At 42.0% G+C, this 70,565-nt stretch overlaps 2 protein-coding genes across 3 annotated transcripts in view; both read left to right on the top strand.

Moving 5' to 3' along the window:
- The window catches only part of cfap53 (cilia and flagella associated protein 53), an 11,810-nt gene extending 7,584 nt beyond the window's left edge, over positions 1–4,226 (top strand). The window contains exons 4-8 of the mRNA XM_063465294.1: positions 1–45; positions 320–538; positions 3,431–3,647; positions 3,757–3,859; positions 3,937–4,226. The exon at positions 1–45 is cut by the window's left edge and continues 259 nt beyond it. Coding sequence (XP_063321364.1) covers positions 1–45; positions 320–538; positions 3,431–3,647; positions 3,757–3,859; positions 3,937–4,186 — 834 coding nt within the window. The 3' untranslated portion in view covers positions 4,187–4,226. The remainder of the gene's footprint in view (positions 46–319; positions 539–3,430; positions 3,648–3,756; positions 3,860–3,936) is intronic.
- Positions 4,227–9,882: 5,656 nt separating this feature from the next.
- Positions 9,883–55,871, top strand: myo5b (myosin VB). 2 transcript variants are annotated; one of them, XM_063463946.1, is made up of 40 exons: positions 9,883–10,260; positions 24,792–24,902; positions 25,815–25,986; positions 26,711–26,855; positions 28,182–28,338; positions 28,870–29,013; positions 29,096–29,177; positions 29,483–29,590; positions 30,844–30,953; positions 31,030–31,295; positions 31,385–31,466; positions 31,552–31,692; positions 33,799–33,921; positions 34,646–34,729; positions 35,017–35,151; positions 35,226–35,323; positions 36,410–36,496; positions 36,794–36,905; positions 37,530–37,741; positions 38,005–38,161; positions 38,880–39,119; positions 40,135–40,371; positions 40,739–40,832; positions 41,970–42,100; positions 42,881–43,000; positions 43,340–43,474; positions 43,583–43,648; positions 43,765–44,022; positions 45,073–45,167; positions 46,587–46,664; positions 47,320–47,518; positions 47,608–47,701; positions 47,791–47,934; positions 48,346–48,497; positions 48,583–48,672; positions 48,755–48,905; positions 51,334–51,628; positions 52,446–52,620; positions 52,713–52,793; positions 54,032–55,871. In XM_063463946.1, exons 1-40 carry the CDS (start codon positions 10,234–10,236, stop codon positions 54,182–54,184), a joined length of 5,541 nt encoding a protein of 1,846 aa, XP_063320016.1. In that variant the 5' UTR covers positions 9,883–10,233; the 3' UTR covers positions 54,185–55,871. The 2 variants fall into 2 exon arrangements, with proteins under 2 accessions (XP_063320016.1, XP_063320017.1); XM_063463947.1 differs by lacking the exon at positions 46,587–46,664.
- The last annotated feature ends 14,694 nt before the right edge of the window (positions 55,872–70,565 follow it).

Genomic DNA, 70,565 nt, shown 5'->3' with positions numbered 1-70,565 from the left:
AGGCAGCGGGAGAGGGAGCTGAAAGAAGAGGAGGCCCGGCTTCTGGTCTGTTCCTCAGTCATTACAGTCACACTCATCTCAAATCACCACAAGGGGGAGACACAGCTCACAAACACACACAACCACTGCAGATCATTCTGATAACTGAAAGATGATTTAAAGGGTCATTCTGAGCATGCACAGGAGCCTCCTGTTCATATTCCACACTCCTTCTGAACATAACACTGTCTACAGTTCCAACCTAGACCAGTGACACATTCACCTTTTGCACATTCGGCAGACGTGATAACTGAGTGTATGATAACTGTGTGCCGCGCAGGCGCAGCAGCGGCAGACGAGCCTCCTGCAGGAGCAGCGGGAGCAGCAGCAAAAGCTCCAGGCGCAGCATGGCCAGCGGCGGCTGCTGGACCATGGTTTAAGGCTGAAGATGAAGCGCCTGGCCCGGGAACAGCGCGAGGAGCTGGAGCTGGACATGAGCATCCTGCAGGCACTGCTCAAGCAGGAAATAGACGAGAAACAAGGAGCTGCTCAGAGGAAGGTAAGAGAACCTGAACGTCAAGGCCGGATTGAGCCAGGAAATGTAAAATCAATTCTTTAAATGATTGTTCTCTTGTTTGTAACACTGGGGTTTAACACAAGATGAGGTCTGTGTCCTCTCGAGGATGCTCACAGACTTAGATTGGTGGCTGTTGGACTTCAGTCAGGGCGCTTTTTATCACTGAGTTTGTGAACCACTTCTTTTTTTTGTGCAGATTATGTAGTTCTGCTGATCTGATTAAGGGATGGCCTCAAACTAGCACTATGGCAGGAAATAGCATTAACATGTCTGAGGTCATGTGTTCAGCTGTAAAAGGTCAGAGAGCACTGTGCTATAAGTGTCTCTGCTCCTGTTCTTCAGTGAGAGAAGGACGGCGCAGCAAACTATAGGTGGATGCTATGATGGACTGCTTTGGTAATAAGAGCGAACTGAGTGTAAAAGTAAAGCTGACCACGAGCTCTGGGTAGAGACCAGAAGAATGAAGCTGAGAGCTGTTCATCTGCATCAAAAGGATCAGGCTGAGGTGGAATGAGGAGGCTCAGACACGACCGGGTTTAAGTGTTCGATCTCCTGCTGGGAGGAGGCCTCAGTGCAGACACAGGACACACTGCAGAGGTCTCTCTCAACCTTTCCCTCTCTCTGTCTGTAGTCCCAGCCTGCTTCAAAATGGCCACCATCGTCCCTGTACCCAAATCCTCCACCATCTCCTCATTGAACGACTGGCGACCTGTAGCCCTGACCCCCATCGTGAGCAAATGCTTCGAGAAGCTGGTCAGGGACTTCATCTGCTCTGCACTACCTGACTCACTGGACCCTCTACAGTTCGCATACCGCCACAACAGGTCCACTGATGATGCCATAGCCCTGACACTCCATGCTGCCCTGTCACACCTGGAGAAGAGAGACACGTATGTGAGAATGCTGTTTGTAGATTACAGCTCAGCATTCAACACCATCGTTCCCTCGAAGCTGGACAGGAAACTGCAGGATCTAGGACTGAGCAGCTCCCTCTGCAGCTGGATCCTTAACTTCCTGTCTGACAGACGCCAAGTGGTCAGACTGGGCAGCACCACCTCATCCCCCATCACACTGAACACTGGTGCTCCACAGGGGTGTGTACTGAGCCCTCTCCTGTACTCACTCTACACCTACGACTGCATGGCCACTAGCAACTCCAACATCATTGTGAAGTTTGCGGACGACACTACAGTGGTGGGTCTTATCACCAACGGGGATGAGACGGCCTACAGGGAGGAGGTCAGCGCCCTGACCCACTGGTGTCAAGACAACCATCTCACCCTCAACGTCGCAAAGACAAAGGAGTTGATAGTGGACTTCCGGAGGTGCAGAGAAGTACACACCCCCATCACCATCAACGGCGCTGCTGTGGAGAGAGTGAGCAGCTTCCGTTTCCTTGGTGTACATCTGGCTGAGGATCTTACGTGGTCAGGACACATAAACAAAACAGTGAAGAAGGCGCAGCAGCGCCTCTTCTTTCTCAGGAGACTGAAAAGATTCGGCATGAGCCCCCGCATCCTCAGGACCTTCTATCGCTGCGCCATTGAGAGCATCCTCACTGGATGCATCACCACCTGGTACGGCAACAGCACCGCTCACAACCGCAAAGCTCTCCAGAGAGTAGTGCGGTGTGCTGAACGGATAATTGGAGGTGAGCTTCCCTCCCTCCAAGACATCTACAGGAAGCGGTGCCTGAGGAAAGCGGGGAGGATCATCAAGGACTCCAGTCACCCCAGCCATAAACTGTTCAGACTACTTCCATCAGGAAGGAGGTTCTGCAGCATCCGGTCCCGTACCAGCAGACTGAGAGACAGCTTTTTCCATCAGGCCATCAGACTGCTGAACACGTCATAGACACCTCACCTTCACTACTGGAACTTCAACATTATGCACTCCATACTGTATATAAATGCCACTGTTTTGCACATGTCAACTACCAACCTCTGTATATTTCATATATCTTATTTTATTGTTTACTCTATTTCATTTGTAAAATATGTATATACACACTCACATACACACACACACACACACACACACACACACACACACACGTAGAGAAACATATTTAGTATACACATCCAGTAATGCATATACTCTTATATATTGTACATATATTTATTACTTTCAGATTTAGCCATTCTTATATTTTGCTTTTTTTACGTTATTGTATTTTTGCACAACTCTGTTGCTTGTGAAGTTCGCACACAAGAATTTCACTCTCATGTACTGTACCAGTGTACCTGCACATGTGACGTGACAATAAAAGTGATTTGATTTGATTTGGTTTTGGGGGGTCTGACTACTGCTCCTGAGACCTGAACTTCAGGAACAGCACTCAGAAGATGAATGAACATTATTTGATTGGTGGATGAGTTTTCTGTGCTGTTCCTTCTATGGTTCAGTGACAGATTGATTCTTAGCACTGATCCTCTCAGACAAATTCAAACGACTTCAGTGGAAGAATGAAAATATTCAGGCAGTGTTAGCCACAGTGAGTGCACTTCCTCATTCAGGCCAGCAGGGGGCCTCAGAGCACTGCAGTCAGCTGTAGCTAACACAAGAGTGAACATTGATGAAGCAGGTCAGACATTTACTAAGGACCTGAAGCTGTCTATAGGCTGAAGTTAATCAGTATGGTCTAACACAGAGTAAAGATTAAATTAATGTTTCAAAATTGGAAAAAATGTAAATAAAACATATTTCTTGTGAGGTGATGAGAATCGAGAAATTCAGATAAAAGATGAAGAACACCATTTGCAGTTTTCAGCAGCGAAGAGAAAGGTTTTCACTTGTGAATGAACACGAGAACGCACTCATCTGATTTACCGCGTGCATGCTTGTGTGTCTGTGTGTGTGTGTGTGTGCATTCAGGCGGAGCTGCGTGAGGAGCAGCGCAGGTACCGAGAGTATCTGTTCGAGGAGCTGCAGAGACAGAGGAAAGAGGAGGAGGAGATGGAGCACCTGATAGAGGAGCAGCTGAAGGAGGTCTGGGCTAAACGAGAGGAGAAGAGCCGGCTGGAGAGGGAGGCCAGGAAGAGGCTGATAGAGGAGGTGATGGAGGCGCAGCACCTGCAGATCCAGAACAAATGTGAGGCAGTTTTTATACTTCGGTTTGAATTCTTTAATTGTTTCACTGTTTAAATGCTCACTTAATGTGTGTGTGTGCGTGTCTGCGTCTGTGTGTCTGTGCACTCCAGTGTATGCTAATCTGCAGAAACAAGCCCAGGTGAAAAAGGAGTGTGAGGAGCTGGAGCGAGTTATTGAAGAGGAGAATCAGAAGGAGGAGGAGGAGAAGAGACGGTAGGTCAGCAAACGGCCGAGTGCTGTCCGTGTGTCTGATATCCGTGTGTCTGACTTACTGTCTGTCCGTCCCGCAGGCAGAAGCAGGCAGCCGGGGCATACCAAGCCGACCTCCGTGCTCAGATGCAGCAGCAGCAGCAGCTCCACTCAGAGCTGAAGGCTCAGGAGCAGCAGGAGCACCAGCAGGGCCTGTTGCTGGAGCAGCTCCTCAGCGCCAAGAAAGAGCACATACTGTCCAGGTTTATGTCCCACAGTGCTGGCACCCACCCTTTTAGGAGAGTGGAGGTCTCCAGGTCTGCACCCCAGACCCGGCTTACAGACTACTGAACCTCCACAGTTTAATTGGGGGACGGGGTGTGTATCAGGTTTTTTCCACATGTATTTTGTTTGGATGTTTCTCTTTTATTTAACACACAAAATTCATTAAAAAGAGTGATTTCAAGAGACGTTTTAGTCTGGTTATGTTTCTGTGAAACTGTTCAGACTATTTAAATTTAAAGAAATTGAATCACAGCTGAAAAAAGTTTGGAATACAGAAAAATAACACTTAAGTACCTAAGTTCCTGTTGGTATTAATAACAGCGGTTCTCTGAAGCAGTTTTATTTATATCGTGATAATAAACACCTGAAGCAGGTGACAGAGTTATGCTGTTTTGGTTTGCCCTTTAAATGCTTCACTGTGAAGTGACTGATGGGGTGAGTGATGTCAGAGGAGCCTGTTTGTGATTCACACTCTCTGTTGGGTAATATTTACTGAAGGAGAGGGAAGAGAGCCACATTACAAAACATCTCAGTCTTTTATTGTGAAAGAGTCGTCATGTGGTAAAAAGAAAATAGGCAACAGCAGCAGTTTGATGTAACTGGGTGACTCACTGTAAACAATCTCTAATAATTATAAATGACTCTTCTTTATGAACATCACTGCAATCTGCTGACAGAAGACTCTCCGGATGAAGCTCCCAGCTCAGCAAGCATCACGTCTTTAATCTATTTAATGAACAAGTAACACTTAACATGAAGGTGCACATACTCACCCTTCTTTTCCTGTTTATTAGTAGCATATTGGTTCTTCGTTATAAAGCGCTTATTTTATTCAAACCTCATCCCACATGACTATATTCATGTAGGATGGGAGGTTTAAGCAGAATAAATGGATAAAACTATTTGACTGTTTTTTGAAGATCGCCCCAAATGGCTTTTGCATTACCTTTGGTAGACATGTGACCTGCTCTTCTGGTGGAGTTTGTACCCCGCCTCTTTTTCGTATATTTGTCATTAATAATCTGCTGTGTTGTTTGGATTACACACTATGAAAATGTCTCGATCCTAAGATCCTAAGCCTCACTCCATTAAAGTCTTAGTCAGTCCAAGAATCGTTCACACTAGTTTTCCTTTAACGTTCCCTTTATGCGGGGCCCAAAACCATCTCTTTGCCCGGGGCCATGCTTAGAGTTTAATCCGGCCCTACTGTAATGCTGTCACTTTGCATATGCTTACATCATTGTTACAAATCACTAATTGGAGAAGTTAATGAGTATTTAATGTACACTAGAGTCTGTTACTAACAACATACTGTTGCAGCTTGTGTTAATAAAGTTATTCAATCATCATGTTAAGGAAACGTCACACTAACACACTCTGACACATTCTGAGGTTTTCATGGGTAAACTTGTGCAAGCACAAAAAAACTGCATCATTTCATCATTACATCATAGCTGGAGGTGGGATGGACAGAATAACATGAACACCTCAGCATGACCACAGTGTTTTGTTTTGTTTTGGGGGGGGGGGGGGGGGTTAAGAATGCTGAGAAATAGCAAAACAATCACCTGAAGTTCAAAATGACTTAAAAAAAAAAAAAAAGGTCTCTGCATGCCTGAACTCACTTGAATAACATAGTTAACACTTTAATATTTTCATTTATTTCAGTTCATCTTTGTTTCACCTGATTGTGTTTGTAAACCAAACATAAACTGTATATCAAAGATGAACACAGCATATAGGTCAGTAAAGTGAAGCATTGCATTCCTCCTACTGTGCAGGAAAAAGAAGTCAAAAGGGAGTCTGACTGAATAGAAGTCTTTGACAAAATGAGTCTACTGCTCACCTGATCTCTGACCTCAGTGAATTTTTCTTCAAACTCCACCCTTTCCTCTAAATATGGTCGCTTCTGGTCCCACAGAAAGTAACATGGCAGCTGCCAAATTGCTAAGAAGTAAGCTTGAAACCCTTGTTGCTGTCCATCAGCACACCTTTGAAAACTGGTGAAGGAAATCAGCTCATCCAAAGCTCTGAATCATGCACAGCTATGCTTGTAGAGTCAAAGAGTAAAAAAATGCTTACATGTTTATGCTGTCCATTTTCTTGTGTAACTAACTGTGTCTCTATTGCACAGACTGACCACAGGACTGAACGGTAATTTGTGCAGCACCAGTAAAGATTATTTTGAACTGTTAATAGTGCACAGCTCCTCTGTTCCAAGAATGAAACAAAGAGCTGGAAAACGGTGACATGAATGCTAGTGCCACATTATATTTCACTGATGTCAGAGGAGCACAGGTTCAGGAACATTAATGAAAGTCACAGGTCTGTCAGCCTGTGGTGAGATTTCTTCTTCCGTGTGCAGCCTATTGAAGTTCTCTGTTGTTCTTTTTCACGCCTGTGTTTCACAGCCTTCACGGCTGTGGCAGCGTGATAAAGCCTGTTGTGGGTGGACCGGCGTCTTGTCAGATTCATGTGCAGGTAAACACCTCATACCAGCAGAAGGAGTGGTTTGGGAGTGGACTTATTAGCTGAGTAAGAATAATAGCTGTGCTCAGACAGGTCTGAGATGAGCTGCTGCTTCCCACAATCACTGTCACAGGATCTAATGCAGCTTCTTTCAGCACATGAGGATCTATTTATCAGCCGGAGAGGATGAGCAGAGATTATTACCCCTACTCCAAGGTAAAGGACCTGTTATTGCCTCTGTACTCGCTGTAAGAGCTCATATCTGTGGTTAATGTTCACACAAAATATTCTCTATAACGTTCACTATCAGCCTGTCGGCATTACACAACATCTCTGATAACAGACACACTTTACCGATGTGTTATCAGAAGGAAAGGTCTGACTTACATAAGAACATTTTATGTAAAACCAGCTTTATACTTTCAAATTTTATGTATGTGAGGAGATATTACAGGAAATATAAATGTGATGGGTGGTGGAGCATGAAGGTCAAATATCTTTTTCTGGCCTGATAGACTTTTTAGTTTGACTGTGTTTGTGAGAGATTTATCAACATGTCTGAAGAGAAAAGGATAAATTAGTTAGTTGAAGGATTCTTAGAGGCCTGAATGAGACACAAAGAAAGCAGCCAAAAATCCTACATTTCCCATACTGCAGCTGGATAGAATCTTACTGCACTGAAGCAAAACATTCACATTGACAAAGACCCAAAATGTTGAAGCAGTTTAGAGCGTAGTGCTCTTTCAGTGATGAAGTATTAATATCATCTAAGCAAAAGTACTGTATTTTTAATAATGTGACTGGAGCTCATTTACTTTCTATGCTGCTGTGTAGCTTCATCTGTAATAACAGGACATAATTTCTCTCCAGATTCAGATTTTTGTCTACAAAGTCTCATGCACAGACTGGTTTTAGGCACACTTTGGTTTTGAATCCTGCTGTGTTAGTTTTTTGTTTCTGGAATGACCACATTTAGACGAGGTGGTGGAGTGCAAACAGACCAGCTAAAGCTAGTTAGCATGTTAGCGCCAAGTTACATTCCTACATACAAATAAAACTGGAGCTCAGACTTTTTGGCCGATCTGTGACAATAATTAACCTCACAGCAGCCATGATATTGGTCAGATAATTGCCTCCAACAGCACGAACAAAGAGGTCCTGTTATCTAGTAGACAGCTAGCAGCTACAGCCACCTCTCACCACCATAATAAAGCAAACTGTAATAATTAGCTCAAACCCAACAGTCTTCACAAAGTCAACAAGGATGAAATTGGTTAAAATAAAAAAACAGTTTCCTGTATCAGCCTGTAAACATGTTATTTCTGCAGTAAAGCCAACCTTTTTAACATGGGAGACTATGGGGACTGACTCAACGCTGGAGTCTCAAGTGGCCATTAGAGGAACTGCAGCTGTGCAGGCAGATGCTTTTTCTTGCCACAGTCTAGGAAATTCCTCCTGGCAGTTATTTAAAAGACTGAGTTAACAGTAATAACAGAAATTCCACATCAGTGGTCACCAAGACATAAAAACTAGACAGTCTTCAGTCTACACGCTTCAGAGGTTTGAAGGCTTTATCCCAAAATAAGGTTTAATGGTGTATGTTTTTGTTTGTTTTTTAATGGCTGTCCTTGCAGGCTAACTGACATGCACAGGTTACACAGGACTACAGCTGGTGTGACATGTTCGCTGGTTGCAGCCTACAGTGTAACTCCTACTGTAAAATAAATGGATTTATAAAGTACATGATTTGCATTTAAAAATAGAAAGAAACATAAACATTCTCAAGTACGCACCAGGTGTTAACACAGGATTTATTTACATCCCACCTCATTATTGCACTTTTGATTGGTCTGGCCTCTTTCTGGTTCCACTGCATTCAGTTTTTGTGGTCAATTTAAACACAAAGAGTTGAAGTGGAACAAAGCTTAAGGTGTGGAAAGAATGAGACGACACGTTTGGATGAATGCTGTGAGGTGAGGAGGCGTGGACGAATGTTAAATGATTAATTCTCACAGTGTGCAGCCTGTTTGCTTTCATGTCTGTTCGTCTTCTCTTTGTGGCTGATTGTTTGACATTCTAGTTGTCATTCTGAAGCCTTCATGAAAAGATAATCAAAAAAACCAAACGAAAGATTAAAACTACAAAATCGAAGTTCCTCTGAGGGTAGTTCTCTTATCGACCAAATGATGGTGCTATTGTGACAGCACCACAATTCCAATATTTTGCAATGCTTACTTAGACAGCCAATTTCGGGGTTTTTTTACTTATATTTTTTACGTTTTTTAATTATATTCAACTAATCGCTGTTTATATAGTTTTATTTACTATTGAATTAGAACCCCTTAGTGGTAAAACTTGTACAATGTCAGCAGTTTGCATTTGGAATATTGACCTTTATAAACAGATTTGGTTGCAACTAGATGAAACATTAAAGAATTACAGAAGTTTGACCATTAAAGTGGCCACACCCACAAAGGTGTGTCAGCTAATCACAGAAAAGAAGCTTTAGGTTTTTAGAGGTCGTTCGATTATAATATATACAAAGTTTGGTGAAAAGTGGAAGAATATTGGAGAGCAGGCAGACAAAAGTATGTTTTTGTTTTATGTATTTATGTTACCAATGAACTTCTCATATCTTGGAAGTTTCCCACTGTGGGGTCTTCCTGCTCCATGGATGGCTCTGAATTACTGTGAGAAAGACTGAAAGTCATATATGTTGTTTTATTACAGTTCATACACATGACTGATGCTAGATTTGCAATACGTGAAATAAAAGTGGGACTTTAGTTTAGAGAAGCAGGTGGGAGTGATTATTTTAGCGGTTTAACTCCATTCACTTAGACCCATACAAATAATTCTATATACTGGAATAAACAGGCAGTGGAATTGCTGCCGATTTCCACTGGATCCACAAACAGAATCAGTCTTGTATTAATTAGTTCAGAATACTTTGCAAGGCTTCCTAATTTCTGAACACTGATGAGCTATCTGTACCAGATCTGACTGTGTGAGGCAGTGAATTTTGGAGATGCTGTCATAGTGTTTATAGTTTTACAGGGATGGTATTCACAGAAATTGCAATAAAATGTTAACTTGGGAAATTAAAAAAAAAAAAAAAAAAAGACCCCCCAGGTTTCTCTCAGGACCCTCTGTGGGGCTCCGCGCCTCATGTTGAAGCACCCTGCGTCGTGTGTGTATGTATGTGTGTGTGTGTGTGTGGTTGAAACCTGGCTGGGAGCCAGGGATCAGCCAATCAGCGGGCAGTGTGGGGAAAACACGGCTGTCAGGAAGAACTGGCCTCCTCCCTCCCTCCACCTGCGGGTCGCTTCAGGCTTTTCGTTTCCGTTTTTCTGGATTTCGGGATCCTTCTTCCGGTTCGAACCCTTTTCATCGGCTCTGAGTTTACCCTGAATTACCCGAGGGTTCGTTTTTACCGTATGAAACAGCAGCGGGAGCGCGCTCTTTCGGACAGACGCTACACCGAACAAAGTGACCGAAACTCGTCCAGACACCTGCTGCGGGGCATGCGCACTGGAAGGTCTCTGCTGGTTTAGGACCGAACCGGAGCGCAGAGGGACTCTAATGGATCATTAATGGGCACAAGAGGAGCTTATTAGTGTAGTTTGATCCACCGGGGAAGCACGATGTCCGTGAACGAGCTGTACACGAAGGTGAGTTTACTTTTCACCTGGAAAACAGACGCGCACCTGCTGGAGCAGCTCCAGCCCGAACCCCGTCACTTACGTCGCCTTTAGACGCTCAGGACTCACCTGCACTAAACTCTGAGGATGATTTATGTTACACCCGACGCACAAACCAGACATCACGGTGTTTATTCAGATTTTAAAGAGATGACTCACCTGTTGGGACTTAGTGTTGGAACATTAGTACATGGCGCTGCGGGTGGAGAGTGAAGTAACGTTGGAGCTATATGTGGTTATTTGGGCTGAATGTAAGAGAGGAACAGGTAAAGCCTGGATAACGCCAACTAAAGAGACTTTACCGCAGAAATTCTACAGAGTGCACACTTTAGTGTAAAATGGCTAATTTTTGAATGGAGTCTTGCGTGCGGCTGAGCGGACAGGTGCAGGAGGCGCAGATTTGAGTTAAAAGGGACCCGTGTTGGATTTCAGAGTGGTTCACAGGACTCAGGCTGTCTGTGAGGCCGTGCTGGACGGTTTCTGTTATCAGGGCATTATCACTGGTTGAATAAACCTTCAGAGCGAGACCGGAAGCTGGTTTTCTGCTGGTTGTTTGAACCTGTTATCAGCCTGGAAAAGCAGCATTATTACACTCACTGATGATTCATCACTCAGATCACTGACAGCCCATCATCTGCTCACCTGCACGTCAGTGATTAATGATTAAAGCTCGTTTTCTATAATAAGCAACAAAAGAAAATCAGAGATGAAGTCATTATCTTATCTAATGTCTTCATCCTTCAGCCACACACACACTCGCACATACACGCACATGCACACAGATCATTAAAGTGGTTGTGTGTCTTCCAATTTAATTTTCTTAAGCATCATAAACCGACAGGCAGAAATGGGAGAGAGAATAAAAACATCTGAGATCTTCCTGTGAGAGATGAGAGTTAAAGCTTTTAAAATATGAGGTTGTTTTGTTTTGTGATCTTGGTCTCCGCTTTATTCTCTGTGCTGGAGTTCAGTGAGTCTTCTTCCTCATGCTGTTACGAGAAGAAAGTAACTCAGAAGCCAACTTTAATCTGTTGATACTTCATTTTATTACATGCTGCTGATAATGATGGCCTTGACTCTGACACCAGATGTACTTTTAACTGTCGTCATTTTGTCGTAGAGCTCTTCTGCACCAAACTCACTTTGATTTTTGGACCTTTCGGTTTGAACTGAAGCAAAATTTCATGTGGACTGTGAGGACGTGACAGCAGGATCTGTGAGAAGTTAGCAGGTTAGGTTAGGTAAGACTCTGTAGACTAAAGTTAGCCTACATCTTCAAATTGTGTTGATGGGACGTTTCCACAGTTCATTTTTATATACCCGTAGCTTCTAACAAAAAAGCACATTTGGAAATTTCCATGTTGTTTTATGTTGTTTTGAGTCACTGAAACGCATTTCTTTCATCATTTTTAATTTACGTGACGTCACAAACTCTGACTGCGACAGTTGTTGTAACAGATGTTGGTGTCAGGATGAAAACCTCGTGTGAAAGGCGTCATAATTGGTGGGAAAAAGGGGGCAATGAGCTGCAGCAGCACCTGTAGACTGGACGCTGGATCAGCTAGATTTTAAAAAGCTAACTGTAAAAACTGACGGCAGGCTGTAGGTATGTTCAGAGGACAGGAGAGAGGTGCACACCTGTCATCACACCTGTCCACATGTTTAATCTGTGAGCACAGAGTCTGTGTTCCTGCAGTAGTAACAGTGAAACCTGTGAAGCTTGACCATGTGTACATGCTGCTGAGTACAGCTGCTGCTCCTCTACACTGAAGGGAGGCAGTTGAAGTGGCTAAATCATCTGACCAGCACGCCTCCTGTTCACCTCCACCGTGTTATGTTTTATTTATTGGGGAGGACAGACCAGGACACGCTGCAGAGATTATGTCTCCCTGCTGGCTTAGAAAGGGTGGAGGAGGGGGGTGGGCTTCTCTGCTTAGATCGCTGCCCCTGAGATTAGGAGCACCGGCTTTCTTTCAGTCTTACAAATACCAATCTCATCGTAAAAATTAACAGAAACTAACAAAATATAAACCAAAACAATCAAGCCATCTCTGGAATGGAACCAAAACTGAAAAGTAAAAACTAAATAACAACACACGTGCAGGCGTAACCCTGAAGTTCATTCAGCTTTCAGTCAGTCATGTTTAATATTGTTTTACAAACAGTGACGTTCATTCATGTGAACATTTCCACCAGCTGACAGCAGCACTTTTCTACATCCTCCACATTGTGCTGTAACCTCTCTTTTTAACCCATGTCTGAGAAACTGCCACTGTGTTTAGATGTGATCACCCAAAGCCAGCGAGGACAGGCACCATGCAACCCCACCCCCCTGCCACCCTGCAGAGGAGGAGCAGTTGGATTGAATGATGGAGACTCACTCAGAAGAAGTCGTCGTCTTCTGCTGCGCGTGCCGGGATTAGCTGAGATTAATTACAGCTCGTTAGTCGCAGCTCTGCTCCGAGGACAACGTGAGCGTATGTTTCAGATTAGAATCAGTCAGACGCAGATTTCTGACTGAACCTCCGCACATATATGTGTGTGCGTGTCCGGGTATGTGTGTATCTATCTGTGAGTCAGCTCTGATCTGTAATCCTCCTCCTGGGCTCGGTGGTCCGCTTCATTAAGTGGGGCCACTTTGAACCTCATCAGACTGAGTAATCTGGTATTTGGGGGGAGGGATTCCACCTGCAGCTCCACCTGTGCTCAGCTGAGTCATGATTGCTGGGCTCTCCAAGAGGATGGGTATAATCAGTGTGATCTCAGAGTGATGCTGGTCTAGTGGGAATCTGCTGGACTCAGATCCAGGACTCTGCTGAGGCTGCTGAGTCAGAGCAGATCAGGCCTGCAGTGGGACGAGTTTCTTTACTCATTAATCTGATTGACAATCTGATTAATCTTAACAATTGTTGATCACCAAGTGGTCAGAGTGTCTTCCAGAGAGCTTCGGTTTAAACTCGGACGGTTCTCTCCTTTTTCTAGCACTTTGATGATCAGGGCAGCAGTGAGTTCGCTCCGGGTCGGACTTTTATTATTCTGTTTTTGTATGCTTGTTGTTCTCTCTAGCAGCTCAGTGATTTCCCACTAAGCTGTATTGATCAGCTGATTACTTGATTATGGCTCCATAATTACCTAAAACAAGAAGTCTGAAAGTCTTTATGAATTTACATTGCTGGTATTTTGGATCCTTCCATCTCTGAAGAAGCTGCATCTTCACACTACATACATCCAGATTGCTAAATCAAAAACACTGAATTCCTGCATCAGGTACCGAAGGGTCAGGGGTCACAAGGATAAAGATTCTGGAAAGATGACAGACTCAGTTTCACGCATTTATTTTGCCATGTCAATAATTTATTTATTATCATTGGCAAACTAAATTAGGCCACACTTCTCATATTAACTTTGACTTTTGGGACTCAGAATCGATATTTTTGATATTTTGATAATTTTTCTTTTGTTCATTGGTGAATATTAATAGTTTTCATTAAATCTTTCTGGTGCTGGTTGTGGCTGGAGTTTTTTCCGCTGAGGTAATGAAGCAGCTTTGTTATGTTTGCTATCTTCATTACAAAATGTTGAGTCTGTCTGCACCTGAATATTTATTGATTCAGAGTTTTGTTCATTAGGCATTGTGGGTTTATTTTTATTTTTTTCCCTGGAGTCGAGTATTTATTTATTTATTTTTTTAATGTGACATAAACCCTCCCAGAGCCAGCATCTGTCTCACTCAGTTCTGCTGTTTGCTGCTGTTTGGGTTTTCCAGCTGTTAAATGTATTTATTGGTCTGCTGTTTTGAAGCAGTTAATAACAGACTGTTACACATGCAGGTAATTATTTGTATCCGGAAAGAAGTCTGTGTGATTTCTGATAAATGTGGGTGGAGCTCTCCTGCTGGTGTATTTACATGTTGCTGTGGGTCTGTGAGGAAGCAGGAAACAAACAGACTGCATCTCTCTCCTCCTGAGCTGCAGCTCTCTGGTTCCCACCGCTGTCAGCGCTCGGCTAGCGCTGCAGCTGCTGGATGAATGGAGCGTGTTGTCCAGCTCACAGAAACCCTCAAGACTCATGAATGTGTCTGTGATTAGCACTAAACCTCTACACTCACCTGTCTCACATATTATAAACAAAATACAGGTGAACTCTTAGATGAATCAAGTGCACTTAAATATTTAAAAACTAAAATATTTATTGATTTATGTTTTGGACACTGCCTCAGCCTACCAACAGACCCTCTCTGCAGGTGGATGGAGCGTCTGTAGATCCCTACATTCTGCCAGCAGAGGACCATGTTCGCCCACATAATCCATCCAGAAAGATGACAGGTGGAAACTCTTCTTGTCAGAACCCCACCCACTTCAATGGGGGCCTGATAAGAAGAGTTTCCACCTGTCTTTGCATGATTTGGATGAAGATCAGAGCATGATTAATAAACGGTCTCATTCCACCCTGGCGGCTCACTGATGATGTCACGTCCGGTCACAAACCAATCAAGCTAACACTATCATTCACCTTAACCTGCTAAGTGTTTGCGTTTGCCCAGTTTAGCCCATCATAGGCATCTCCACCTGCGTGTCAATCATTTTTACCACGTGCGTTCCTGCAGGTAAACTAACAAATCTGGCAGAGCAAACTTCTACACAAAGATCTGACTTCTGTCGGATTTATCAAAGAGATTTATTATCTCTTTGTTCTGATGTTTGCTTCTCAAACATAAATGTTTCCTTTAAGTTTGTAGTGACTGAATCCAGGAAGTGATCCTCAACTCGGTGAATGTTTGTTTGATATAATAATTAAAGGCTTTCTGTTTAATGCTGTTATTAGCATTAGGCAGAACTGCTGAATGCTGACAGATGAGGTAACCATGTTTGAACTGTTATTGCTGATTAACTGTGGACTCAGTGCAGAGGTGTGCTGATGGTTATGGTTTCTGTAACTTTTGTCTGTGTGTTAAAGTGTTTTTTTCCGAGCGTGGAGTTTGAGGTGGAGGAAGCTGCTTGTTTGGTCACATTGGTGACAGGATTAGTGGACCCGGTTTTCAATCTAACTTAACTTCTGTTCCTCACTGATGAGGCTGGAAGCAGAAGTTCAATTCAATTTTATTTATACAGCCTCAAATCACACCGACAGACGCCTCAAGGTTTATGTATTGTATATGCTTTATATTGTAAGGGAGATTCTATGATAATGCATACAGACCCCCTATCACAGAGGTTCCCAGAGTGTGGGGCCCGCCCCCTAGGGGGGGGCGCAGAGCCATTGCAGGGGGAGTGCGGTATGAAAAGGAAAAAAAAAAAAAGAACGCTTGGACACTGCTAGCATAATGGACAGGTTTTTGACGGGGCTCCCACACAAACGCAAAGCAGGAGATGAAGCATCGCCAAATATGTTTCCAAACCAACCTTTCAAGCCAAAGACTAGAAAATATGGTGAAGCATATCTTCCCTTTGGCTTCACCTGCACAAGTGACAAGGTAGGTCTCCTCTGCATAATTGGTTTTCCCTTCGTCGGGAGCACACGCTGGGCTCTCCAAATCACAGACAAACAGTATCCCACATTCTTGATCTTTAGTTCACCAACACTTCTTGTAATGACTAACTACTCCTGACATTTTGGAGATGTTAGCTCTTTATACAGTAAAGTTATAGTGGGATACAAATAATATCAGGCTGATCCTGCCACGATTTGTTCCCCCTGTTCAAATCACGGACAAACAACATCCCACAGTTGTTTATGTTTTTGAACCCATTTTGCACAGAGGCATTTTTTTTAAAAATGTATTGATAGCAATGTTGAACATTATTACACAGGAAAAAACAACTACACGTAAAATAATCACACCGTGACGCCTCTGCATTTCTAAATGGAGGGACAGTAACTGTGTGTGTATATGTAAGCGTGTAAAACATGAAGATAGTCAGATTAACAGTATTTTGTCTCTATCTGCCATTCTGCAATTCATCTCATGTAAACAATAACGTGGCGCACAGTGTGACGTGAAAAAAGGCACATACCTTTGACGTTGCGTGACAAACTCTGTATTCCTCGTCCACACATAAACACAAAAACTGAGTTTTAAAAAATCTCCATTTTCGGTGATTCGAAACCCCGTTTACTTGTGGACGAAAGGCCCAAACGCATAAAAACAGCTGCATTTTCAAAAAAATACCCATGTAGGTGTGGACGTAGCGTAAAAGAGTTAGCAGTTTATTATATTGCTACCTGTAATTTATTGCAGTTTACTTTTGTTTGTTTGAGGTGTGAAATAAACCGCAATGGAGTTTGAAAACAAAATATGGGTGTGTGTGGTTGGAGGATGTGTTTGTCCGGGGGGGATTTTTCTTGTAAAACAAAGGGGGGCCCAGCAAAAAAAGTTTGGGAACCACTGCCCTATCATATGACCCCCTATGAGCAAACACTTTGGTGACAGTGACACGTCCTTTTGATTTTGGTGTGAACTTTATCACGAGTCCTTCACACAGGCTGTTAGAAAGAATCGGGGAGTCAGGGAGGTGTGATAGACACTGAAACGTTGTCATCATAGACTATGTCCACACTAGCCCGGATAGATTTGAAAACAGGGTTTTCATCTGAAAACGCTCCGCGTCCACACTAGCATTTTCAGTCGTTTTCACAGAGTTGTGCGTCCACATTGAAACGGCTGAAAACGCTTTAAATGGACTAACAATGAGGTGGAGTTGTTGCAGCGAGTAACACAAAAGTACAAAGTTGCAAAAGGGAGTGAGAATTAAAGAATTTGAAGAAAAGCTATCTGAAGCATGCACAGACTGATATTCATCTTTAATAGGGCTGTCAAAACTGAGAGCAAACAAAACAACTGCTGTATAATGCCCTCCACTATCTTACTTTAATTGGTCACTTGACTGCATCACATGACTAAAATGCGTCATTGTTTTAGAAGGTCTCCATTTTCACTGTCCATACTGCGACGCAAACGCATAGTCTTCAAATGTATTCTTTTTCGAGAGCATTTTCAAAACGCTGCGTTTTCCTTAAGCAAAAACACCGTTTCAATGTGGACGGGAGGCCAAAACAGAGAGAAAATGATGCGTTTTCAAACAAAAACGCATTAGTATGAACGTAGCCTATGTGATGCGTTTTCAAACAAAAACGCATTAGTATGGACGTAGCCTATGTGATGCGTTTTTGTTAGAAAACGCATCGTTTTCTCTCCGTTTTGGCCTCCCGTCCACATTGAAACGGTGTTTTTGCTTAAGGAAAACGCAGCGTTTTGAAAACGCTCTCGAAAAAGAATACATTTGAAGACTATGCGTTTGCGTCGCAGTGTGGACAGTGAACCCGGAGCCTTTTTGAAAATGATGACGCATTTTTGTCATGTGATGCAGTCATGTGACCAATTAAACTAAGGCATTATCAGAGGGCATTATACAGCAGTTGTTTTGTTTGCTCTCAGTTTTGACAGCCCTATTAAAGATGAATATCAGTTTGTGCATGCTTCAGATAGCTTTTCTTTAATTCTCACTCCCTTTTGCAACTTTGTACTTTTGTCTTGATGCATTCTCAATCATCCAGGAAAGTAAATCTCCAAAAAAGTTGATTCTGTTCATCTGGACGTAGCGTTTTGTGGGAGAAAAGGGAGAAAAAGTGAAGTAGGTGGAATGAACTGTGTCTTCATTCCACCTACTTCACATACAAGGGTCAGTTCTACAGGCAGAAACATGGGTGTGCCATGGGCTCCCCAGTTTCACCCATCATGGCCAATTTGTACATGGAAGAAGTGGAAAAGAGGGCTTTGCTATCCTACCCTGGAACACCACCAAGCCATTGGTCAGATATGTGGATGAGACCTGGGTGAAAATCAAATCTCAGGACGTATCACAATTCACGGATCACATTAACTCGGTGGACCGACACATCAAATTCACCAGGGAGGATATGAAAAGTGGCAGGTTAGCCTTCTTAGACTGTGAGATTTGCATCAGTAATGGGGGACATCTAAAAGCTGATGTGTACCGTAAACCTACGCATACGGATCAGTATTTAAGGTTTGACTCTCATCATCCACTGGAGCACAAACTGGGTGTCATTAGGATGGTACAACACAGAGCGAACACCATCCCCACTGACACAGCGGTCAGGGAGGCAGAAGAACGGCACATCAAGAAGGCCCTGAGTAAATGTGGTTATCCCAGCTGGACTTTTGTCAAAGCTGGAAAGGCACCTAAAGAAAGCTCCAGCCGATCCAGGAGAGGACAACCGCTGCCTAAGCGAAAACCTGTAGTGATCCCATATGTGTCAGGAGTATCGGAGCAGTTGAGACGCATTTTTTCTAAACACCGCGTCTCTGTGGCTTTTAAACCCCAAAACACGCTGCGCCAAAAATTGGTCCACCCCAAGGATCGGGTCCCCCGATACAAACAGAGTAACATAGTGTACGCTGTTAAGTGCCAGGAGGATTGCCAGGATTTATACATTGGGGAAACCAAACAACCTCTGGCGAAGCGGATGGCACAACACAGAAGAGCTACCTCGTCAGGCCAGGACTCTGCAGTCTATTTACACCTACAGGCCAGTGGACACTCTTTCAAGGATGAGGATGTACACATCCTGGACAGGGAGGAACGCTGGTTTGAGCGCGGAGTCAAGGAGACCATTTACGTGAAAAGGGAAAGACCATCTCTGAATCGAGGAGGGGGCCTAAGGGTACATCTTTCGCCATCTTACAATGCTGTGATTGCAGCCATTCCCCAACTCTCTGTGAATGGTACTCATGACCATTGATCAGTGGGTTTTGGTCAGAGGTTCTTGATCAATGGTCATGAGAATTTGCATAATTAAGATTAAGGAACTGACCTCCCAGCCCATTGTTCCTTCACTGGGTTGGTTTCAGTCATTATGCAAATGTACTGTTTATAAGATTGGGGAAACCTGCAGTCAGCTGAGACTGAAGAAGTCACTTGGATGAGTGACGAAACGTTTCTCCCACAAAACGCTACGTCCAGATGAACAGAATCAACTTTTTTGGAGATTTATACTTTTGTGTTACTCGCTGCAACAACTCCACTTCATTGTTACTCCATTTAAAAACGGTGCTTTTCCTCAACATTTTGCTGCGACGTTTCAAAGAGCCAGAAAGTAAATAAATGGCAGACAGAAATGAGGCAGGCCGAATCTTCTTGCGTTTCACGCATACTGGACTTTTGTCAAACAAAAACGCACTGGAACGTAAGCATTTTTGTCCGTTTCAATGTGGACGCACAACTCTGTGAAAACGACTATAAACGAAAGTGTTAATGTGGAGCGTTTTCATACGAAAATGCAGTTTTCAAATTTATCCGGGCTAGTGTGGACGTAGCCCTAGTTGAGGATGTCCATCCGCCCATTTTCTAAACAAGTCTTGGGGCAGCAGTCTGAACAGAAATACGCAGGACTCCCACTCCCACCATGCCCACCAATCTCCTCCAGCTCTTCTGAACAGTGAAGCATTCCCAGGCATTCCCCCTGGCTCTGCCGCTGGGCTTTTTCCGAGTTGGAAATGCCCAAAACATTTCACCCAGGAGGGCTCCAGGAGGTGAGCTGGTCAGGTGAACCTCTGCTGCCTCACTTCCACTGAAAGGTGCTCGCGGTGAGACGGTTTTGCATTTTGTTGATGGAAACTCTGAAGTCATATTGGGTTTTTCCCACCTGCATGATGCAGGGTGATGTCATTGAAACAGTCCAATCACAACCAAAGGGAACTGAAAAGTTAATGGACCAAAGTACTGAACCTGAAGTCTCTCACTCCTGCTGAGCTTGAACTGTGGATCACGTCAGCAGCTGTTGTCTCTGTGTTTGTATATGTGTGGTGCTTTATTGCCTAACCTCAGAGGACGTTTTCCCTGTAGCAATAATAAGGGAGACTCCCTTTAGCTTTAGCACCACACTAGTGTGTGATTAGAGAACATTAGAAAGCCACGCAGTGTAGTAATGTGCTTGAGACCTGAGAAACTGTGTGTGTGTTTGTGTGTGTGTGTGTGGCCCAGAGATTAAAAGCCTTTGTCAGGGTGAATGTTTGATATGTACGACCTTCGGCCTCTCTTCTCTCTGAGCTTTTCAGTGCAGGTCAAAGTTCCTCGACAGGTCGTATTGTTTCTTCCTGCGGGACACACCCAGCAATCACCCTGGGGCTGATGTCACCGTGCTGACACGTCACTGGGCGGAGACTTCGCTCACCTGTGCAGCTCTGAATGGAAACCTGATCTGTGCATATAGAAACAGACAAACTCATTCTTCAGGTCAGACTGAGGCTCAGAGTGAAATCCCAGCCTGTGAAATCTGCACCGTGACTCAGAGCCACTTCAGCTCTTTGTGTGTGCTAGTCCAACACCTTCACTTCCCCTGCAGGCTTGTCTTTTATTCCAAACCTGTACTTGTCCTCCACTGCTGGGCCTCTTCTTTCCCTAAACCCTCCCCCAAAACAAAGCACAGCTGCGGAATGTCAAGTCTGTCCACGTTTCTGACTCACAGAAGGAAAACAAAGTCTGAGATACAGAGTTAAACCCAGCTTCGTTCAGAAATCAGACCTGCTGTATTTGTTTTTACACAGATGCTTTCTGATTCTGAGCCACAGCTTTAAATTTTGTAAAGACATGGAAGAGAGCTTTAGTATAATGCTGGAGCTGTGCAGTTTCTCTGTTGTGCATTTCTGTGGGTAGATGTAACATTGTTTGAACATGGAGGCCTTGAGTTGAATCCAGCAGCTGTTTTTGCTCAATAGTATTTTTTTAACGCGACACTGGCAAGTTACAGATTACTTGTAGAGCTTGGTGGAAAGAAAATATGTTTTCACAAATCGGCTCAGCTCTGCCCTGATCAGTGACTTTTTGGGGGGTAAAATGATTCCGATTCGGTCTGTGGAGACGTGCTTTTAAGCTGCTCTTCTTCACTTCATTGTCATGTTGTGTTACTTTCGGCTGAATGAGGTGAAACTTATCAGAGCTCAAAGGACAAACAACGAGTAACTGTCCACATACATGCACAGCCCCTCCCCCGCTGAAGACATGCTCGCCTGTGCAGAGACGTGAAGGGAAAAACAACAACAACAAAAAAATCAACTTTAGAAGTGTGTGTGTGTGTGTGTGTCCTCATTACTGGCTGAGTTTCCTGCTGAGATGCTGTGCATGTGGACTTCATGCTTCTCAGTCATTGGATAATTACTGATGGTGTCCTAGATAAACTTACAGCGTACACATACCACACACGCATTCACACCACACACACATTTACTACTCACACCACACTCACACACTGTTTGATAGAGATCATGCCATCACACACGAGCTCACAGCATACTTTCTGTCAGACATCCTTTAGTTCATGTCTACAGACTGAAGCTTTCTGTTATTCTGTTACACGTCACACCCTGTTCACATCAAACAAACCAGTTTCTAACGATGATGATAATGTTAAAAATAATAATAATCATCATCATCATCTCAGTTTGGCAGTTTTTCACTGCTCTTGGATCTGAATGCTGTCATAGAGAAGGTATAGAAGCTTCGCCAATTTGCTGTTCAAACCTTCTATGTTTAAGCAGCAGAGACCGTTTGTTTCAGACTGAAGACAAACTGATGGGCTGCTCCATCTACTCAGTATCAGATATTTTGAACCGTGACTCATGAAAATCTCATTTAGTAGAGTCCAAGAATAGAGAACCGGAGCATAAGCACAATGGGACTACTTTACGTTAAAATAGCAGCTTTGTAATGAATTGTAATGCTCTGGTGTTTTTCTCCATTTGTGGTTCTGATTTCAGTTGAAATGTTAACCTGCCCAGTCTCGGGAGGCTTTAAATGGTGTGTAATAGTATTCCGGTTTGAAAAGCATGTGGTGACAGAGAGCAGGAGAAACTGTGTTTGTTTAGGGAGAGCTGAAAAAGCCTGAATCTACATTTTTGTGCTGGTTTCGGTTCTTTGAAGCACAGTTTACCTGCCTGTTGCCACACAGATGAAGATCAGAGCTCCAGGATGCGAGGACAGTGCTTCTGCTGGCTTTGAAATCACAGCAGTGAGAACTGTTAGCTCTTATACAAATCTGCTGCTTCTCATAATAATCATTTTTGTGATGTCATTTAACCCCAAGATGGCTCTCCAGTGTGGGGAGAAAACGTTGGGCTACAGAACTTCCAGCATGTTATTCTCCACATGTGCACCTGCGGTGTGCTTCATGCTTTGAACATGGACTGATCCACAGTTACAGGTTTACCTGCCAGGAGACGGCAGATTTCGTGCTTTGGGGCTCGCTGTACAGGAACCTTGAACATGTTGTGTGGGGATTGTGTGGGATGTCTGGGAACATGTAGTCTCCCCCTGTTTCTATGAAAAGTAACCACAGCGTGCTTCAATTATGTAATGTACATATTCATGATGTCATCAGGACTGATTTGCCTTCTGCCTGGCGTCAGAGATTTCCATCTGTTTGCCTCTCCGTGCTCTCTGTGCTAATGTATGCTGTGTTTCAGTAGAGCTGAACTCCCGGGCTGCTCTCATGAGCGTTTCAGTGGCTTCGGGTCATGTGACCTCGTGTGATTCCTGTCTGTCACACAGGCAAACTGTATGGAAACGAGCTTCTGGTGCACAGCAGTGCATTTGCATTGAAGGCAGTGATGTAATGCGGGATTGTTTGTCCTCGGCTCTCATTAGTTTCTGTCACAGTGACCTCAGATTGTTTGAATGGACAGCATGCAGGCAGATGCTGTGATGTTGCTTCCTTTATTTTTCTGAGTTTGTCTGTTGAGAGGAGGAAGTGACACCATATTGCTGCAGATGAATGAAGAACAGGAACAAACACAAACCATAAACGATGATATTGGGCTGGTCACCCTGCAGGTCCACTGGGTTCAGAGGGTCAAAGAGGCAGACAGGGACAACATCTGCTCAGGATAGTGTTTGTACCTGATGTCAGTCTGATCAGCACTAACACATCTGTGCAGCTGTGGGCTGATTTAACCCTGATGTGTTTTCATCAGCTGTCTGAGGATACAACAACCCAACAATCCTGTGTTACTTACAGGAACTTTAGCTTTTCTTTCCCTGTCCTCGGGCTCACTGTGATGCACCTCCTCACACACACAGACAGGAGCTGCAGGGAGTTTAAAAAACACAGTGTTTCTGTAATGATGCAAGCAAAACGGAGACAGAGAGAAACAGGTGAGCATCAGCAGTTTCTCAGTCATGAACACTGTTTGCAGTCAAGTCTGAAAAGATTTCAAACAAACACAGAGAAGCAGTGCTGACCCGGTGCTGTGTCAGCAGTCCTGATGTGTGCTTAATAAACACAGATGCTGATCTGTGCTGGTTTTATCTGATCCAGCTTTAAGTGGACCTGATATCATCTTACACATGAAGACGGATACTGATTCTAATATCAGATCACCGCTCAGGATCATAGTTTACCTGAAGCCCAGGTACCAGCCTGGATCTGGAAACATTTGGATTGGTGTATGTCAGATTATGATCGTAGCACCAATGCCCATCATAACTAATACATGTGTTTTTCAGACCTCTGGTGCTGATTTCATGGTTCAGGTTTTACAGGGTTACCTTGGTCGTTCTGCTCGGTGGTCTTTGTCTAGAGAGAGAACACTCTGCTTCACCTTTACCTCAGGTGTGCTGACACCTGTAACCTCTGCTCCACTGACATAGAGGCAGAGGAGTCACCAGACTGAAGGCGGGGAGGCGCTACGATTCCTCTACCACTACGAGTCTGTGTGAATCATGAATCTCATCACAGGGAGGAGCTCGCCGACAGTCTGTGAGGAACAAAAAGAGGAGAAGCTCAGCAGCTTCAAACCAACAGGAAAACATCCAAGAGTTCCCAAAAGTAGGACAAGAACTGATTTTCCTCCTGAAAGCAAAGCACGGTCCCCAGAGTCTGTTCTTCTATAGTAATGATTTTACTTCTAATAAAAGACCCAGATATGTTCAGGTGTCTCATGCCGTCATGTGCCTGAGCCCCTCTCTCTGTCATGATGCCTCTGCAGGATTATTTCAGATGAAAGCTCGTCTGCTGTAATTTCCACAGAGCTGATAATCGGTTAATGATTCCTTTGATCAGAAGTGCAAACGTGTTAATCTGCAGGAACAGATAAGTCCAGGAGGAACTTCTGATAATCCCGACAAGCTCCTTCACACTGACGGTAAAGACGACCCCGTTATCACGCCGTGTGTCCTCTGAGTGGCCGCGCTTTAACCTTCAGCCATCTTTTCGCTTTTCTCAAACTCTGTTTTTCGGAGTTCAGGATCTGTGAGTTTATCCTTCAGCAGGTTCACATCCTCCACACTCACATACACGCAGTACTTAAGTCAAACATTTACACTGCTTGTTCTCACATTTGTCTGCCCCAAACGTGTCACCATGTTTAAAGCTGATGAACGTGCCTCTGTCCAGTCGTCTCCTCTCTCATGAAGAGCTGATGTTTAAACTGAGACTGAGAGCAGTGAAACGTTGGCACTCAAGTGTTTCTTCTTCATGTCTTTCAGTACACTCGGGTCTGGATCCCGGACCCGGTGGACGTTTGGAAGGCTGCAGAGATCGTCAAAGACTACAAAGAAGGAGACCCGGTCCTTCAGCTGAAACTCGAGGATGAAACGGTAACAGACAGATCCAGATGTGCCGGGGCCAGTTTGAGTGTTCAGCAGGAATCAGAAAACAAATCTTCACCTCGCAATGTTCAGCTGCTCTTCAGCTCATTTACATCAGACTGTGTGCTTCTCTGCTGATCAGAGGGGAGCGTATATGGATTAATGCATTTTGTAAATAAAATAAGTTTACATGATTAATTTTGTCAATTTTCGAATTTCACAAGGGGAGAAAATGGGGAAGGAAACAAATATTTGTTCAAATTATAAAACTTTCAAGTAAATAAATCATGTTGGGTCAAACTGACCACAGCACAGTTACAGGTCACTGTGTAGATGATGCTGTCATAGTGGTTTATCCATAAGAAACTGCTGATACACTGATTAATGAGTAAATCTATCAGATTTCAGCCGAGAGTGATCAGCTGATCAGAAACATGATCAGAGTCATTACTGTGTGTTGTTTCTAATCAGGAGAGAACAGCACACAGGTGTATTCATCAGGTCTGCTGCATCTCTTCACTGAGTTTTTCTTTAGGTGTGTGTTTTAAAAATCTCACTAAATCTTAAATTTGTTTCTTAGATCCAAAGAAAAGAGTCGTGTTTTTCTTTCAGAAGTACTTTTTTAAATTTCCATCAACGTCGTTTTTACCTCATGTCCTCATAAACCACCTGATGTCACGTCATGAAGTGGTTGATGGTTTAAGGCAGAGGCGAAGTTTCTGGTTTCTGTCCAGATGTTGATGTTTGTCCTGCTGTGTGTCGGTGACACATCTGTAACAGGAGAGCCTGCAGGGTCCGAGGGAGTCAGGACTTAAAGACACAGATACCTCCTCTGTCAGGCTTCAGTTTCTGTGGGACAATCTGAGTCTGTGTGACGACGTATTGATTGTGTCTTGATGGCGTATTGATCCCGTGTTTCAGCCTCTGGAGTACCCCGTGGGACCGAAGAGTAACCCTCTTCCTTTCCTGCGTAACCCTGACATCCTGGTGGGGGAGAATGACCTCACGGCGCTCAGCTACCTGCACGAACCCGCCGTGCTGCACAACCTGCGAGTGCGATTCCTCGAGTCCAATGCCATCTACACATACTGCGGTCAGTCAGCGCTTCCTGTGGCTCACTTAGTGCAGGATTATTAGAAATATCATAGAAATATTTATTTGTGTTGCTTTGTGTTATTAGATTTTTATTTATTCCATTTTACTATTTTTATTATATTACTTTTGTATATCTCCTATTTTCTCCTTTTACCTACATTTAATATCACATAATTTCTTTAATTTCTTCAATGTTTTTTTACCTTCACTCTTATTTTGTCTGTTTATTTAATTATTAATATTAAATTGTCATTAAAAATTATTGTCATTATCTGTTGACTAACTTAATAGTTTTATTAAGTTAAAACTATTAAGTTAAAACTTAATAGTTTTAACTTAAGTTTGATTGAGATATATATATATATATATATATATATATATATATATATATATATATATATATATATATATATATATATATATATAGATATAGATATAGATATAGATATAGATATAGATATAGATAGATATAGATATATATATATATATATAGATATATATATATATATATATATAGATATAGATATATATATAGATATAGATATATATATAGATATAGATATATATAGATATCATTATTTTTTTTATTAATTAAAGAGTTGTTGTTTTTTTTCAGTTTCATGTATTTATTATTTGCCTTTTATAGATTAACACTTTGTTCATATTTTTACTCACCGTGTGATTATTCTTGTTCATTTAACATTATGTCACGTGTTCTTTAGGGATCGTGCTGGTGGCGATCAACCCGTACGAGCAGCTGCAGATTTATGGCGAGGAGGTGATCAACGCGTACAGCGGGCAGAACATGGGCGACATGGACCCTCACATATTCGCTGTGGCTGAAGAGGCCTACAAGCAGATGGCCAGGTGAGGCTGTGGGTTCTTATTGGTCGTCAGCATGAGTGCTTCCTGTTCTGTGACATTTGTGGTTTGCTGCTGGAGGAGCACGATGATTACAGAGCTGAGGAAAAACTCCCACTTTCTCTGTGATGGAGTCTAATTACAGTCACACCTCTGCTCAGCAGCGTGTGCGAGGCAGCTGGTTAGCGTGGCATGGTGAGATACGTGGGAGGAAACACTCTCTTTAAACGACTTGTATCTGCTGAGTTTATCGCAGAGATGCTGAAACGGCATGAAATACTCACATCCATGTGAAACTCACATCTGCAGAGTGTTTCCAGAGCTGCTGTGAAACATCTTAGCCGATTCTACTCTCAGCTGAATCTCAGTGAATTATTTATTAATTTTAAGGAAGCGGCATACTCACAATACTTTAACAACCATCTGAGAGAGGGACAGTTTCTTCTTTGTTACATAACCTTCAAATTAAGAGCACAAGTAAAGGATACAGATAATTTCATTTTATAATTTACTTCCAGTATTTTTGTGACTTGGAGCAGTTTCAGGAGCACTCATATGTGCTGCTTGGGAAGGTACTCATCAGAAACATTGGATAATATTCATGTTATCTAATGTAAGTGGATGTATTATCACAAATATAATTTATTGTACAAAATGAAAATCAGATTGGGGTTTATGGTTAAACTTGTTTGAATCCTCTAATATTTCTTCCCAACAGTCTCAGTTAACTGTGTTTTCAGTGTTTGCCCAGTTTGCACAATAAAAATTCTTTGTTGTGATTCTTGGAAAACACCTGAAGGATTCATATCTATGTACATAAAGTTATATATTTACATTTTTAAATGTGAGATTTATGTATTTAGACATATATTTGTGCTTTGATGGCATATTTAGAAAATGGAAATCTAATCATTTTTAGATTTATATTTTGGAAATTAAAATTCATTAACTACAATAATTAAAATAATTTTAATATTTATAAAGACAAGTCTGAAATTTTTAAAAAGAAGTTTAAATATTTTAACAAAAAATGAAAAAAAAAAAGCCTAAAAACCTTAAAATCTTTGTATTTTGCAAACAAGTTAAAGACTGTAATCCAAATATTTTGATAAACCCATAGAAAAGTGAATAATTTAGTATTTACATCAGTTAATATTATTATTATTATTGTTGTTGTTATTGTTATTATTATTATTATTATTATTATTAGTATTCTTCATCGTTCTCTCAGTGCCAAGCGTCTGCTAACTTTAGTAGAAGGAATTAAAGCCCTGCATTGTAGCCATAGAGGCGGTGTGGTTCATTTTCTTCTTCTTCTGTGGTGTTTGTCAGAGACGAGAAGAATCAGTCGATCATCGTGAGCGGAGAATCCGGAGCAGGGAAGACGGTTTCTGCAAAGTACGCCATGCGGTTCTTTGCCACGGTGGGCGGCTCAGCCAGCGACACCAACGTGGAGGACAAAGTTCTGGCGTCCAGTCCCATTATGGAGGTGAGTGGGCGGAGCCTTGTTTCATATTATATTACGATGCCAACAGCACTTTAATTTTCTTTTTATATCCATCGCCAAATTGCAGGTTAAATAAACCTCCTTCCGAACACATTGTAGTCAGAGATTCGTGGATTTAAAAATTTGTGTGAATTGGCCCATTTCCCTTGACTTGGTGTCCACCTCTGGACCCCTTATAATTTTTTTTTAAAATTTATTTCTTTTTTTTAATGATATCCTTGAGGTCCAGTACCGAGAATCTTCTCTGGTGTTTCAATCTTTCATCTTGATGTTAATTTTGAGGCCGAGGACAAAATCTCAGCTAGAAAAATCTACTTTGTACCTCAAAAACTTCTATGGAGCGTGCTGTAGGCAGTCCAGAGTTGGCTGCAGAGGGGAGAACAGCCAAATTAAATGCAACTTTCTGTGTCATGAGTGACTTGTTTCACATGGAATCAAACTGCATCCATGCAGCAGGAGGAGCTGCTGCAAAGTTTTAAAGAACATGGATGATATTGTCTCTTTTTCCATCAGGCGATTGGAAATGCAAAAACCACTCGCAATGACAACAGCAGCCGCTTTGGAAAGTACATCCAGATCGGTTTTAACAGACATTACCACATCATCGGTGCCAACATGCGCACCTACCTGCTGGAAAAGTCCCGTGTCGTGTTTCAGGTCAGTCTCACAGACTCGCTCAGGATGTTTGGTTGAACCTGATTGGTTCGTCTGTGTAAAGAGTTTGTTGTTTCTTTCTCAGGCGGAGGACGAGAGGAATTATCACATCTTCTACCAGCTCTGCGCCTCTGCCAGTTTACCGGAGTTCAAAGACCTCGCCCTCAGTGAGTCAAAAGTTTGGGAGTTGTGTTTTGGTTGGACGATTATTATTAAACGGGATAAAGTATTAGTCTAAAGTTGCGCTTCTTTAAGTCGGCCTCAGGGACAAATCGTTTGAGGATTATTCGTCTAAAAATGATTATTTTTCATCTCTGAACGAAAAAATTTATTTAGAGTTAAGGTTGAAGTCTTTTCCTGCTTCTTCATGTTAACAGGATTCAGCTCACTGCTGTGGAAGTTCAGTCAGTATTTATTCTGCCTGTAAATATTCACTTTCGTCTCTTGATCAGTTCTTTCTCTCCTCTCTCAGCCAGTGCAGAGGATTTCACGTACACGTCTCTAGGCGAAAACATTTTCATCGAGGGCGTGAATGACGCCGAAGATTTTAAGAAGACCAGAGAGGCCTTCACGCTGCTGGGTAAGAGTCATGAGTCTGTCCCGAACACCATGTTTGGTGGTTTAGCTTTCATTTCTTGAGGCATGTGTTTGTAGACGACCGCTGGTGGATGGTGGACTGTCCAGACTCTTCCGGTGTTTGTGCTTTCACTCTCGCTCCCATTCGTAGCCTCTTCATTGGCTCACCTTAACATTTGAAAACAGCACGTTTTAATTTGCTGTTAGCCTGTTGTCTGTTTCAGTCTCATTGACTTTTCACAGTTACTTGATTCTACACAGCAGCTTGTCTCTTACTGTGTGGATGTTCCTTTAATTGAAGTCAGAAGGGGCAGCGAATATTCAAGCTTGAGCTGGGAGGGCAGTTTGAGACCGTCTGTTTGACTTCATGAAAGTCAGTTCAGTTCCATTAATTCATCCATCTGATCATTCAGGGTCTGTGTGAGGAGAAGGATTTGGATTATGGATTTAACAAGGAGCCAGAGAAGAAATAAAGTGTTTTATTATTGTTTACAACTAGTAAAATATAAGTGGGACAAAAAGCACAATTGGCGAAAAACTCATCAGTGAATAAAGCACAAAAGTGAAAAAACTTGAAAGTCCATCCATCCATTCGCTTCTGCTTATCCTTTTTCAGGGTTGCGGGGGTGCTGGAGCCTGGGGTACGCCCTGGACAGGTCGCCAGTCTGTCGACGGGCTAACACATAGACAACCATTCACGCTCACATTGACTCCCGCATTCACACCTATGGGCAATATAGAGTTTCCAATTAACCTATCCCCACTGACTGCATGTCTTTGGAATGTGGGAGGAAGCCAGAGTTCCTGCATAGAACCTACGCAAACACGGGGAGAACATGCAAACACACAGAAAGACCCCGACCTGATGGCTGAATTGAACTCAGGACCTTCTTGCTGTGAGGCAACAGTGCTAACCACCGTGCTGCCCTTAACTTGAAAGTCAAAACAGTAAAACAGAATAAAAATACAAATATAAATAAACTTAATTAACATTAAGATGTGGGATGCATGCATTACAATGAGACCATTTTCTGCTATTAAAAACAAGTAAAAGGATTTTAAATTTAAAACTGCTCTTCGTTGTTTTGTCTCCATGCTCGTAGTAAGAACTCTGACTCTGGATCAGTTGTAGTGTGACGCTGATGGTCGAGCTTTCAGCATGTGCTGGTTTCAGATGCAGCGAAGCGTTAACAGAGACCTGCTGACCCTCCTGTGACTCCCTTAAACAGAAACTTCAGTCATGTTTTTGATCTACAGGTATAAAGGAGAGCAGTCAGAACAGCATCTTTAAAGTCATCGCGTCCATCCTTCATCTTGGGAACGTCGAGATCTGCTCAGACCGAGACGGGGAGTCCTGTCACATTTCGGTACATCTGCGGCCTTTCTTTCAGTCTCTTCTCAGCTTTTATCAGCGCTCTGACTTTGACTCTGTTTGTGTTTCAGAGGAAGGACGTCCACCTGCAGCACTTCTGCAGACTGCTGGGTGTGGAGCTGCAGCAGATGGAGCACTGGCTCTGCCACAGGAAGCTTGCCACCACCTCCGAGACGTACGTGAAGACCATGTCCACCAAGCAGGCGACCAACGCCCGCGACGCCCTCGCCAAGCACATCTATGCCCGCATGTTCGACTGGATCGTAGAGCACATTAACCTTTCTCTGCAGACGTCCACCAAGCAGCACTCCTTCATCGGAGTCCTTGACATCTACGGGTACGAAGCCCTGCGTCTAACCACCTGCTTCACCTGCTGTTGTTTGTTTTGGTGACCTGGATAAGAAGGTGTCTGTGGTTTTTCATCAGGTTTGAGACGTTTGAGGTGAACAGCTTTGAGCAGTTCTGCATCAACTATGCCAACGAGAAACTCCAGCAGCAGTTCAACTCTGTGAGTTTTCTGATGAACTTTAATGTAAATCGCCTCACCTCTCAGAATTTCACTGATTCAAACCGTTATCCTCCTACGTCCTCAGCATGTGTTCAAGCTGGAGCAGGAGGAGTACATGAAGGAGCAGATCCCCTGGACTCTGATCGATTTTGCTGATAACCAGCCGTGTATCGACCTGATCGAGGCTCGGCTCGGCATCCTGGACCTGCTGGACGAGGAGTGTAAAGTAAGACTGACCGTCACACACATTATATTTTTGTGATTTTGACATTAAAGTTCTTTTCTCCAAAACCAATAAAACTATAACACAAAAAGAACGTAAAACTGCTGTGTTGACTCTACTAAAGGATGGAATCAAGGAAAACCCTCAAACTTGTCTTTGGATGCTGAACAAAAAAATTTAACAATTTTAAAAAGATGAGTTTTTAGCTTTGCTTTTTAACAAGCTCAACAGAGTCTGCAGACTCAAACTAAAGGGGAGAGACTTCCAGAGTCCAGGTGCTGCTTTTGAGCTCTGTCACTTTCAGTTTTCAGCCTTGTACATGGTGCGACCTGCAGGCTTTGGTCACATGACCTTAGGGACCTGCTACGACATACAGGTGTAAAAGTTATTTGATGTATGCTGGTGCTTGACCATTCAGAGCCCTATAAGTGAGAACCAATCTTGAAGTGTACTTTGGAGTGGATGAGGAGCCAATGGAGCCGGACGAGTAGCAGTGTGATGTGACAAAACTTTGGTGGTTTGGTCAGAAGTCTGGCAGCAGTGTTCTGTACAGTCTGCAGATGGTCCAATGATGCTTTGTTTAAGCAGGTGAATAATGAGTTAAAGTAATCCAACCTTGAAGAAACAAAAGCATGAATAACAGTTTCCAGTTTTGCTTGTGAGATAATACTACTTAGTACTACTACTACTACCACTACAATATGCCGTAAGTGATAAAAACATGAATGACTGAACGTGACCATCTGAAGTAAAACCAGAGTCAAAATTTACCCCGAGGATTCCTGATGGAAGACTTGGCATAAGAGGCTAATGGACCAAGATCAGGGGTCCAGTATTAGAGCTGTATGCTTTTCCGGAGCACAAACAAGAATTTCAGTATTTTCTTCATTAAGCTGAGAAAATGTTTATCCATCCAGCATTTTACACAGTCTAAGCACTTTTGTGAGACATGCCGTTTCGATACCTCGTAAGGATTAAGGCACTATTAACGGGTTTTTGGAGCCAGAAGGGAATGTTAAGTTATAAGCTAATGCTAGCTAGCTTGGTTGTTGCATCCACAAATGCAGGTAAATAATAAAATCCTAGAGTTACGCTCACCTGAACTGAATTTCAGACTTCCTTACATATTAATGGTCCGATAATTATTTTTAAACCATCACCTGGTAGCTGGCCTATTTTATAAAGGCTCTTTAAGTCACCGTAACTCTGTTACCATTTGTGCTAGAGCGATAAAGAGTTAAAACTTCTTCAAAAACTCTCCAACAGCACAAAAACAATCCAGAGGTCCAGTTCAGAGACTACTTAGCTGAGGTGAAGAATAACAGACAGCTAACGACTACAGTCAACGTTTAATAATGCAAACTTTAAACAGGTGAGTTATAAATGAACCAATCATTTCCACCCATCCATTTCCCTGTAAAGTTGTTATGAAGGCGAAAAAATAAGTTGTAGAGATCAAAACTGTTGATTTCTGCTCACTTTTGGAGCCTCAAGTGGACACTGGAGGATGTGCGGTTTTTGGCGTCAATGCTGGCTTCATTTTCGTGTCCTGGAATCTGAAACTTAGTTTCATGTATCAAATATGCTTTGTTTAGATTGAAAGTCTGAGCTCATCACTCATAAAAACAACGTTTTTCCACAGATGTGAGACAGCTGCTTGTAATCTTATTCTTGCCTTATTTTTTTTTTGAGCACTTGCAAACACTTTGTCGTTTTTAATGGGTTGTGTGGAAAATGTAAGATGGAGAACTTTCCTGTAATATTTAGATTTTGATGATCCTCGGCGCCCTGACTCTTAGGGCTGTGATGAAATGGGGTTCATGTCTGCTCCAGTTCTCCCGAGCTGCTGTCGTGTTTAGACTGCGTGTCTGAAACTCTGCTGAGTGCTGCACTTTCTTGCATTTCCTTCTCTGGTGCTGATCTGTGTGTTTATCTGGTGTAAATCTCTCAGATCAGAGCTGATGATTTATTCATCCTCTCTCTCTGTCTTTGAAGTTATGATGATGATGTGGGACAGCACTGGAGGAGGAAATAAATGTGTTATTCAGCACTCAGGTAGCCCGAATAGATCTCCTCCATGAGCTGTTGTGTAATCTGTTTGTGTTTCAGGTGCCAAAGGGGACGGATCAGAACTGGGCCCAGAAGCTCTACAATAAGCACTCCAGCAGCGCTCACTTCCAGAAACCTCGCATGTCCAACATCTCCTTCATTATCATACACTTCGCTGATAAGGTGAGCCAAGGACTCCTCCACCAGCTGTTTGATGAGGTTCAGCGTTTGAGTATCCAAACACAGTACTCCCAGAGGAAACCCGATCTTTTTACTGGTTTTACAGAACTTCACAGGATGTCAGAGCGTAAAACAGAGCTGAAAATAAGCAGAATAGGTCAGCTTTAAAGTTTCCAGAGTCTGGGAGCGGAAATGAATGAAAGTGATTATCTGAAGGCAGAGTTGTCTCCACTGACAGATTAAAGCCGAGTGAGGACGTTCGCCCCCTGCAGAGGGTATTAAAAAGAGTCCTTCTCATGTCCTCAGGGTTTCACTTCACAGGAACGCGGATTCCTTAAACAGTCTCCTCAGGCTGTGGTCCAGCTGTTTATCACATTATAAAAACATCGAAAAGTTTCATATTTACATCACTTGGACAAATCTAGAATTATGAAGGCAAGACTATCTGATTTAAAAGGTGACCTGGAGAAATCGTATTAAGGTCCTTTTGGCTGATAGGGTGTATTTTAAAATACATGACAGCATACACCCTGGGCAGGTCTCCTTTCACACTTACAGTAAAGCTTGGAATGACTAAATAAAGCCTTGATCATGATCACTATGAAATATTTAGATATGCAGTAGAAAAAATAAAAAGCAAGGAGATGTGTTTGTATGTGAGTTTACAGTTTGAGTCCAGCTGCTCATCTTCATCTGATGGTTGACGCTCAGCTTGCCCTCTTTGCAGGTGGAGTATCAGTGTGATGGCTTCCTGGAAAAGAACAGAGACACAGTCTACGAGGAGCAAATCAACATCCTGAAGGCCAGCCAGGTACGAACCAGAACCAGGACTCAAATGCAGTTTTCTTCCTGTGAGATCAGAGACTCCAGCTGTGCGTCATCTGTTTAAGCTGCACATTTTGCACATTTTTGTCATTTGTGATGACAAATAATCATTTTGTCCTTCCTGCTGGTTTATTTGACCTTTATCTGGGTTTGTTGGTGTAGCAGGAATTCAATTTGCTTGTTTCTGATGAACTGGTGAACTTGAATCTTAAGATTATGCATGTCACATTTCTTTGACCTCCTTTTCTTTTTCTTTTTTTTTCTTCCCCTCAGTTTCAGCTCGTCGCCGACCTGTTTAGTGACAAAGACGACGTGGCCCCTGCCAAGTCTGCCAGAGTGAACGTCCGAGCGCTGAAGACTGTTCCCAAAGCTCCGAACAAAGAGCACAGGAAGACGGTGGGACATCAGGTGAGCTCTGCAGGACTTTCAGGAGCATTGTAGTGCTTCCTGCTGCTGTTCTCACACATTTCTTTTTTTTTTAGTTCCGGACGTCTCTGCATCTGCTCATGGACACCCTGAATGCTACGACTCCTCACTATGTGCGCTGCATCAAACCCAACGACTTTAAAGAGGCCTTCTCGTGAGTCAGCTTGTCTCGTTTTCTATTTGAATCAGAGGAAGTGATCCCAGGTTGTACACGCTGAGTCAGTTCAAAATGCTAACGAGTTCATTGTGGCACAGCCCAACAGGACGAGCAGGTCTGATATCACAGAGGTCATGACGAACAGGTTCTGCATGGGCGTGAGAACATCGACCTGCTCAAACAGGATCCGCTTCCAACTAAATTCTTATTTATTCAAGCAAAAAAAAAAAACCAAACCCAAAAAACAGCCTGAACCAAACCAGTAGCCAAACCGCTCCTCTCCCTCCAAACGCAGCGAGCCGCATTCTTCCACAACAGCTCACTTCAAAAATAAATGTTTCACTAACGGCCGTCACAGCGGGCAGCGCCGCAGAATTTTTACACCAAAGGGATTCCCCCTAAAGCACTTTTTCCTACAAGTCACAAACACCAGGAACAACACGTGTGCCTCATAATAAACGTGCAAATTTACTTAAAAGATATCCATCAGTTCAAATTAATCCGCAAACTTAATGCTGCATAGTTTACATCAAAAAGTTATTATTATTGTTTTTAGTAGTACTAGTAATAGTAGATGATGAAGAAGTAGTAGTAGCAGTAGTTTCTGTTAATCCTCTCCACTTAAACTTAAAATAGGTTCTTTTGTGCACTGTGTCGATGTTGATTTATATTTGAGTAATGACAGGATTCATTTTTAGGATTCAGACCGACTACAAACAGCCGTGTTATTATGTTTTTTCTGAAAACAATCACATTTCTGTGAACATTTTCAGCTAAGTTCAGTTTTTGTGGCTTTGATGATTGATGAGATGATTCTGTGAGTGTTCGCTGGGAGCTGTCATCGTGTCATCTGCTGATGCTGCTCAGCACAAACCGCTCTGTGTCAGCGCGGGTAAATTAAATAAAGCGCCTCAGTCACATGTCAGACTCCCACTCGGCTCTCAGCTGACCAACTCACTCAGTCTGCTGTGAGCTGACTCTGCTGTTGTCCCGATGAAGAGGATGAGGTGAGAGGAAGAGTTTGGGCTGCGGGACTTTAAATGATTCTGTTTTGGGGGGATTGACGCGTTTCTTGTTTCGCAGGTTTGACTCGCGGCGAGCGGTGCAGCAGCTCAGAGCCTGTGGAGTCCTGGAGACGATCCGGATCAGCGCGGCCGGGTATCCGTCCAGGTGAGTCCAGCTCTGCTGCCAGCTGTCATTCAATCATGTGACCCCTCACCTGGTTTAAGTTTCATGGTCAGAGCGGTAGGAAAATCCAGCAGCTCTCTGCTTGTCTGTCTACTCCGTTTCCTCGAGGCCTCAGAGGGTGGAGAAGTCTGTGCCGCCATAATGATCTGAAATCTAATAACCAGTCATGTGAACGAGAAACAGAACTCTTGTTTTTGACAGTTTAACCAACACGACATGAAGTGAAATCACAAAGTTCGCAGAACTGATGCCCGCATGTGTCGTGTGTCGCTCCTCCAGGTGGACGTACCCAGATTTCTTCAACAGGTATCGAGTCCTGATGAAGAAATCCGACATGACGACAGCAGACAAGAAGCTGGTGTGTAAAAACCTGCTGGAGACGCTGATCAAGGTGGGAAACACAGCAGCATACACACCGCTTTCATTAAAGCTCAGCGATGTGCAAAACAATACTTGTCCAGACTTGCTGAAGGTCTTTTCATTCTCAGTCCGGACCTCGCACCTGACCATTCAACTCTTAACTCTGACCTATGAATGATTCCAACATAAACCAGCCCCTGACTTGAGGGATGAACCAGCGTTGTGTCCACACAAATTTACATTTAAAATTAAATTTTTGTCTTTAGGCGCTTTATTTCTAGCAGCCTGTCACAAAAACGCACCATTTGTTTCAGAATCCCCCCCCCCCCAACACACACACACACACACACACACAGTTGGATATAAAATTAGTCATGTTACTTCTACCTAAATAAAAATGAGCCTGTATGTTTAAATATAACATAAACTTTCTGTTTCAGCGCTTGATAATTTGTTGTTTGTAAAGCTTTTATTCACATTTTGCACACCAACTTTTTAGAAGGTCAACTTTAACAAAAATGTCATTAAACTTGTCTGCATTTCATGTAGAGGGATTCTTTCGTGTGTGCTTCCACATGTCTCACACATTTATTTATTTATTTGATAATTCATCTGATTTAATCGGCCCTCACCCTCGTTTAAATCTGTCTTTCAGGAGCCCGACATGTTCCAGTTTGGAAAGACAAAGATCTTCTTCCGAGCGGGTCAGGTTGCGTACTTGGAGAAGCTCCGGACTGACAAGTTCCGCTCGGCCTGCATCAAGATCCAGAAGACGGTCCGAGGCTGGTTGCAGAGGATCCGATACCGCAAGATCCGCAAGATGGCCATCACTCTGCAGAGATACGGCCGAGGCTACATGGCCCGCAGGTGAGCCACCAGGAACTCTGTGAGTGATTCAGTGAAGAGGCTAGAAAATGAGCTAAACTGCAATCAGCCGATATAATAAATGATCATCCAGAACTCCAGGAATGAAACTGTTTTAATTTACTGTGTAAAGATCAAATTATTCCATGCTTCTATTTTCAAGTTCTTTGTGTCAGCCAATCAGAAATTGAAACTTCACCGCCGCCATGTTTAAGGTCACATTGCAGCGAATCATGTAGTGATGTTAATGAATGTTCTTCCTGCAGGTACGCTGAGTTCCTGCGTCAGACACGAGCGGCCATCATCTGTCAGAAGCAGTACCGCATGGTGAGAGAGAGACGCGAGTTTCTGAGAGTGAGACGCGCAGTGGTCACCATCCAGGCGTACGCCAAAGGGATGTTCACCCGCAGGATTTACCAAGAGGTACAGCCGCCATTACTGCTCGGTGTTAGCAGCGACAAAACTGCAGTGTTAAAAAAAATAAGCAAATAAACAAGGATAGAGACAGAAATCTGCATAAAATAAAAACGGCTTCATTAAACACTGAATCTAACTTTACTGAAGTTTTCATGAAGCTGTGAGCAGAAATATGAATATCTGCTGGATTTCATTTAGTTTTGAATGCTTTGAATCACATTTGGCTGCAAATTAAGAAAAAAAAAATCACGATCTGTGCACTACTGTTAAAAGAGAGGTCAAAGGTCAGTGGTAGACAAATGCACTGACTCTAGTTCTTTCATGTTATCAGCAAACGCAAACGCGAGTTGTTGTTTTTTTTTCCCCAAACATGGGTGTTAAGTTTTAAACATGCAGCTTTTAAGTGCCTCATGAAGCAGCTGTGGATGAAAGAGAAGTTCCTCTTTACAGGAAACCCCTGAATGGAGCTGGGACATGTGTTCATAAATTTATGTGTTTGTTATGTAATCGTTGGACTTTCTGTCCCGTTCTTTAGTCTGTATGAACTTTGAGTGTTAAAGCCGATTCTTTGGGAAGACTCGGCTCAGTTTTTGATGTCTCATTAAACTGGAAACAAAGTTAAAGGAGGAATGTGGTCAGGCGGACGCTCTGATTGAATGAATTTGTGTGCCTGTGCGAGCTGTTAGTCCTCCAATCATGACCACCTCTTCATCTGCTTCTACAGTTCCTGCTGCATCACAAGGCGATGATCATCCAGAAGAATGTACGCGGCTGGATGCAGAGGAAGCAGTTCAGACGAGCACGCAACGCCGCCATCACCATCCAGTGCGCCTTCAGACGCATGCACGCCAAACGGCAGCTGAAGCAGCTGAAGATCGAAGCTCGCTCTGCCGAGCACCTGAAGAAGCTCAACACGGGCATGGAGAACAAGATCGTTCAGCTGCAGAGGAAAATGGACGACCAGGTACGCCACCAAGCGTGTTTTTATTCTGAAGGGCACTTTATTCTGAAGCTAGTCTGTTAATTACACACAATAAAACATGACGAATTGTATTAAAATGGAGGTCGTCCTATTTGATAATATTCAGTCTTCTAAAGGTTTAGATGAGCAGCAGCTTCAGGAGTTGGTGTCCACGCTGCTTCTGTAATAATGTGAACATGGGGTGAATAAAGGTCATATTAGTTTGAGTTGTCGGAGTGAAGAGATGGTAGAGAAGCAGAAATGTGTATTGATGATACAAAAGTGGGTTTTTATAAGACTTTGAACCGTCCCACTCAACACCAGCTTCCTCTAAGATCTGTTAAGTGTCTTCAGTGGACAGTACATCAGAGTACACCACATCTCCCCCTAGTGACAACCAAGTGTAAGTGCAGGTTCACAAACTGCACCTGTTTAATTAAACCTATAGATCAGAGTCGATCTATGATGTTATGTTTATGTGACTACACACAGACAGTGTTTCTCCAAACAGCTCAAACATAATGTTTCCACTCATGTCCTCTCCTGTGCAGTGATACTGCTTTAAAACGCTTTTTCATTTATTTATTTTTTGTCTGTGAACAGTCATGTGGACTGATGTCAGATGCTCTGAATCATGTTTTAAAACTATACAAAAAGATGAGCAGAAGCAGATTCACATGATTCCAGTGAAGTTGTTCACTGGAGTTATTTTGGGTAAAGAGATTTATTTCTTCAAATAATTTAATCTAAAATCAGCACACAGGAGAAAAGTCTGTTAAATACAGTTATTTTTATTTTTCTGCTATAATCCTTTACAAATCATCACCTGTGAGCTCCTGTGTGCAGCAAACATGTCGATGAATAGGATATAACGATCCAGGTCCAAGTCTTGATTAGCTACAATAAATATGAGTTATGATGAAGTATTGGACCAGTGTACATTACTTTGTAACAAAGGCTGTGATGTACATGATAATCTCACTGCTGCTTCACCTGCTCACCTGTGTCTCTGCTTCAGTCCAAAGAGCTCCGCACTCAGAATGAGCAGCTACAGACGGTAAACACCTCGCTGGGCTCAGAAGTGAACAAACTGCAGAAGCAGCTGGAGCTGCTGCGCAGTCAGCAGGAGGACGGAGGCCAGGTGAGGTCGCTGGAGGAGGAGCTGGAGCACTTGAGGAAGGAGCTGGAGGAGGCGCATGCCCTGAGGAACAAGATGGAGGAGGAGCATATCAGCGAGAAGATGGACCTCACACAGGTGGGCGAGGGAGACAGACAGACAGAGCACACGTCCCGTCAAGGCTATTCAGAGGCTTTGCTGCAGTAAAAGTGCTCATACTACACAGTAAAAATACTCATATCAAGTAAAAGTCCTGCAGTGAAAGTCAAATTATATGAATATAATCAGAAAATATTACTTCAAGTATTAAAAGTAAATGTATTCACTGCAGAAAAGTTTCCTCGGTGGGATTTTAATGTGCTCACTGTTCCAGCTTTGACTCATCAGAGGTGTTTAAACTGATTCAGTGTTACTGTTGTAAAACTGGCACACAGCGACGTGTGTGTGTTAATCACTGTGTGTGTGTGTGTGTGTGTGTGTGTGTGTGTGTGTGTGTGTGGTTCAGAGGGTGGATGAGCTGGAGAGAGAAAACTCCCTGCTGAAGAGCGAGAAGGAGGAAATGAACCAACGCATCCTGCAGCACTCAAAGAGCACAGAAGGTAAGTTACCTGGAAAACAGACCTGGATTAAGATGTGTGCGAGGATGCATGCAAGCGACACACTCACACAAGAGTCTCTCTGTCTGAAACAGGAAACACGAGTCAGACCGAGTGAGTCACTTTTCCTCTGTGACTGTCTTTAAGCTGAGAACAATGATTTATTGATGCCTTCCTGCAGGCCTGCTTCTCAATGGCCAACAGAAACAGGAAGTAGGAACGAAGGTGAATTCAGTCAGAAAGTCCGACAGGAAGCAGAATAAAATCGAAAAGTTTATCAGAGACTAAAGCACCGATGACTATAACACACACACAACTTGCCTTGTAAGTCTTACATCTAATTGACAAAAATTCTTTCCCTAACCCTAACCATCAAAAATGAATGCCTAACCCTTAGGTTATGGTTAGCCTAAACCTAACTGTAACCCTGAGACTAAAACCACATTTTGAGCCTCAAAAATGCCCTCGTCGGGTCTGGAATTTGGCCACCACAAGTATAGTAAGAGTCAAATTTTTGGTCCTCACAAAGATGTATAAGTACACACACACACACACACACACACACACACACACACTTCAATCAAACAGTCTGCACAGTTTATTTCCATTCATACTTTCACTAAATGAGTTCTTTCAGCCAATCAGCAGCAGGTAAATGTCTGTGTACCTGAAAGTTCACCTGAGTTTAAAATCTGCCGTCTGTGCTGATGAATTGCTGCACCAGTGGCAGCGAGCAGTGCAGGAAAAACAAACCAGACTGGAGACACATCAAATTTATTTACTTAGTTATTTAGTTTTGTTTGTTTTTATCCAAGTGGAGCGATTACTGCTGAAACCACAGGAAGCTCTACAGCTCAGCTTGTTCTCGTGATGGACCTGCTGTGTCCTTGTGATGGACTTTTCCTTCCTGGTTTTAAATGGAAAGTGTTTAAGTGTCTTTTTATGGAGCATTTATAGAACTTAAAGCAAGCACAATTAGAACATTCAGTTACAGTTCAGAGGTTTATCATCAATGTGAATTTAACACCTTCATGTTTGGGAACTTTTTTCATCTTCTTCTGAAGTGAAGCAGGCTGTGAAGAACTTACAGCTTTACTTACTGAAAGCTGCCGTTCATTGATGGATGTGTGTGTGTTTCAGAGGAAGTGAGCAGTGTGTCTCTGCAGTCGGAGCTGGATAAGGAGAGGGAGCGCTACCAGAACCTCCTCAAAGAGTTCTCCAGGCTGGAGCAGAGATATGACAACCTGAAGGAGGAGATGTCGCTCAACAAGGTGACCTCCTGACCTCAGAGAGACGTCATCATAAACACACTCACACACTGAAATTTATATTTGGAGGGCAACAATGAACTCCAGGTCATGGTGCAGTCCTTCAGTCATTCTCTGATTTAGAGTTCTGAATTAGGAGAAGTAAAAATGTCTTTTTCTTTCCTGCAAATCTTTTGACCTCTTTCTGACCTGATGTTTAAAAAAATTTTAAAAAATAAAGCCTCATATTTCACATTTCTTCCGAGTGTCTTTGAACCAGAGAGCTGGAGGTTGTTCAGTTCGGTGCTCACATATGTGGAGATGTAACCAATCATATTCAGTTTTTCTTTTATTCAGAAAAATATCCTGGGACCTAAAGGCTTCATGAGAACACTCTAATAACACCATTATGAAAAGAAAAAATATTTTGTTAAGTAAAAGTATTAAATTGCAGTGATAACACTGTAAGGTTGATCCCTGCACAGATGCAGTGGATAAACTAATCAAGGTGTTCTTTGCAGTCTGATCTTATCAGTCAGAAAACTGTTAGTACCAGAATGATGAAGGCATCGGGAAAGGTTAGAGTTGAAACAGACTTAAAAACCTACAGCTCTGCGACACAATCATCACAGCATCTGAACTCAGATGTTCTCAGAATTTTTATATCTGAGAACTTCTGAGGTTTTCTAAAAGTTTATGGTTTATTCTAGTTTTTCTTCCTAGACCTTCAGTCTACATTTTCCACTTTTATATCAGCGACTTTAGTACATCTGTGGTGACTTTCTTCCTCCTGTCATCCTGCAGTTCCAGCCTGGCCACAGGAGGAACCCGTCCAATCAGAGCAGCCTGGAGTCGGACTCTAATTACCCGTCTGTCTCCACCTCAGAGATTGGAGACACTGAGGACTCCATTCAGCTGGTGGACGTGAGTCAGTTTGTACTTTATCTGCACAGAGCAGGCATCAGATCGCACAAGTAAAGAGCCAGGGATGGAAAAATAGAGGGCGTTCAACACAGTGACGTTTAACTAACAGGATTTCAGTAATGATGTGGGTGAAGTGTGATTATAGATTCTCCAGAAGTGCATGCAAGTTTGTTCAAATGTTTTGCTGCAGTATATTCAGTTATTCATTTAAGCTGATGTGATCTGAACATAAGAAAAACATTGGTTTTAAATCTGAGTCACTTCATGAAGAGTACAGTTGGATGATTCAGTGTTCAGAGATGTGTGTTAAATGCTAGCTCTGATCATGCTGGTTTGCAGGAGATGGGGATAGACAAGGCCGCTATGGATATTAGTCTATTCATGAAGCTGCAGAAGAGAGTCCGAGAGCTGGAGCAGGAGAGGAAGAAACTGCAGCTCACAGTGGAGAAGATGGAGGAGCTGGCCAAGCGAAAGGTGACTGAGCAAGGATTTATCAGAGGGGCTCAGCTGTTTCCTCTGAGTTTTTATCTACAGGAAATGAATCAGGTTCTGATATTTTTCTTTGTGCTTCCTTCATTTTAGGGCTCTGAGTCAAGGCTCTCCACCTCTGAGCAGGAGACAGCCGATCTGGCCTACAATAATCTCAAGGTACAAAACTGAAACAATTTCATGGCATCAGGACTTCTTCTCTGTCCTTTCAGATGAAGCTAATGTGTAACAAATCAACATCTAAAACTTAAACGGTGAACTTTGTGTCTCTGCAGAGGCAAGAGCTGGAATCGGAGAACAAGAAACTGAAGAACGACCTGAATGAGCTGAGGAAGACGGTCGCTGAGCGAGCCTCGCAGAACAGCTCATCCAATGAGCTACAGGACAGCTACAACCTGCTGCTGAGCCAGCTTAAATCAGCCAATGAGGAGTTGGATGCTCGCAAGGAGGAAGTCCTCATCCTCAGGACGCAGATTGTGAGCGCGGCCCAGCTGCAGGAGAAGACCGAGAATATCCTGAACCTGAACACAACGGTATCACATTAACAAAGTTCTAATCCTTATGAGGAGGCCAGATTTTTATTTGTTATTCATCATGCTACACCACACACTATAGATGGACCAAAGCTTCACGTGTTCTCTCTGGTAAAACACATTATTATCAGTGTAGAAGCTTAGCTTTGTGTTGTGTGTCTGCATGTCTAGAAAAGTGAAATAAGCTTTGGCTGTGAGGTCAGTTTAAGCATTTTAAAAGGCAGCCAAGACAATTTCTTTCTGTGGTGTTTCTGTTTGTGATTACAGCTCTCAAGAGACGTTCATCTCTTATCAAAGAATACGATTTTTGTGACAGAAGGTTCTTTTAAAAGAAACTATCATTATTATTATTATTATTATTATTATTATTATTATTATTATTACAACAAAGACAAGTGGCCCCAGAACCAAACCTTGTGGTTTGCCCTTAGGTAGTAATAGAAGAGGATTTTCAGCTTCACAGAGGTGGAAATCTGCTTATTTCCTCCTTATTCAAAAGTAATGAGGTCACTGCAAAGTGATGCAATATTGAATCATTTGATATTTAACTCATATTGCACAGTGGTGTACTCACTTCCACTGCTCAACCTACTTCCACATACAGACATGAGTATAAACAGGCTTTGCGGTCTCAAGTTTAGATAGGAAGCACTGTCCAGCCCGATTTCAACAGAAAATGGAGTTTCAGCTCAAAGGGGGAATTTTAAAACTTTTATTTATGAACAGAGGCTATGTTATAATATTACCGATCATTAGGCTCAGTAACAGTTGGCTCAAAGTGATTGAAAATGTGACAGAACACTTTCCATGAGCCTGCAGCAATGAGCTGGATTCTGCTTTAGACATTTTTCTTGATGAAGTCTCTCACCTGCTGCCATTGCTTTCAGATAAACACACAGTCTGCAGTGCAGTGGATGAGTCAGAGGGCTGAGGATGTATATGAATTTATCGTGTTCATGTGTCAAATGTCTGTGTGTTAGAGTGATATTAAAATCAGGTCAGTGAGCTGTTGTTGTGGTGATGTGACATGCTCTTTCTGTGTCTGAGCAGGAAACTGATTCTACTCCTGTGGTGAACAACAGCACAGAGCCTGTGGACAAAGAGGAGGCGCTCAAAGCTTACCATGGACTGTGTGAGTCCAAAAAGTAAGTGACTAAAGAACCGAAACCAGCCAGCTTTACCACAGTGAGGTATTTGGACAGAAGAGATCCTCTATACAGGTCACGTCAGCTGATCTCCTCTTTAGTTATTGACACAAAAGGCTTTGAATGCACTCTTTTTACTTTGCTCTGGCTGTTCTCAAGTATTTGATTAAAAAATCCTTCTTTTCTTCTCTAATGAATGATCCTGCTAATTGAAACTTTCTGAGACTTTAAATCAGATTTCAAAGCGACGGCTTGCTGGACACGAGGACTGTCTGTCGCAGTCTTTGTGTCCTTCGCTTCTGTTCCGGTTGCTGTCAGCTGTACTGAAGCTTCAACAGATCACAGTTCTGTTTCCTTCACACATCTCCAGTCTCTACTCATATTTAATGTCCAGTTTGAGAGTCTCACAAGACTCTGAGGCTTTTCCCAAACCTACATAACGATCAACGGGTAGCTCCTTACCTCTGAACACAGAAACAAAACCACAAAACAGAAACAAACTCCACCCTTGAAAAAGCAAAAAAAGACAACAAACAAAAAAAACTACAGTTGGTTTAAATTTGGCTCATTCTGCACATCTGGACCACATCCAGCTCCCCTGCGGTCTCCCGAAGGACTGTTCTGACAACTTGAAATTTCACAAACTCTGAAAAAACAAAACTGATCTGACTTCATGTCGAGCATGATCACTGCTGATCTGAGCTCTTCTATGGAAGTTGGTTCCATTGAAGAGGGGCCTGAAAACTGAAGGCTCTGCTTCCCATTATACTGTTAAATACTCTAGGAACTACAAGTAAGCCTGCAGTGTGAGAGCGAAGTGCTCCAATGGTACTATAAGGTCATTAAGATAAGATGGGGCCTGATTATTTAAAACCTTGTATGTGAGCAGCAGGATATTGAGTTCTGGATTTAACAGGGAGCCAATGAGGGGAAGCCAATATAGGAGAAATGTAGCTTCAGAAGACATCATAGACACACCTGCTGAACCAGCACAGTCTCACTGCACTTCCTTTCACTTAGTCGCATCAAATCTGTTCATTTGTGTTTCTAGAAATGAATTTCCCCATTTTTGATTTCAATCTTTGGTCTGATATCTCCTCGTGTGCACGTGTTACATTTTTAAAGTGCAAAAAAACCCCAAAATCAGTCCCACAGAAGTGATTGTGGTTTTGGTTAAAATAAAACACCTTTGTGCCATTCCTTTTTCATCGGATCCACGAAAACACAGGGCTGTGATCATCATAAATAACAAGTGTAGCTCTGTGTTTTAGTGGCAGCAGCTGAAGTTGTGGTTTTTCTCTTGTTTATGTGGCGACTAACCTTTCTGCTGCTCTCCTCCTCTCTGTTCGCTGCGTTGCTCCTCACATGCTGCTTTTATCTGCTTCTGTGTGTCCTCTGCCTGCTGCTGCTGGACACCAGTAACCATCAGGACTGGTGTTACCTGAATGAAGATGGAGAGCTGGGCTTGGCTTACCAGGGCCTCAAACAAGTGGCCAGGTTTCTGTTTGCTCACTTCCTCTGCTTCCTTTCATTTCAAAAAATCATCGCTGTAATGTTCTAGACCTCAGTTTGCTCGTGAAGTGCCACTGCTACACCCAGTGTGTGAAATATGAGGATGCTCTCAGCTCCTAATTAAAATCCGCCATGTGAACTCAATCTGGATTTGAAGTTTGTTTATGAGCCCAGAAAGCAGCTGTAATGGTTCAGCTTAAGGCGACGATTATCCTCAATAGTCTCTTTATATGTTTGAGAGTTGCTGATGAGTCATATGCAGTTTAATATTCATGCAGCCTGAAGAAGAGGACACCATTAATTTCAAATACCAAAACATCAGCATCACCTCAGTATTAACTCAGTGAGTCACACATTCACATGTCAGTGCTGACTCAGCAACTTTTAGAGCAAAAATCACATAAAATTATTACTTCTAAAATAAAACAAACAAAGTAAACCTTCATCATGAACCTTCAGTGTGATGTTACTTCATGGGAAGGTTAATGAAAATGTGTCTGAGCCCTCAGAGGATGTTTCACACACTGGCTGTATCACCACTGATCTGTCTGTGCAGTGTTTTGCTGTGGTTTTTTTTTTTTTGGTGTTTTGTTGTTTTCGGTGTCTGTCAGTAACACTCTGGTCCTCCCGGTCCTGCCAGGCTGCTGGAGGCTCAGCTGCAGACTCAGTCTAGGCAGCACAAAGACGAGCTGGAGGCCCTTCACACTCAGATCGAGCTACTGAAGGGTGACATCGAGGATAAGCAGGAAAAGCTCAGCTACATGATGTCTCTGTCTCCAGAGGCTCAGGTGGAGTACAGCGTCCAGCAGGAGATCACGCGGCTCACCAATGACAACCTGGTGAGCAATACTGCAGCTGCCACTGCTGCCGGACTCCCTTCCTGATTCCTGTTTTCTGTTTTCTGACGCTGCTCTGTGTCTTCCTGCAGGATCTCAAAGAGCTGGTGGAGAAGCTGGAGAAGAACGAGAGGAAGCTGAAGAAGCAGCTCAAGATCTACATGAAGAAGGTCCAGGAGCTGGAAGGTAACAGGAGAGCAGGAAGCTGCTCTGTAGAGCTGCACCTGATGGCCAGAGGCTAAGTGTGCGTGTGTGTCCATGTGTCTGTTTTTCAGCTGCTCAAGCAGCAGCTCAGAGCAGCAGGTCCAAACCTGAGCTGATACGCCAGGTGACCGTCCAGAGGAAGGAGAAGGACTTTGAGGGGATGCTGGAGTACAACAAGGAGGACGAGGCGCTGCTGGTCAAGACCCTGATCAATGGTAAGAGCATCGCCCCAGATTCATGTGGTCTTTCTATCTTACAGGAGGTTTCATATTGTGGGTGAGGTATTCCCATCCACCTCAGACTGTTTGTTCAAACCGCATGCTGGATAAGAAGATTTCTCCAACAGCTTTGTTAGAATATTTGTTCAGGGCTTCCATTCTAACTTAAATATTTATTAAATCGGGCATTTGGTAGTTAGAAAAAGCAACACAAGAAGCTGTCTGGTTTCCAGCTGTTTCTGTAGCTCCCCAACGTCCCTCACAGTGATGGCTTTACTGTCACTAAAGTTGAGCTGGAGGTGAAGTTGAAAATATGTGATGACAAGACGAGCAGCAGGATGCATGTCCTCAGGATAATAAAACCAGAGTTTTTTCACCCATTGCATGGTTACAAACATGTGATTTCAGACATCCGCCCCAACAACGTGTCGGGTACGGTGCCCTGTCTGCCAGCTTACATCCTCTTCATGTGCATCCGCCACGCTGACTACATCAATGATGACCAGAAGGTGGAGTCTCTGCTTACCTCCACCATCAACGCAATCAAGAAGGTCCTCAAGGTCGGTGCTACTGCACACACAGCCCACCTGTCTGATTCCACACACAGGTTCTTTTATTTTGAAAGTCCTTTTATTCATTCTGCAGAAGAACAACGATGACTTTGAGATGACATCCTTCTGGTTGGCCAACACCAGCCGACTGCTTCACTGTCTGAAGCAATACAGCGGTGAGGAGGTGAGGACCTGATCGATATCTGTAATGAATGAGCAGACAGAAGCAGCGATTAACCACTCTCACATCCTGACATCTTCACCAGGCATTTATGACACAGAACACGCCCAAACAGAACGAACACTGTCTGAAGAACTTTGACCTGGCTGAGTACAGACAGGTGTTGAGCGATCTCTCCATCCAGATTTACCAGCAACTCATCAAAGTGGCAGAAGGCATCATTCAGCCCATGATCGGTGAGTTTCCATCATTAGCCAGAAACGCCAAAAAGGAGAATTTTATGGTTTGATGCATTTCATTGCAAGATGCATAAATGCACACAATGCATTGGTTATATTTTGCTTAAAGAAATATTTATGTGGTTTTCTAATTGGTGCCTCTCATTCAGCTTGGTGTATTATTTCAGCATGGTTAAAAATAAAGAGCTCGGGACCTTATAGAAAACTTTGCAAAGCTCCTCTCTTGCTGGATGGTCAAATGTCCTGTACAATATGAGTTGCATTCATCAGTCAGATTTCTAGAAGGATAAATATCCAGCCAGTAGAAAGAGATTAGAAACTGTTCGAGATATGTCCTTTCTCCTGTTGCAGCAGATTCATTTGCAAAATTCCTGAAGAGTTATTTCACATTTTTTCTACTAAATATTTGGGGGCTTATCCAGGATGTTTAACCTGTCTCCTACAGTGAGAATTTGAGTCTTTAATCTGAAAACCCTGAGTTTGTTTTCTTTAAGGATGTGGAAGGTAGTAATATATTGTTTGACCTTTTTTTTCACCAGGGTTGTAAAATTGTGCACGTTTAAAATGGAAAATTGCATTTTAATTTCTGCATGAGTAGTTGAAAAAATGAAAACATGCTGGACTTTGCTGACTGTGTGTTCAGGTGATGTAACTCTGTTCCTTGAGAAAGTCAGCTGCTTGACATACCCACAGAAGTGGGTATAGAGTCAGTTGTGGGGAAAGAGGTACTTTCCTCCTGAGTCCCTTTATGAGAAACACAAACATGTTTGTGCTGAAAACAGCTGACAAAACCATCCATTAGTGTGTTTAAACCAGATGGACAGTAGTCTGGTGGTAAATTAAGAAGAAGTGAAAGTGAAAATAAAGACTTCTGGAGCCAACAGGATAAAATGACGGTAAGGACAGCTGTGTCATATCTGTTGTGAAGCCTCATCTCTGTTGTTAAATATGAAAAACTGAGTGACTTAACCACAACCCGAATCTGCAGTCATCACTTTCAGTCTTATAAAACATGCAGCGTGTCAATGAGTGGCTGTCAAAGATGTTTGCCTTTCACAGATCATTGCTCTCTGTTGCAGTGACATTTTAGAGATGAGCCACACTAGTAGCTGCTGTTTCATCTGCTGTCAGCCAAAACATTAATGCAAAGGTTGATGGTGCAACCAAACCAAATTCTGTCTAAGGAAAGATTTTTGTGTTCTCAATTCAGAGCTGAACCAATGGCGTCACTTATTTTAACTCACTGCTGTAACCGCATCATTAAAGGAGCTGAGGGCCACCCAAGAAGTCCTGTTACAATTATACAGAAAAATAAAATAGGGTTTGTAATGTACCATCCAGCAAAACCATCGTTGTGTTATGAGAGCAGCACAAAACGGAACTGAAGCATTATTTAGATGCTAAACTAAATGATAAATGCTCTCATTTGTAGTGTTTGGTCAAGTGTCATAACACGAGGAAGAAGCAGGTTATCACAACAACACCATGGTGAAATCTTCTAGTCCCACTCTTTTGTTTTTTGTTGGTTTGAGTTTTCGTTGAGTTTGTCTGTTGAACACCTGGGAAATTTTTTTCAGAAACTACGTCACTCTGAGGTAGCAGCTGACTCATTTCGTCCCCATATGAGTCATCATGTGACTTTCTGCTATCTGACTGTGCACAGTGGTTACCACAGCAACCACAGAGCTGTGGTCAGTGTGAACTTCGTCGTTATTAAAGGTATTTTTATCTACCAGAAGTCTTTAAGTCGAACAGAGTAAAGGCAGGCTAAAAAAAATCCCCTCAGAGCTGCAGGACGGTTATCAGTGGACAGATGAGTATCGAGTTCGGGTCAAATCACAGACTAAACCTAAAACACGGTCCAGAGCTTGAAAACAGACGAGTTTTGGAGGGGGTTTTTTGGCGAATGCATACCCTCCACCAAAGCAAATGAGTCTCTGAGCTGCTGCAGGAATTCAACCACAACCAGCTGGATGTTCTTGGAGTGAGCAAAGTAAAACTGAACTGAAGTAGCTAACAGCGAACATGGATTCATGGTTCAGATCAAAGCGAGCAACTTTGCCAGCAAAGTGCTGCTCAAGACTGCCTCAACATACCTGGAGCTGCAACCTCATTGAAGATCTGAAAACTCTGGAGTCTGAATGGAGAGAAGCCAAAACCACAAAGTGACCGGAGAACAACACAACAAGCGTTGGAGGAACTAAGTCTGTATAGCACCATGCTGTTTTTTTTGTTTGTTTGGTTGGTTTTTTTTAAGCTTCTAGATCTTTTTGCTGCTGTGTAACTGGTGTAGGTCTGTACCTTCCCATCTGTTCAATAAACATTCTTCTTTGTATGTCAGCGTCAGAGTTTACCTCCAGTTTGGCAGCTTTTATCTTCATGATGTTTTCTGAACTCCTTTTCTGGTTTCTGTTTTGCCATGCAGTGTCGGCCATGTTGGAGAGCGAGAGCATCCCCAGCCTGGCAGGTGTGAAGCCGATGGGCTACAGGAACCGTTCGTCCAGCATGGACACGGACGCCGACGGCCCCACCAGCTACACCCTGCAGGCCCTGATCAAGCAGCTGGGGCAGTTCCACAACATCATGCGAGACCACGGTCTGGACCCCGAGATCATAGGTCAGGTGGTCCGGCAGCTCTTCCACTGCATCAACGCCGTCACCCTTAACAACCTGTTGCTGCGCAAGGACGTCTGCTCCTGGAGCACCGGCATGCAGCTCAGGTACTAAACCTGCAGCCGACATCCACAATCTCAACTTTATAGTTTGTACTCCATTACAATGCAAAACTGTAGCAACAAATGTACTAAAATCTGTGAACTACGTAGAGTACCATATATATTTTATAATTTTGTCTTTATACTTTATATTGCAGGTATTTCATTGAATTAGAATCCAGTGAAAATTTCTTTGCAGGTTAAATGAACTAAAGAAGAAGAATAATTTTAAGAAACTAAAAATTATCCTCTACATTTCTGTATAATCACCAAAACACAAACAGACAGCTGATAAACATATGTGTTTGTTCATGTGTTTGTTAGCTGAGTGATGGTTTGACACGTCAGTGAGCTGAGCTCCTCTTTGAAGTTCTTCCCTCGTTAGTTACAAGTTCTAGAGGTAAATGGTGCAGATAGCTTCAGCTGTGGTTAATGACTCATTTTTATCAACAAACCTTACAATAATCCCAAACAGGTCACTTATTACACAGTTAATTCACAGCTCGCTGAGCTCAAAATTCACTTAAGAAGTGAAATTATCACAATAATAATCTGGATTTTTCTCGGGCGACAAGAAAGAGCAAGAAATCAAATTCCTCACGAGAAGCACTGGTAGAAGAAGAGCATTGACCATAACTTGTTACATAGTTACATTGGAGAAAGATCGCACAGAGAGATGGAGGTTGGCTTTAACGTCACTTACGTCACGTTGCTAAAACCTTGTATCCCTGAACCATAGATGGGTCTGCCTGTGAGCCTGAACTCTGTGGGTCCCCCATCAACCCCAACCCTCACTTTGAATTTTGTGTGTATGTGTGTACAGGTACAACACCAGTCAGTTGGAGGAGTGGCTCAGAGGAAATAACTTGTATCAGAGTAAAGCTGCAGCTACTCTGGAGCCGATCATTCAGGCTGCACAGCTTCTGCAGGTCAAGAAGAAAACGTCGCAGGACGCCGAGGCCATCTGCACGCTGTGCACCGCGCTCACCATGCAGCAGGTACGCTCAGCTCATCTGAGCCCCGAGCAGCCGATCGATAACAACACACCCGATCAGATAATGACCGGATATTAACCTGCTGTCTCCTGCAGATCGTGAAAATCCTGAACCTCTACACGCCTCTGAACGAGTTTGAAGAACGAGTCACTGTGTCCTTCATCAGAAACATTCAGGTGTGAATCACACAGACTGTTTAGCTGCTTATACCTCTACCAAACACCAGAGGGAGGATTCCTCTGGGACATGAAAAGAACAAATGTAAACTTTTGAAGCATAAAAGGTGGAATCTGAATGTCAGATCCATTTACAGCAGATGTGATGTTAGAAGATTTAACACCTCATGCTGCTGGTGCCAAATCTGAAGATCTGAACCAATCAGATCATTTAAAAACAGAACTGCAGAATTATTTTTGCTTCTGTGCTTCTTATTCTGCTTTGGAAATAATTCACTTCGGTGGTGTAAAAAAAAGAAAAGAAAAAAGGCTCTGTATGAGGACCTCTGCTTTTACTTCTGTTTTCTACCAAAGTGTCTCTTTAACTTTGTACTGCCCACGTCCAATGTAGATATTTGGGAAGATCCTGCATTGCTAAACAAAACCAGGAGCTCCCAGCAGTTTTCAGGAAAACCTGATATCTTACATGAATCTTTTAAAATGCCCACGTTCGGTCTGATGAGGCAAGCGTAAACATACATAACATACATACATGCGCAAACGTATTCAGTAATGTAAATTCTGTGAAAAACCATGTTGCTGTCTTCTGATAAACTGAAACTGTTTGACTTTAAGTGCAAATTTAACCTCCTAGGACCTGGCGTCCACATATGTGTACATCACATTTTGGGTTGTCTAGACCAAAATACTAAATCTTGCTCCACAAGGACCTGATATCCACTTACGAGGACATTATACTGCCACTGTTCTATCTCATTTTACTCAGAAACAAAAATCAGTTAAAAAAACAAACATCTGGTAATTCTTTGTTTTTACATTTATCAGGTCCCAATCAGCCAAAATGGCAAAGAGAAATTAAAAATACATGAGTTCGGGTCTTAGGAGGTTAAAGATTGCACAACTATAAACAGCTGAATTGCTTTCAGCTGCCTCGGTCCTGCTGCCTGTAACACGGCAGTAGTTTTCCAGAACAAAGTTCATGAATCCAGGTCACAAACTGTCCTGGAACAGGAAAGTAAGCAGGAGCCACTGCCTCCAGAAACTAGAAGTTTTCTGTTTGTCTGCATTCATTTCAGCTGTGTGCAACATTAGACAGCAAAAACATGAAATATAAACTGGTTTCTGATGTCTGTTCTTTTTGGGGGGTTTTGCATTATGAATACTTTGCCTCTACGGGACCAGTGATGTCAGTCTGTATGTACCTCATGTTTGACTTCTCTCTGTCTCTGTGTGTCCAGAATCGCCTTCAGGAGAGGAATGACCCTCCTCAGCTTCTTTTGGATACCAAACACACCTTCCCGGTTCTCTTCCCTTACTCGCCGTCTGCCCTCAGCCTGGAGATGCTGCACATTCCTGCCTCGCTTAACATCGACTTCCTCGTCAGAGTCTGATGACCTGCTTTTAATCCGAACTCTCACTAATCTGACTGTTTCCCAGCAGCGTCTGCTGCCTGACACCTCTTATTGATCATTATGTTTCTGTCTCCATGTCTTCCTGAGAGCAGCACGTCTGCCTTTCTGCCGAACAAGTTCATCTCCTCACGTCTCTCTGAAGTAAATCCTCCACGTTTCTGAAAAAAAACCTGCAGAAGGTTCAGTCCGGTCTGTGGACTTCACATCACAGTTGTTCTTCTCTGACAGAAAACTGTGCTGCTGTTTGAGTAGATAAAGAAACACAGAAGCTAACAGAAGGAGCAGGAAGGTTTGCAGAAGGATGAAGAAGGTCAGGAAGAAAGTTCAGAGGGATCATTTAGACTCAGAAGAAAAACAAGATTTTTTAGATGTGCATGAAGGTTTCTGAAGATTTCAAACACAGACAAACATCAGCGACTCGAATAACTGACAATATTCAGCATTTAAAAGTTCAGGCTTAATCAGTCAAAATGGCATGAGATTGGTTGGATGTGTCAGAGGAGTAACATGTTGATTTCTGTAGACTCTTTACTTCCTTTGAACTTTGAAGGTTGTGGGTCGTATTTATTTATTTATTTAGTTATTCAGTAGCATTAAAAGGCTGATTATCTGCTTCTGTCCTGATATAACGACACCTTAAAACACTAAAATTACACTAAACTAAAACTAAGCTGTTAACAGTTATTTAATCTCCTATTCGCTCCTGCTCCTCCAGTCATGTGTCATCATGTGACAGTCAGCTGTGGAGGATCCCAAACGTGTCAGAAGAAAGTATCAGAAGTTATCAGATCTGTCTTCCTGTGATCGTTTGGCCAATTAAAAAACAAAATGATAAAATAAAATGCTGCAAACGAAAGCAAATGTTTAACATGAAACTAACTGCTGAGACACATGAGGGTTATTCAGGTTGGTTGGCGCAGAGACGTGAATCTTGTTTTTCTTGTATTTAAAGAGAGAAAGATGTTCGAATGTAGACAAATAAATGAAGCGATGAAGATGAGACTGTAGTTTTTAATAACAGCTGCTGGCAGGTGTGAAAGCAGTTAATGAGCTAAAGAGCAGGTAGGTTGTTCTCCCCCTGACTTTTGGAAAACCTTGTTGTTCACTCAGCTGGTGCAGAGCAGTCTGGAAAACACAAATCAACACTTTTTCTTTTCTTTTTTGACCTTTTTCTTTTCTGAGCGATCTCCTCTCAGAGTCTGTGCAGGACTTCCACTTCGTCTCTCTGTAATGTCGTTTATTTCTGTGGGAAATTATTTTTTTTACTGTTTCTGTTCTTCTGTTTCTCTCTTTTGCACCACATGTGGAAACACTAATAAAATACTAAATATGCACAAGATAACACTGCAAACCCTCACACCCTCACATTTTTCCTTTTCCTCCAAACCCACGTGCCATTCTACGCTGGTGATGTTCATGTGTCTGATCATGTTCTGTTGGATGCCGTTCATCTTCATCTTTTTATGAAGTGCAAATGTAATAAAATGAAGTTTAACATGTGAAGAGTTTCACTGCAAACCTGCTGTGCACAAGTTTAATAATTCAGGTCATTCATAATACAAAAACCATAAAATGGATATTTTTGTGCTGACTTCACACGTAACTGAATGTTTGGTTTTATTCTGCAGTAAAGATCTTCAGTTTGAGATGTTTGAGTCTGGATGAAACACAGAGTCGATCACTGTAACTCAAAGAATATATTTTGGAATTGAAGTCTTGCTGAGGTTCTGTTAACTTCTTCTTTGTTTATGAAATGAAATTTCTTATTGAAAACATTTCTGGCAAAAAAAAATATAGACGTTATTTCCACAGTTTAGCTGAAGCTGATGGGAGTTTAACCAAGTTTACACACTTGTAGCTGCTCTGATCATTCAGAGAGCTGAGCTGAGCCCCTTGTTTCTGCCCCAAAGTCACAGCTGGGGCATGTTTACAGGTTTGTTTGTTGATTTAGCTCACTGCTTATAGTGCCAGTCTGAAACTGCTGAAGCATAAATTAAAAACAGAAAATGTTTGAGAATATGAAACTACTAAATGCACTTTGTAGGCCTAGGTGTAAACTTCAGTTTAGACTTCAATAAAAATATAAAAGTAGTGGATTTGGAGAAAACACTGCAGTCACAGCAATAAGCTCATCATTAAAAATGAAAGTGACAGGTTTTTAATGTGCAGAGAACTTTTACAAATGACAAACATTTCAGGGACATTACTGTTATTTTTAATTTTCAATCAAATCAAATCACAATGACATGGTCATTAAATGCAAATTTAATCAGGATTATTTCCCCAAACGAGAGACAAAAGCAGCCTGATGTCAGTTCATTAATCTTTCATGTCTAAAGCAGCCAAACAGAAACTTCTCAGTGTGCCGTCTTCACAGAAAATATTAAAGTAAGAAGAATTCTTTACAAGTGATTCCAAACATCTGAGAGCAGCACATTTATGCACATACTTACCTGGTGTCTGATTTCTGAAAAAATGTTTACCTTAAAGTGTTGCAGAAAAGCTACAAACTGGTCAAAAAATGAACCATCACAGAGATTTGAGCATCTAATGACCCAAAAGGACACAAATGCTTCACCTGACATGTTCCTCCAAAAATACTTTCTGAATTAGTCAGAATGAAAAACACTGAAACAAAGTATAAACATGACTAAAATTAAACCTCATTAACAAACCCGTTCAGTGCATTTTACTTAACTTCATCCTCAAATAACTCAGTTATTCTGCAGCATTAAGAATCAAATTTCATTATATTCATCTTCAACAATCACAAAGTTTCTTCAAACTGGAGAAAAATCAAACCCAGTTTTTAAACAGTCTGAAGATGAAGCACTTTGGTGCTCGACACGTCACTGATGTTGAAGGAAAATAAGATTTATCACCCTGAAATAAAACTACAACGTTCCCTAATGTTTCTGATCTCTAAGTGAATAAATACTATAAAAATGTCTCCCTCCCCACAGTCTGCACTGACTGTTGGCAGAGAAGAAGAAGAGCAGCTCTGTGAACGAGGGTTTGGTTTGCTTCCCACAGCAGCTCGCTGTCAGTTGTGCCAGCTGTCGGCCTGCGAGGTCGTCCGTGGTTTACCTGTCGCTCAGGTGGCTCAAAGCTTCACAGGACGCCCACTGATCTGCTTCACACTCTTACCCACACACTGTGACTGCAGGCTTAATAAAACACTGAGTCACTGTCGGGCAAAAGAGTGAATATTTTTAATTAAACAGTCGTATTTAATAAATATATTCACCATCTTTAATTTGTTCAGGTTTTATCGTAATGACCTAAAACAAAACTAAACAATTGTGGAACAGAATTTAAACTGAATTTTAGAAAACTGGAAACTACCCAAAATAATAATGTGCACTTAAAGTTAAATATAAAACTAGAGGAAGTGTCTTTAGTTTTGGTTTCTTCTTCTTTATTTTAAATTTTGACAAAAACCAAATATAATATTATAAAAGCTGGAAAAAAAACCCCACTGAAACAAACTCCATCTTGAAACTGCAACAAGAGTTTCAAACCATTTTCCTCTACATGGAGAACTGAGCCTGCACTTTATTTATCATCAGTTACCTGCAGCTTCTACTGTGACTGTCCCACTGCTGCTTTAACGATTCATTCACTGTGTGTGGAAAGACAAGTCATCATAACCCACACATGTATAATGGACATGTTAAAATAATAAGCATTTATTTTAACATTTTAAAACCAAGCTTGTTGTGTCAAATCTGACACGTCTTCTAAGAGTGCATAACTTACAACAGTCTCCTCAACAAACGCACCAGTTATGTCCTGTTTAACTTCAGCCGCCCTGAGAACAAGTCCACCAGAGCTTATCTTTACATTTTTACATGCTGTATTTTTTAGAGCATTTCAAGTTCCTATACACCAATACAACCGCTCTATCCCAAATTTTAATAATATGCATACATTAAGTCCATAGTAACTACATAAAATTCTGAAAAGTGCAATAAACTACAAAGAAAATGAAAATCGCTTTTGTTTTTTTGTTTTTACAGATTATTTTTGTTACAGAAATTTCAGAGGTTTATCCCTCAAAACTTTAAATGCAAAAAGTTGCACAAAATTTCCAACCACAAGAAATTTATTTTGAGTGTCTTCATAGTTTCATTTTCGAGATACACTAATTTTTGTAAACTGCAGCAAAAACGAAAATAAATATTATTGTGCACAATTTGCAAAAAAATCAGCATGTGCAGCAAAATAAACCATTCCCAACAGTGCAGTTTAAGTTCTGAGCATCAGGAACTACACAGAAAAGCATAGACATCACCCAAAAGTAGTTTTGAAGAGCAAAGGTTTATTTCTAATTGTCACAAATCATTATAGTCACAATAATGAGGGTCAAAAGTCTATTGGAAAAACTTAACAAATGTGATTTGAGAGTTTAAAGTTATGTACCCGACAGATTATACTGTAGTATGAGGAGATTGGAACATGAGACCAGATGAATGGATGGACAGATGGCCTCCTCACTTAGGAAGGAGGCAGCAGAATAACATTGCTGAGAACTTTGCTTGTGATAATAATTTGACAGAGATTTGGAGACATGTGAATCCTGGAGTTAAGAATTATCTGTGGTTTAAGCCTAATGAAGATATTTGTTAAATTCAGGATCAGAGAATTTACTATAAAATTCTGCAAAGAACTGAACAAGGAAAAACGAGAATATGAAAGTAATTTACTTTGGGAAATAGCTCAGTGTTGTAGTAAAGAAAAACCGAACATGCAGGAGAAAAATAAACTGATGGAGGTACAGACTAAATTAGATGATCTTTACCTTAAGAATGCCCAGGGTGCTTTTTAGATCGAGAGCCAAATGGACTGAGGCAGGTGAAAAAAAATCATCATATTTTAGTAAACTGGAGAAAAGTAGACATCAGAGAAATTTAATTACAAGCCCACTGATAAATGGGACTGAAGGCAAAGATTTCAGAGAGATTGAAAGAGAAGTCTTTACTTTCTATTCTAAGTTGTACTCCCCAGAATATTCAGCTGATGCTGACGGGTTCTGTAATAAGATTCATAATCTCGTGCTGTGTATTGACAAATTGACAAACCATTTAAATATTTGTGTGACTCCAAGCTTACAACTGAGGAACTGGATTCAGTGGTCATTAAAATGGCCTTAAACAAGTCTCCAGGGACAGATGCACTCACTGCTAATTTTTATCAGTTCTTCTGGAAGGACTTAAGAACCTTGCCATTTGGCACGTTAAAAGGAGCTATAGAAAAGAAGGAACTGATGCCAAGTATGAAACAATAGTTAATTACCCTGATTCCAAAATCGGGTAAAGACAGAAGAATTTTAGACAATTTAAGACAATCACCTTACTAAACACCGATTATAAGATCCTGTCAGGGGCTGTAGCTGAGAGGCTGAAGAAAGGCATCTCAAACATAGTTAGTGAAACACAGTCAGGTTCTTTGAAAGGAAGACTAATTGATAATATTAGGCTGGTTTTCTCCTTGATTACAGTGACATAATCCAAGAGAGGGGATACATCCTGTTTTGAGTTTTTTAAAAAAACATTTGAGTCAGTTGAACATAAGTTCATATTAAAAACTCTGCAGTCTTTTGGTTTTGGAGAAGAATTTATCAGTGTTAAAGGGATGTTATATAATTCTATCAACAGCTCTGTTTTGCTAGAACATGGCACCTGTTCAAGGTTTGAGGTTACTAGAGGAATAAGGCAGGGCTGCAGCAGCTCACCACTTCTGTTTATCATGCTGAGCTGTTATCTATTCAGATTAAAAACAGTCACACTGACAGGTTAAATATTATGGGTCAACTAATAATAATAAGTCAGCTGGCAGATGATACCAGATTGGACCAGATTCCTTTAACCTTACAGGTGATCAACCACTTCTCCAAAGCTTCAGGTCTACAGTTGAATATAAAAACATGTGAGATACTAGCTCTGCATGAGTGTCCCTACGAGTTATAAAACACTAGCTACAGCCATCCCAGTCCCTTTGAGATCAATGATTAAAGAAGATATTGTGCACTCTAAAATTTTTCCTGGACTGAGACAGCTCTGCATAGCCGGTGTTGACTTTGTTGACAGCAGGTTTACAAACAAGGCGATCAGAAATATGTTAATAAATTAAATCTATCCTTACCCGGTTAAAAGAAATTATATTCTAAAGAATTTGAGGCCATGGAGGTTAAGGCAACACAGAGATAGCATATTTCACTTCCCCTTCCCCCTAAAACAAAAGAGGTTAATTTTAAAGTCAAAAATGAGATTTATCCAGCCAATGAATTCCTAAGACTGAAATTTAACCTAGATGTGAACACATGTGCATTCAGTGAAAATAGCATTGAAAGTCTGGATCACTTGTTTTTCTATTATGAATCGCTGTGCTCCTTTTGGATTGACATGTGGAGCTGGCCGCAGTCCCGGGACTTCAGTTACTACATTTGATGGTAACTTTAGTTAAATTTGGGATGCACGCTGAGAACCCAAAATTAGATTTGGTAATTAGGATTGTCTTGTTACCTGGAAAAAGGTTTTCATGTTTTTGTTTTTGCAAGCGGTCTTTACGCGGTTTTTGCAAAACCATCAGTGGAAGGAAACCGTGACCTGGGATAAGTGGAATGCCTGATATGTAAGTACAACTCCCCCTGGTTTATTATGCAAAAACAAACAAGTTTTAAAGTAGTTACGCAAATCGGAGCGTGGACGCACCTGTGGGCTCAAAAGGGTTAACAATAAAAACATCAGAACATCCATCCTCTACAGTCTTCCATTCAACAGGATAATACAAATACATCAGCTGTATTATTATCATATCATATAATAAAAACAGCAGCTTACAGATGCTGTTACTCTGGACATGAACTTTATTTATATAAAGTTGTTTTTCTTTTAAATCTCACAAGTTGTTAAATTGCCATTCCCTTGGTGTAGGGAGGAGGTGGAGGAGGATGAGCGGGTTGACAAACCCTGGATTTTAACCACAGACTGTGAAGGAGAACTGAATACAGGCACCATGACATCACCCATGGGAAGTAACAGAATAAAAATGCACTGAAAGCAGTTTGTTATATAAAGTTTTTTCGTTTTAAATGATGGACTTCCTTCCTGCCTTGCAGTGGTCTAGTCCACTGAGTTCCCCTTTTCTACTCTACCTTTGGTGGAGGTGATCTTTGAATAAGAAATTATTTTCAGTTTGAAGGAATTAAATTTTTTCATTTTTGGTCCTTTGACCAAGATTCAGGAAAACTGATTACTAAAGAAAACAATCCTGTATTATAATGGCACAGGTTTAGTGTTTAGAATTCAGGTTATTGTTGATTAAGACGTCACATGGTTGACATTCCTTGTGTCCTAATGGTGGGAGTAGTATGAAAAGAACGGAGGTTGTTCATGATTGGTTAAGTTTCTCTGTTTGTCAGCTGATGGATTACACTAAAAGTAATTTACATGAAAATATCCTGAAGGTGGAAATTTGCATGTGAGTAATTCTTGGAGTTGATCTGAATCTAGAAATAATCTGCAATCATTAACAATTATTATTGTCATGGAAACAACTTCTTTCTACTTTGTAAGTAATGTTGCTCAGCAAGAGCAATATGAGGCATTGGCAGCACGTAGGCCTATTTTTTTCAGCGGTGACCCATCACCATGGCAACCAATAAAGTAGAGGTTTAAAAGAAACATCAGCAGCTGTATTTTAAGCCAAACTATGAGCTCTGTCTACACTTAACCAAGCAGTTTTTAATGAGAAATAATAGGAAGTATGAAAATCTGTGATGTGTGTGGTGGACTGTGGTCTCTGCCCATATGGAAAAGAAATAGTAAAAACTTATATGATTTACTCATGAAAGTGGCCACTTTCATATATTGTTTTAGTAAGTATCCAAAACATACAAGTTTCATTATATAATTTTTCAAGGGATCTTATATCTGTTTTCACTCTTGTATGCTTTTCATACAAGTTTCACACAAGACAGATACAAACTTTATAAGATTTATATATATCTTTTCCATATGGGTGGTGGGAGAGATGAGACCAGACACATAGATCAAAGTTTACATCCAAGAAGATGAAACAATAGATAAGAAGTTGAGACTGTATCATGAAATGCCCTGAGAGTGCACTGAAATCACAAACTCATGTGTGGACTCAGTTCGTGCTTGTAGTGGAGGCAAATGCAGGAATGCAGTGTCAGGTGGATCTGGTTTGCCAGTTTCTCTGGAGGGAGGAACACACACCACTGCATGAAATCCCCTTTCTGCTTTTTGTTTTCTTTTTCTTTTTGTAGTAATTTCACAGATAGAGTTTCGTTTCTCGGATCAGGAACTCGGAACAGTCTCGTTTTTTAGGCTTCAATCAAACCCACAGAAGCTGATTCTGCAGGTATGTATGCTTTTGTAATCACCATTAACTTACTGTTTTCTAATTATCACTGAGTCTTGTAACATGCTAGCTTGCATTAGTTAGTGTGTTACTGGAGTGAGCTGCTGAAAATAGACCTCTGCATACTTGTATATCTATTCCAGAAGCCTTGTTGAGAGGATGCGGTGTTGGACTGCTGCTGTTTTCAGTTTGTGGTTTTGTGTTGGTTTGCTTTATGGTATGTCTTATTTAATAAAATCATGTTCATTACTAAGGAGTTACACACGGTCAGCGTATCAGTGCACTGGAAGGAGCACTCGGGGCCTTAACAGCTAAATCGGACCCAATGAAAAAGTTGATCAACTTTTAAGAAGTAAACTAAAAAGCTACCATGTTAGTAAGAGCCTCCTGACAGACCTTTTTTGTCTGTCAGTCTGTGTGAATCATCAGTTATTTCAGTGTTTGTGGTGCAGAAACAGAAAGTTTCGTGCGGCCTTCAGTGCGTCTCCCTGCAGCTGAATGAAACCTGCACCTGTACGCGAGCTCGTCCGGTCAGCATCCTCTGCCCAGCAAATCCTCCCAGTGACTCGGAGGAGTTTCACTGCACTCATGTTTCACTTCAGCTGCTTGTTGTTTTCAAAAGGATGAAGACAAATTATGAGGGAGGAAAAGGATGTGGTGACAAGTCATTTCTAAACAAGCCTAACCCTACCCTGTTTGCACAACGTGCAACACCTTTCTACAGAAATTCACTGTTAGCTGTGCACTCACACTCACGCTGACACGCACCGAAGTGATGAGGACGAAGAAAGAAAAAAAAAGCAGTCGGGCTGAAAAAAGCACAAACAAGACACGAGGAGCAGCAGGAAGCAGCGTTTGTACCAAGGCTGTACGGAGGAGACATTCATGTGGCTGCTGTAGCCCCGGCTTCAAAGACTCACTCATTTTGGTGTGGCTTCACTCAAATTCAGCACCATGAGATTTTACACTGTGGTTTCATGTATGGGTGTAGGTGTAAAGACATAAATAGCTGTACGTTCTGTAGGTATATGTGGAGGCAGGTATGTGTATGTAAGGGAAAGACATCCTGAACGTGCAGTGTTTAGTGTCTCAGACCTGCAGTCAGTGACCTCCTCAGGGGCGCCTATACATGCAGGTGCCATTATTTCCACAGAAGCGCAGAGAAAACAGGCCTCAGAGGTTTGTGTCATCATTTCATTCATCAGAGCGACAGATTCATTGGTAGTTCAGTAAATGTTTGCGGGTAAAATGAAACTTTTCTTCACTTTAAACTGTTTGTTTCCACTCTGGGCCTTTTTCAGTTTTTCATGAAACTTTATGAATCAATCAGTAGAGATGATCGGCGACCAAGGTTTTTCACTTCAGAAAGTGGGTGTCACCACACAGACGGGACCCCATTTGGCTTGCTCACAGAAAAATCATGTAGGACCTGTAGCAGTTTTGCCCTTTTGGAATGCTATTAAGCAAGTCTATTGCTATCCCACTATAGACTGCCCATAGAAAACCCTGAATCCCATGATGGTTTTCTATGGACCGTCCATAGTGGCAAAACTGCTGACAGCTCATGCCCACTTTGGGGCCCAAATGTAATAAGTGTGGATTGTGCCCTTCTAGGCTGCACTCTATTTTCTATAAAAGACTAACTTTTTTTTTTCATCCCTCCTTTGAGAGCATGCTCCACAGTACAGTGGTTTATGTGTTTGACTGTCAAACAAAGAATCCCTGGTCTGAGTTTGGAAGGAGAAATAAATTCAATTTAAAGTACATCTGGTGTAAAAATCTGCCAAACCAACAATGCAGTAATCCCTTGTGAATAAGGGAGTGGCTAAAAGTACCTTTTTTTTCTTTTTGAGTAACATTATGGTCCACGCACCATACAAGCAAATGTTGGTCATATACCTGAGCTGTGGGACCCAGATGGGCTCAGCGTCTGTGCAGCAGCATGAAATGTGGAGCACATCTGGGCTCTGCACCTGTGACGAAACAGAAAGATATTAGTATTATTTTCTGACATTACGATTACACACAGAGTCTAATCAGCAAAAAAAATTACAAACATATCTAGGGGAACCGAATAAGCCCTACATTTCTCTGCATTTCTTGGCAATATGGGCCACAGTCAACTGCCCACAGTCCCCTCACATGGGCCCCTGCATGTGTTCTTTGCTGTAACGTTATTTTGCTGCGGTAAATTAATATATGAAAATAATCTGTGCAAGTGTTATTTAAGTTCATCACCTCAATTTTTACACTTCAAATATGAAAAAAATCCATCTTTTAACATATTAAATAAAACAGTGAGGAACATATCTCACATCACTGACAGCTCAGGTTTTCATTTGTCTGTTAATTTTTACAACTGTACAGTTTAGACATGATAACTTCTTTATTACATGTTTATCCTCCACTACAATGCAAACTGCACTCCAAGGTTAGATCAAAATGACAAAACACAAAGATTTTATTATAATTTTATTGTAGTTTCAGACACACTTTAATCAGCAGCAGTAATCATGTGTGTGAGCTGACATTTCCTGAAACTTACGATCAGTTTTTATATCATTAGAATAAGATAAAGTCAAACTACAATAAACTGATAAGCTCATGTGTTTGTACTTTTGGGCTGTTAGATAAGCATGAAAAAACAGGGTTAAATGAAGAAGCAATATGTCAGAACAAAGTACAGTTTATATTTAAGATGATTTTCAAAATAAATGTAATAAAGAAGGAAATAAAGTTGTTTAAATCAGAATACTGACCTGCTGTTTATAACATGATGTTGTACTGAGGTAAATATGTTTTTAAATGTCTATAAAGGCAGTTTATTTCCTCATTTTATCTGTTAGGTGGACATACATGTCTGTGACTTTCCATTTCTGTCATTTTACAAACAAAAACAGCTTTAAACTGTTTAACTTTAGCAGTTGCATCATTTAGCTTTCAATCAACTCTGTTGTCCAGATGCTGACTTATTAAAAGTGATATTTTTCTATCGAGTTCTCTAATTTGCAGTTTTTTCTTTTAACTAAAATTATGACTTATATTATAGATTTATATTTAGTGTGTTGAAGCAGTCATAAAAACAAAACCATAATCTCATGTTAACTTAGCTTGAATCAGAGGCAGTTTAGTTTAAATTCAGCCACAGAGTAATTAGACTTATCAACGTGTACACATTTTAAACAGAGGCTGTTATCTTATATACTCATGTTTATATATATATATATGTATATATATATATATATATATATATATATATATATATATACATATATATATATACACACATATAAAGTTACAGGTCAGAGGTCACGTGGCTTCAGACCTGAAGCCATCTTTCAGGCTTCACCTTCACTTATACATGTGTCATTGCTGTTGATGTTGTGTGGCAGAGCAGCAGCCTGACTGTGTACATCCTTATCTTCTTCGTATACAGTCTATATGTTGTGTTTGTGCGGGTGATGCAGAGTTCCCGCCTTCTCTGCTCCCAGTATCTTGAACCCCCCAGAATCCAGAACCACAGCACTCAGCGTAAACAGGTGGCTCATCAGATTCCCATCAGCGGCTCAGAGGGAGGCGACTGAACACATGAAACCACAGCTGAAGATGTTTTGCGATGCTGAGCGGAGATAGGAACCTCAGGCGTGTGGTTTGGTGGGGGCGGGGGAGAGCTTCTTCTCCCAGATAAGGTGCAGCAGAGAGAGCGCAGCACCGTCCTAAGACTGAAGACTTGTGCTCTTTCAGCACGGCAGCTTCCTTAAATCTTCACCTCCATGAACGTTGTGGAGGTGCAGGCAGCTGCTCCTGCCCCGCCTTGTGTCGCTGCAGTCGAAGGATTGCACCATCTCCTTCTTCCTTCCATGATTTTCTCCAGGTTGCCTCCTAAAAGCCGAAAACTGCATGTTAACCACAGCTGCCACCCACAGATGCATTCGAAAGCTCGACGCCCCACCAACACCTCACCTTCATACCCACCGGGTGTTATCTCCACCCACCACTGCTTCATGATACACAAATACAAACAGCATGTAAACACAGCCAGTGCAACAAACTAGCCAAATATCCGCTGAGAACCCAACATCAGTGGCCACAGCTAGCCTCATCTGAAGCTAGCCTATTTTTAGCCTAGCTGTTTATTATACAACATGAATACAGCACCTGTACACGTTACCTTAATGACAAAAAAGATGAAATAACATTAGCGTAACAGCTAACTATCTTTGCTAAATGAGCAGGTTCTCCCAGCCGTGGAGATTTTTAGAAAGCAGATGAATCCAGAAATCTTTAAAGGAAGTTAAAGTCTGATTTCTTCTTCTACATGTTCAGTTTTTAACATGTTCAGTGTTTGCATCCATCGATCAGCACATTTCTCTGAGTCATACTCTCGTGTGCTCTGTCACCTCCTACCATACTTTCCCCCCTTAATAAATTCAAGTCAAACAGGGTAAAACCCCTGTTGGAGCCACCTTCCACCCAGCCTCACCCAGTCAGTAGTTCCCTGGTCTTGATTTAAGTTGTGTTTCCTTTTCATTGTGATAGTTTCTATCATCTTCTGCATAAAGTTGCATAGCTTGTGGCTTTGAGGTAATTTTTGCTTGTTGACAGGAGAGTAGGCACCCAAACAAAGGTGTCATGTTAACTGCAGGTCACCCCGTTGACAGCCATCCTCTCCTTCTCCATCGCTGGTGGATGTGAGCGGATGTCAGAAACGTGGCTCACAGTTTTAACAAGCCCTGATAAAATAATGTTTGTTGTTGTGGGATGGAAAAACGATCAAAGATTTTGATCAAATCAAACTACCAACAAGCTGTATTTTTTCCTGTTGGGGGCTACGGTCGCACTGCTGCCCTGGGAGGTTGTTTGAAGCTATGACAGTTTTCATGGCTCAGCGATGGAACAGCTGTGATTTTCAGTCTAGTGCGCTTTTATTTTGTTGTTAAATACACAAAACTGTGAAATACACTGAGTCTGAAGTGTTAGTTCAGTCAGAGATGAGATCCATCACAGTTCATACACATGAAAAGACATTTTCCCCGTGTGTTAGCGTGTGTATTTTGCTGCAATCAACATGATTTTCAAACTAAACTTATTTCAGTTTGAATGTTGTTTCATGCCGGCACCAGGATACTCGAGTCGTGAAAAAAGAGGAAACTGTTCTATCACAACTCAAACCGTGACCTTGTTTCTGTTGTTGAGTGACTCGTTTAGGTGCCTAAACTTAACTAGACAACGAACACAAGTGCAACTTTGAATTTCAGCCTCTGAAGTGTCTTGAATATGGATTTTCCCTCCTTAAAATGGGATTTTATGTGCAGAGATTGATGGATAAAGGTTTGTCTTCATGAAAACATGAATCAACAGATTACATTTAGTGTTTCTCAGGCTTCTGTGAGAATGTGTACGCTGGGTTGAAGAGGTTTGTGAAGCGTCTTGTTTTTGCAGTTTGTATCTTTGTTGCACAGTCGTCATCTCCTGCCATGCCTGCAGCTTTGTGCACCAAAGCTTAAAGTAACTTCAAACTGCAGATTTGCTGATTGTTGTGGAGGTTAAACCCTGCTGGTGTTCCTTGAGCTTCTCTGAAAAGTCATTAGTGTTGGATTTTTCCAGTCTTGTGCATTTTGAACATCATGACTTGTGCTGCTGAAGCCTTTGGAGGCTTAAAATAAACCAGTGCTGCTTCAAACTTTAACCCCTTTTCTCCTCCGACTGCGGTGTTTATGCAGTTCCTGCTGCCTTCATACAGTCGACTCTACAGATTAGAGGTTGAGGCAGCAGGTATTGCACCACAGTTTTCCCAGCATGCCCTGCGTTGCGACCTGAAACATGCAGTGCGTCTGGCCCTGTAGCTGAGAAGGAAACAGAGCAAACCACGCTGAGGCTGCGGGCTGCAGAGAAACTAAATACTCATTTAGGGAAACAGAGAAGTTGTTGGTGTGAGGGGAATGAAGCAAAACTGCAAACTGACAGAAATCTGAACTCCTGACGTCAAAGTTGATGTCTTTATTTTTTCTGTAAATAATGGCGCGTTAACATGTGACCAAGTTCGGGGTGACCGGCGACCTTGCCTCTGAATTTGAAGCTCGTAGTAAACTAAAACAAATGCTGGCCTCATTTGAAAACAAACCAGAGTAGACAGGAAGTGGTTTGTAGGTTACTGGTTAGACTTTCAGCTCCTTGGTTGCTGTTTGGCAAAGGTTCGCTCAGAGCTGCACAAACTTCACCCTCTCAGAATTCTGGAAGACGATAGGTCTGCGCACAAAGATGGCTAGAAAAGATAAAAAGTGTACAGTCTGGTCACAGCAGAGAGATTTCCCACAGACTGATAACTGCTATTTTTACCTTCTGGCTCTTTACATCCGGCACGTTGAGTTTATTTATACAGCAGATATGTTTATAGTCTGTGCAGCTTTTGTCAGCTCTAACTTTGGATGAATAACAAACCCCCAAAAAACCTTAGACACAAAGCTCCACATCGCCTAACCACTATCGAAAGAATTCCTGTTTTCACTCTTTTCCGCCTCCCAGGACACTCAAGTTTGACACTCAGGACATTTGATTTGAAGTCAATATACCACATAACACAAACACTTGTGCCATACCGTGGGTCCATCCCCCTGCCCATGGCACACCTGTATAGAGCTGCTGGTGTTTAGTTTAAAGGTGAACACGAACTCTAAAAGCAGCAAAAATATCACCAGTGTGACTCTAAGGGGCAGATATATGAGAGATAACACACACACAGTCTGTGAGCACAGTTTCCATCTTTTTTTAACCCATTGATTTGTTTTGTTTTTCAATTGTTTCTCACTCTCACTCACCGCTCGGTCAGAGTCAAGAAAAGACGCAGCAGGTCAATCGTTAACAAGTTGCGAGTATCTGTGGGACGTACAGCATAGAAATGGGATAATGGGACCTTTTGTATTCTTCATCCCGCTAAAGAAAAAACAAACTATTAAGTGAAAGTGAAAGAAACTGCTACACTAATCATGGTAGAGCTTTGACATTCTAAACATCTAGATATTCCAGAAGGTGGGAATGCATCCATCTCTGCTGCTGTTCTCTTACTAACACAACAAAAACAGTGACCTGGAATCATCACCGAGCTGTGGCAGCATCTGTCTGACCCAAGATCAGCTCCACTGCTCATTAAATCATCAGTGAGTCTGAATGTTCAAGACTTAACTTCAGCGTTGCTCATTTCTTCATGTTTTTGGGGCAAGTCTCAGCCCTCTGCGGAGGAACGTTTTATGTCTGTCAGTCAGTGAGATCACACATGAACAGGTGGGATCGATTTCATGAACCTGGTCACAGTTCTGGTTGTATGACTTTATGGGGACTTTCTGAGGGCAGGCTTGTAGGTGGGGAGTGATTTGGGAGGGGGGGGTCTGCCCAGGGGGTCTTTCGATGACTAAAGTTGGCATGTGTGAATGTAACCAGAGGGAAACGTGGTTTAAACATATGCTAAGGATGTATTAATAACTTTCACCTTAATGTGCTTGTGAAGAAGAAGTTGTTTTCCTCCATCAGCGACTTTGAGCAGTTTCTTCACACCTTCATCTCAGGCGGTGTGGTCGCTGCTCGGGTGTCAGTCTGTGGTTACTTTCAGGACTGCAGCTGGTCCAAACACTGCTTCCTCACCTCCAGTCACTTTTAGAGTTCTCTGCTTGTTTTCCAGTAAATACTCTGCACCCACTCATTGCTCTGCTCTCTGAACTTGCACACTCCCACAGATGTCAGAGGTCTGATGGAGGGACGGTCCTGATCGAGGTCCAGGTTAAAACATCAACTCGTCACTGTTTCTGCTCTTAAACTGTGGAGGGACTGAGTCTCTTCACATCAGTATACTTTTACACCAGACTGAGCACTGATTTTTTATTGTATTTTTTTTCCCCTTGTGTTGTTTTTAGAATGTTTTTAAAAGCTTTTTATTATGCTATTAGCTGTTTGATGTTGTCTGGTTTGGGTTTTTTTG

Source organism: Pelmatolapia mariae, linkage group LG20 (assembly GCF_036321145.2).
Source record: "Pelmatolapia mariae isolate MD_Pm_ZW linkage group LG20, Pm_UMD_F_2, whole genome shotgun sequence".
NCBI lineage: Eukaryota > Metazoa > Chordata > Actinopteri > Cichliformes > Cichlidae > Pelmatolapia > Pelmatolapia mariae.
The sequence above is the reverse complement of the archived record's forward strand: the minus strand, read 5'-3'. Positions and strand labels throughout refer to the sequence as shown.

Excerpts from the sequence above, each read along its gene's own strand:
- myo5b (XM_063463946.1), top strand. The coding sequence starts at position 10,234 with ATGTCCGTGAACGAGCTGTACACGAAG. Across the intron at positions 29,178-29,482 it reads GTTCAAAGACCTCGCCCTCA|CCAGTGCAGAGGATTTCACG; the intron begins GTGAGTCAAAAG and ends CTCCTCTCTCAG. Across the intron at positions 40,372-40,738 it reads AGAAGATGGACCTCACACAG|AGGGTGGATGAGCTGGAGAG; the intron begins GTGGGCGAGGGA and ends TGTGTGGTTCAG.